Source organism: Entelurus aequoreus, linkage group LG16, assembly GCF_033978785.1.
Source record: "Entelurus aequoreus isolate RoL-2023_Sb linkage group LG16, RoL_Eaeq_v1.1, whole genome shotgun sequence".
NCBI lineage: Eukaryota > Metazoa > Chordata > Actinopteri > Syngnathiformes > Syngnathidae > Entelurus > Entelurus aequoreus.
The window spans coordinates 48,806,459-48,878,547 of NC_084746.1; the positions used below are offsets into that span (position 1 = coordinate 48,806,459).

The window sequence follows — 72,089 nt, forward strand, 5'->3', positions numbered from 1 at the left end:
CGATTCAATATCGATTCTTGGGGTCACGATTGGATTCAAAATCGATTTTTTTTCAATTCAACACGATTCTCGATTCAAAAATGATTTTTTCCCGATTCAAAAGGATTCTCTATTCATTCAATACATAGGATTTCAGCAGGATCTACCCCAGTCTGCTGACATGCAAGCACAGTAGTAGATTTTTGTAAAAAGCTTTTATAATTGTAAAGGACAATGTTTTATCAACTGATTGCAATAATGTAAATTTGTTTTAACTATTAAATGAACCAAAAAAATAAAATAAATAAAATCAAGCATTATTTTGCTACAAAGGCTAAATTATTTAATATAACTGGCTTGTATCGACTCTTATTAGCTATTTTGGCCAGTGAGCGTTTAGCATTTAAAAAAAACAAAACATATAAGCAACAACAATATATTAATGTTGTCGAATGAAAAGTAATTGTTTTAAAGGAAGACCTAAAACAATTCAAGCATTATTTCTCTACAAAGGCTAATTTATTTAATATAACTGGCTTGTATCGACTCTTATTAGCTCTTTTAGCCAGTGAGCGTTTAGCATTAAAAAAAAAATATATATATATATAAGCAGCAACAATATATTAATATTGTCGAATGAAAAGTAATTGTTTTAAAGGAAGACCTAAAAAAATTCAAGCATTATTTTGCTACAAAGGCTAATTTATTTAATATAACTGGCTTGTATCGACTCTTATTAGCTCTTTTGGCCAGTGAGCGTTTAGCATTTAAAAAAAATAAATATATATATATATAAGCAGCAACAATATATTAATGTTGTCGAATGAAAAGTAATTGTTTTAAAGGAAGACCTAAACAAATTCAAGCATTATTTTGCTATAAAGGCAAATTTATTTAATATAACTGGCTTGTATCGACTCTCATTAGCTCTTTTAGCCAGTGAGCATTTAGGATTAAAAAAAAAAATATATATACACTACCGTTCAAAAGTTTGGGGTCACCCAAACAATTTTGTGGAATAGCCTTCATTTCTAAGCACAAGAATAGACTGTCGAGTTTCAGATGAAAGTTCTCTTTTTCTGGCCATTTTGAGCGTTTAATTGACCCCACAAATGTGATGCTCCAGAAACTCAATCTGCTCAAAGGAAAGTAAGTTTTGTAGCTTCTGTAACGAGCTAAACTGTTTTCAGATGTGTGAACATGATTGCACAAGGGTTTTCTAATCATCAATTAGCCTTCTGAGCCAATGAACAAACACATTGTACCATTAGAACACTGGAGTGATAGTTGCTGGAAATGGGCCTCTATACACCTATGTAGATATTGCACCAAAAACCAGACATTTGCAGCTAGAATAGTCATTTACCACATTAGCAATGTATAGAGTGTATTTCTTTAAAGTTAAGACTAGTTTAAAGTTATCTTCATTGAAAAGTACAGTGCTTTTCCTTAAAAAATAAGGACATTTCAATGTGGCCCCAAACTTTTGAACGGTAGTGTATATAAGCAGCAACAATATATTAATGTTGTCGAATGAAAAGTAATTGTTTTAAAGGAAGACCTAAAAAAAAAATCAAGCATTATTTTGCTAAAAAGGCTAATTTATTTAATATAACTGGCTTGTATCGACTCTTATCAGCTCTTTTGGCCAGTGAGCGTTTAGCATTAAAAAAATAAATAAATATACGTATATAAGCAGCAACAATATATTAATGTTGTTGAATGAAAAGTAATTGTTTTATAGGAAGACCTAAAAAAATTCAAGCATTATTTTGCTAAATAGGCTAATTTATTTAATACAACTGGCTTGTATCGACTCTTATTAGCTCTTTTGGCCAGTGAGCGTTTAGCATTTAAATATATATATATATATATATATATATATATATATATATATATATATATATATATATATATATATATATATATATATATATATATATATATATATATATATATATATATATACATATATATATATATATAAGCAGCAACAATATATTAATGTTGTCGAATGAAAAGTAATTGTTTTAAAGGAAGACCTAAAAAATTTCAAGCATTATTTTGCTATAAAGGCAAATTTATTTAATATAACTGGCTTGTATCGACTCTTATTAGCTCTTTTGGCCAGTGAGCGTTTAGCATTTAAAAAAAACAACAACATATAAGCAACAACAATATATTAATGTTGCCGAATGAAAAGTAATTGTTTTAAAGGAAGACCTAAAAAAAATCAAGCATTATTTTGCTACAAAGGCTAATTTATTTAATATAACTGGCTTGTATCGACTCTTATTAGCTCTTTTGGCCAGTGAGCGTTTAGCATTTAAAAAACAAACAAACATATAAGCAACAACAATATATTAATGTTGCCGAATGAAAAGTAATTGTTTTAAAGGAAGACCTAAAAAAATTCAGGCATTATTTTGCTATAAAGGCTAATTTATTTAATATAACTGGCTTGTATCGACTCTTATTAGCTCTTTTGGCCAGTGAGCGTTTAGCATTTTAAAAAATAAATAAATATGTATATATATATATAAGCAGCAACAATATATTAATGTTATCGAATGAAAAGTAATTGTTTTAAAGGAAGACCTAAAACAATTCAAGCATTATTTTGCTACAAAGGCTAATTTATATAATATAACTGGCTTGTATCGACTCTTATTAGCTCTTTTAGCCAGTGAGCGTTTAGCATTTAAAAAAAATAAATATATATATATAAGCAGCAACAATATATTAATATTGTCGAATGAAAAGTAATTGTTTTAAAGGAAGACCTAAAACAATTCAAGCATTATTTTGCTACAAAGGCTAATTTATTTAATATAACTGGCTTGTATCGACTCTCATTAGCTCTTTTGGCCAGTGAGCGTTTAGCATTTAAAACAAAACAAAACATATAAGCAACAACAATATATTAATGTTGCCGAATGAAAAGTAATTGTTTTAAAGGAAGACCTGAAAAAAATCAAGCATTATTTTGCTACAAAGGCTAATTTATTTACTATAACTGGCTTGTATCGACTCTTATTAGCTCTTTTGGCCAGTTAGCGTTTAGCATTTTTTTTTTTTTTTTTAAATATATAAATCTTAAATATTGTGTAAAAAGGTGAGCACTTTTCTAAACATTGTTGTGAATTTCCAGCATTTCTCCGGGGAGGCTGCTAAAGGGGCTGGGCTGACGACAGCAACCTCCACACCTGACCGCCTCCATCACATCCGAGCACCGCGGAGCTTCCTCGGCAGCAGCACGGCGCCACACTCGCCACTGGACTGGACGCGGAGCTTCCGTTTCCTTGTGACCGCTGAGAGCTCTTTTGTTACCCGGAGGGCACAGAGAGAGAGAGAGACGAACAACCGATGCCGCCTCGCCGCCACTCCAACAGCAGAAATGGAGCACGTCCAACCAACACCGGCTCTTGTCTCTCCCCCACGACGACCAAGCTGCTTCTTCTTCTTCTTCAAATGAAACATTCAGCCGGACAAAAGTGATCAGGTGAGGTTTCATCCTTTCAAAACACACACAGTGTTTACCCCTTAGTCATTTTTTTTTTTAAATGTGTAAATTTCTGATGCGTCCGCTGGGGTCTTACGTCATCACAATTGTCTCCAAATGCAGTAAGACGACATATTTTGGACATATTTGACAGAGCAGGGCCTATAGTGTAGGACTTATGCAAGATACCCCAGTAGGCCTGAGGTGATGTAGCACACATTTATATATGGAACACCTCCCCCAGCTGCTGGACTATAAACATGCTAAAGTGTCTCCACTGCTTCCTGCTAAAGATCACTGTCCACAGCCCCTGTCCACATTTCTCCCACCCACTAGACCAGTGTTTTTCAACCACTGTGCCACGGCACACCAGGAGATTATATGTAATTTCACCTAATTGGGTTACAAATATTTTTTGCAAACCGGCAATTATAATCCGCACATGTGCCGTTGTTGAGTGTCTGCGCTGTCTCGAGATCGGCGGAGTAACCGTGTAATACTCTTCCATATCAGTAGGTGGCGGCAGCACGGTGGAGGAGGGGTTAGTGCGTCTGCCTCACAATACGAAGGTCCTGGGTTCAATCCCGGGCTCGGGATCTTTCTGTGTGGAGTTTGCATGTTCTCCCCGTGACTGCGTGGGTTCCCTCCAGGTCAGTGGTTCTTAAAGGCCTACTGAAAGCCACTACTACCGACCTCGCAGTCTGATAGTTTATATATCAATGATGAAATCTTAACATTGCAACACATGCCAATACGGCCGGGTTAACTTATAAAGTGCAATTTTAAATTTCCCGCGAAACTTCCGGTTGAAAACGTCTATGTATGATGACGTTTGCGCGTGACGTCAATGGTTGAAACGGAAGTATTCGGACACATTGTATCTCAATACAAACAGCTCTGTTTTCATCGCAAAATTCCACAGTATTCTGGACATCTGTGTTGGTGAATCTTTTGCAATTTGTTTAATGAACAATGGAGACTGCAAAGAAGAAAGCTGTAGGTGGGATCGGTGTATTAGCGGCTGGCTGCAGCAACACAACCAGGAGGACTTTGAGGATTGCAGACGCGCTATCCGACACTAGCCGCCGACCGCATCGATGATCGGGTGAAGTCCTTCGTCGCGCCGTCGATCGCTGGAACGCAGGTGAGCACGGGTGTTGATGAGCAGATGAGGGCTGGCTGGCGTAGGTGGAGAGATAATGTTTTTATCATAGCTCTGACGAGGTCCCGTAGCTAAGTTGGCTTCAATGGCGTCGTTAGCAACAGCATTGCTAGGCTTCGACAGGCGGCACAGCATTAACTGTGTAGTTACAGGTCCAGTGTTTGGTTCGGTGTCTCCTGATAGTAGTATTGTTGATCTGCTGTCTATCCTTCCAGTCAGGGGCTTATTTATTTTGTTTCTATCTGCATTTAAGCACGATGCTATCACGTTAGCTCCGTAGCTAAAGTGCTTCACTGATGTATTGTCGTGGAGATAAAAGTCACTGTGAATGTCCATTTCGCGTTCTCGACTCTCATTTTCAAGAGGATATAGTATCCGAGGTGGTTTAAAATACAAATTCGTGATCCACAATAGAAAAAGGAGAGAGTGTGGAATCCAATGAGCCCTTGTACCTAAGTTACGGTCAGAGCGAAAAAAGATACGTCCTGCACTGCACTCTAGTCCTTCACTCTCACGTTCCTCATCCACAAATCTTTCATCCTCGCTCAAATTAATGGGGTAATCGTCGCTTTCTCGGTCCGAATCGCTCTCGCTGCTGGTGTAAACAATGGGGAAATGTGAGGAGCCTTTCAACCTGCGACGTCACGCTACTTCCGGTACAGGCAAGGCTTTTTTTTATCAGCGACCAAAAGTTGCAAACTTTATCGTCGATGTTCTCTACTAAATCCTTTCAGCAAAAATATGGCAATATCGTGAAATGATCAAGTATGACACATAGAATGTACCTGCTATCCCCGTTTAAATAAGAAAATTTCATTTCAGTAGGCCTTTAACCTTGTTGGAGGTACCGAACCCCACCAGTTTCATATGCGCATTCACCGAACCGTTCTTTAGTGAAAAATAAAATGTGTTTTTTTTTCTAATTCAAGACAAAGTTATATGTTTTTGGTAACACTTTAGTATGGGGAACATATAAGTAACAAAGTGTCAAAACGTGGACCTTGGGGTGTTGTGTTGTCCCGGAATGCAAAGGAAAGTTGGCGCGGGCAAGGTGTGAAGGTGAGGACATGTTTATTTTTACACAAACAAAAAGAACAAACGAAAAGCGCGCACAAGGCGGAAGTACAAAAACGTGGCTAATGAAACAAAACTTGCACAAAGGCAAAAAACTATAAACATGAAATATACAACACTTACTGTGGCGTGAAACAGCATGAAAACTATGGCATGGAACTATGGCTTGGAATGAAAGGTAGCAGAGGTAAACAGAGATAGTAAGGATAATGTCACCAGGACGATCAACAGAAACAGAGAGGCTTAAATAGCAGTGACATGATTAGTGACAGGTGTGCGAGTGCAAAGCGTGAGACAGGTGCGTGACATGAGGACAGGTGAAACTAATGGGTAGTCATGGAAACAAAAACAATGGAGCGTAAACAGAAACTAAAGAGTCCAATAACTAAACAAAACAAAACATGACTAAAACAAAACATGATCACACAAACATGACACAAAGACTTAATTTAGAGTTATTTGGACACTAGGGGAACATATTCTAAGTAATAAATACTTAATTTAGAGTTATTTGGTTAGGGTTAGGGTCAGGGTTAGAGGGTTAGGGTTATAATAAGGCCATGCCGAATAAGGCATTAATAAGTACTTAATAATGACTAGTTAAGAGCCAATATGTTACTAATTTGCATGTTAATAAGCAACTAATTAATGGTGAATATGTTCCCCATACTAAAGTGTTACCATATTTGTGTATGAAATGAACCGTGCATGAACATCACCTTGTTCAAACAACAAAACCAACACAGTGCATAAACTCACAACAAATTACACACCCGCAAACCAGTCAGCTGTTGCCGTATCCGTAATACGCCGATAGGGAGAAGTGTGTATTTACACGATGAGTCGGGTGTGTCTTGACCTCCGCCGAACCCCTGAGGCCGACTCACCGAACCCCTAGGGTTCGATCGAACCCAGGTTAAGAACCACTGCTCCAGGTACTCCGGCTTCCTCCCACCTCCAAAGACATGCACCTGGGGATAGGTTGATTGGCAACATTAAATTGGCCCTAGTGTGTGAATGTGAGTGTGAATGTTGTCTGTCTATCTGTGTTGGCCCTAGTTTGAATTCATATCCAAAAATTGCGAGAATGACTTTTTACTGTCAATATCGGCTGCTGAGTTTCATTTTTTAATGTTTTTTGCTGGCGGTGTGCCTCGGGATTTTTTCAATGAAAAAAATGTGCCTCGGCTCAGAAAAGGTTGAAAAACACTGCACTCGACTTTACACTTTATATGTTGCTGTGTCCATTAAACATGGTCGCCTGAAGTAAATTGATGCTTTTATTAGTAGAATGAGTCGTTTTTGAGACACAATTTCAATTTGAATGACATTGACAACGAGGTTTATGATATTGCCAGTGAGTTTGGGCTAGAGAGCAAGATACAACTGCATTTTGGTGCAGATCAGATCGAGGGGTAATTAAGATTTTCAGCACAATCCCATTCAAGATCAGACAAACATTACAGGGAGACAGAACAGGATCACCAAAGGGTCTGCCAACTTCCGGAGCCCCTTACAAAAAAGGTGGGAAACAGGTAAAAAAAAAATTCAGTCTAAGCCTGGGCCCCTGGAGAGGGCGTCCAGACTGAGGCCAAGGAAAAAACAACCTCATAGCCATAGCACATATAAGCATGTGTGTAAGAGGGAAACATTAAACATCAAAGAACACAAAGGATATTAAATCCATTAAAAGAGCAGAGCTGATGCAACCAGCCATTTCAACATACAGCTACCAAAGTAAAAACAAAACAAACACTTCAAAAAAAACATATACACTGTTTGGCCTCAGTGGTGTTCCACGCCATCGTCTGCTGGGGTGGAGGTTGCATGGCCAGAGACAGGAGCAGACCCAACAAAGCAACCAAGAGAGCCGACTCCACCCTCGGCCGCCCACTAACTCTCGGCCAGTGTCCAGTCTGCATGGATAGTGGATAGATGGCTAGATAAAGGTATTTCTCCCATTAAAGGGGAACTGCGCGTTTTGGGGAATTTTGCCGAGCATTCATAAACGTTACGTAAGACAAGCACATGTGTTTTTCTTTTTTTCTCTATCATTCACAATCCTTATATAAGACAAGCACATGGTTTTTTTAATGCATTCTAATTAGTAAATAAATGCGAGTAGAAAAGTCTGTTTACAATGGAGTCAATGAGGGTCTCTCTATTCCGCCTAAAGAGCGCTCTAAAAACCTTTTAACACCATCATCGTTTTACACACACACTTCAAAATCAATCAATCAAAATTTATTTATATAGCGCTAAATCACAAGTATCTCAAAGGGCTGCACAAGCCACAATGACATCCTCGGCTCAGATCCCACATCAGGGCAAGAAAAAACTCAACCCAATGGGATACAATGAGAATCCTTAGAGGGGACCGGTGCAACGGACGTCGAGTGGATCGAGTTAATAGTGAGAGAGTCCAGTTTCTGTGGTTTATCCGTTATACAGTGCTCAATATCGGGGTAGAGCGGAATATACGTTAGGACATTAAAAAACACAAGAGGCTATATCATCCCTATAAGCCAGAAAAATCCCCAGACGAGCAGGGAAACCTGCGAAACAGGCTTGTAGGGATGATATAGCCTCTTGTGTTTTTTAATGACCTAACGTATGTATATATATATTTACAGTGTATATATATATATATATATGTATATATATATATATATATATATATACATACATACATCGTTACTTTGCATGCAGTCGATTTTTTTCGAATATAGGAAAATAAAACATTGTATTTTAATCAAGTGATTCTTTGGCGTACCACTAGATAGAGCCCGCATACCACTATAGTGGTACCACAGCGTTTGAGAATCACTGGTCGAGGGTAAATTTTGTGCGCGTCGTTGATTTTGTTTCACTTTTGTCAAGGGTTTTATTTGTGTTATTTCTTGTTCCGCGAGTCATTTATCGGTTTCTTAGCATGAAAAGCATGAATTAGTTGACAAGTTTTCAAAGTTTTCCCTCAATTTTGGTGCAGATCTTAAATAAGTTTCAGGGTTTTTGTTAATAACGCAACCTTTTTCCTAACCTAATTCAGGCCTCTGCCAGTCAGGTTCAAACACTGATGACATCTATTAAAACAGACGAGAAGCAAGGAATCATGCAGAGACTAAGGCTGCAGCTAACGATTATTTTTCTATCGATTAATCTATAGATTATTTTTTCGATTAATCGGTTAATCTATAGATAATTTTTTTCCCGATTAATCTATAGATTATTTTTCCTTTCACCGATTATTTTTTTATTCAAAATGAAGATGAAAAAATAAATGTAGGCCAGTTTTTTCAAAAGGCATAGCATTTATTTACAAAAAAAAAGAAGTATGGCCACTCAGTCAACATTGACAACTACATGACTAAATATTCTGTAACAATGTAAACATTTAAAACTTTTAACATTTAACAAAATTAAAAGTAGCTTATTTGATTTTTAATGTGCAAATATAAAAGTCAACATCCAGTGCAAATCTTAATATTCTGCAATAGTATATGCATTTCAAAAGTAAAAGTATTGCTTATTTTGCTTTAAAATGTGCAAAAATAAAGATAAACATCCAATACAAAAAAGTGCAAAACGAAATATTCTGTAACAGTGTAAACATTTCAACAAAAGTGAAAGTATTGCTTATTTGCTAAAATGTGCAAAAATAAAGATAAACATCCAATACAAAAAAGTACCAATCTAAATATTCTGGAAATGTGCAAAATAAACATCCAGTCCAACACAGTACACAATAACCAATTCTACTCATTCCAGTGAGTGACTAAGAGTTGTAATGAAGAAAGGTTAGCATGTCTACATGCTCTGGTTCTTTTCATGTTTACAATATTCCCAGCAGCTGAAAATAGGCGCTCAGAAGGGGTCGATGTGGCTGGAACTGAGAGCTAATTAGCCTTCACCTCAAGCCAGGACTGCGAGTGAGCTGAGCTGCAGTTGAAGTTTCTAGAAGGTCAACGGGCTCATAGTGATGTTACTAGTAGTTGACTGGGAGGTGTTTATTATAATTTGGGGAGAGTCCGCTGCCTGATGCTCACCTGCTAAACACCTATCTGCTCCACGCTGAAGCGCTGACTACATGCGCTCTGAATACGCACTGCTGATTGGCTGCTAACGTTTTGAATACGCACTGCTGATTGGCTGATAAGGCTTTGTGTGTACCAATCAGATGGTTGTATGGGTGGGACAATGCTGCGTGCTGAGACAGAAGCAGAAGGAGCAAAGCAGCTTGTTAAGACTTTAGCTTTAGCTTAGAAACTCGTTCGGTACACCCCCGTACCGAACCGAAAGCCCCGTACCGAAACGGTTCAATACAAAACACGTACCGTTACACCCCTAGCAGATACAAATGACACATTCATGTTTTTGTGTAATGATGACAACGTATGCTCGCGCGGACGATTGACTAGTTGATGGCTGATGGTTTTCTTTTCAAATTTTCGTTCATAGCCGTTGTGCTGCTATGATAGGCCATTTCCGCTCGACACAGTGTGCATACAACAACATTATTAGGCCGTGTATTGAAATACTCCCACACTTTTCACGACTTTTGGCGTGATTTTTCCCCCTCGCTCGCACCGCCCGCATCGTCTGCTTTGATCGTCTGCTTTGCGCTTCGCCATGACGGTAGTGTGACGTAAATATGCGACGCGTCGACGCACAAAAACGGCGTCGACGTATTTACGTAACCGATGACGTCGACTACGTCGACGCGTCGTTTCAGCCTTAGCATAGACAGAGTTAAATTGTGCTCGATTGAGGAAAGACGTTATTTGGGCTGTACTCTAGTTACAGATCCAAACTTCGCTCTCTAAAGTCCAGCCCACGTGCTTCCTCTATTTATTTGGGAGGTCCCTGGTTACATCACTGAAGCTGTCGCTGAGGGAAGGGGGTCATCTCGACAGCTCCAGTTAGACACAATATATGATTACACAAGAAATGCAAATGTGTTGACACTGGTGATATCGCCTTGTCTCTGCTCTGTCTGCGTCACGGCGGTGTTCGGCCTTGGCAGTCAGCAGGCCGTTCCTGGACACAGAGACTGATACGAGACTGGCTTGCAATCTTTTGGATTGCCAGCTTTGCACAGACAAAGAAAAATACCACTTCAGCACAAATAACTATAGCAACCGCCCTTAAGCATAAGAGTTGTGTGATAATATATACATAATTATTCTAACAGCCATATTCATAACTTCACAGATTTGTTATTGTCTATTTTTCCATAAATGCAACACATCATGAAGAATGAAGTTGGTGCTCCTCTAAATTGGGATTGTTTTTTGAGATGTGCTGAGTCATTTTAGTTTCCCGTCTTGCACAAAACCACATTTAAAGCTGCCCTTGTAGACCTTTATTTATTTTGAGTCATTATGTCGGGACAAAAGCTTGACCCGCCATGTTTTCCTTCTCTTGTTTCAGCAAACAAATGCTTCAACCAACATCCAGCAGACTGAGTGTGCCAAACTTTAAATAACACAATCACTCAAAAACACACAATCACACACAGACACGAACACACACACACACACACACACACACACAACATGGCTCTGGAGGATTCCGTCCTGTCGCCTCGCCCAGACTCGCTGTCGCTACCTGTGGAGGACAAGCCAGAAGCCGCAGAAGTCTCTTCCTCCGCTGGGGTCTTCAATGTATCTGAGGAACTGGGTCATGTGGTCACCACTGAGGCGCCGCCCTCCCCTCCCGTGTTGGCTAAGGTCAACAGGTCGTTCCAATCCAAGATGGCCGAGCGGGAGGCCCAAGCCAATCAAACCAGAAAGAAAACCCCGGGGGCGGAGAAGGAGAGGGGGCGATTTGGGTGGGGTGAGTGAACGTCACCTGAATGTCGACCAACTTTTAGTTAATATATACCAGGGGTCACCAACCTTTTTGAAACCAAGAGCTACTTCTTGGGTACTGATTAATGCGAAGGGCTACCAGTTTGATACACACTTAAATAAATTGCCAGAAATAGCCAATTTGCTCAATTTACCTTTAACTCTATGTTATTATTAATAATAAATGATATTTATCTTTGTGGAAACACTGATCATCTTAATGATTTCTCACAATAAATATATATAGAAACAGATAAATATCAATATGCAACACTTTATTTTTTATATTTTCTCTAAGTGCACATTTTTCAAATTGAACATTTTCAAATGGTCACTTCTAAGACAGTCTTGTGAAATCACAATATCCCATTTTAACTAGCTAGCCACTAACATTTTTTAACAAATCATGAATTACTTTGCACCATGTTTGTACAAATAACTCATGTAAAATACAAAAGTAAACTCTCAAATTTTTAAATCATGTCACACTTTGAACTGGACGCCAAATCTGTTATCTGTTTCTTTGTCAGTTAGTGAAGACCAAGTCTTTAAAATAGTTTCTTGGATTTTCAAATTCTATTCGAGTTTTGTCTCTTTTAGAATTAAAAATGTCGAGCAAAGCGAGACCAGCTTGCTAGTAAATAAATAAAATTTAAAAAATAGAGGCAGCTCACTGATAAGTGCTGCTATTTGAGTTTTTTTTAGAACAGGCCAGCGGGCTACTCATCTGGGGCCGTACTTATCAAGCTTCTTAGAGTGCCATTTTACACTTAAGTCCTGAGAATTTGCGAAATTTAGTCCTACTCTCAAACTTAAGAATAAAAGCTTTTTATCAACGTTCTTAAGTCTAAGAATCACACCTACTCTCCACGATATTTAAGAGACCTTCAGAGGTGTCTTAAGTGGTTAGGAGTTGCCAGCAGGGGATGGCACTGAGGCGAGAGAGACGTGCGCGAACGTTCAGGGAACGGAACAATGTTTTGGTTTTTTTTTATGACGAGCAGCTGATCAAACGGTATCGTTTAGACAGAGCGGATATTATTTTTGTCACAGATTTAATACTTTTCGATTCCTTGTTGATTTCTGCATGTGTCTGCAGTGGGCTAGTATATATAGAGCCACCCACACCAGTTTCAAATTAGTTGCCTAATTAATGAATTGGAAAGAAAATGTTATGACAGTAGCGTATGTGTGTGGCCGTGAGGTGAGTGACGTCAGTGAGTGTGTGGGCGAGAGAAGAGAGGGAGCGGTAGCGTGAGTGCCGGCGGGGACTAGTTTGTTTTGTATTATTTTGTAGTTTATTGTCAAAATATACACTCCCATTGTCCACTTAAATATTTCCAAGATATTTCTTTATTCTTAGACAACGGATTCCCTTCCGTGATTGGTCATTTCTATGGACACAGAAATGACGTCACCTAAAATTCCGTTTACGGCACATAGTAATGTCGTAATTCAGCTCTGAGTGTGACACTTAAGATTCAGTCCTACACTTCGCTGAAAGTGTGAGTAAGACGCTTGATAACTAACTTTTAAGTGCAGCTTTCAGCGAAGAATTTATTTACTCTTAAGTCAACTCTTAGCAGACTTCTTAGGAGTAATTCTAAGAAGCTTGATAAGTACGGCCCCTGGTCCTTACGGGCTACCTGGTTCCCGCGGGCACCGCGTTGGTGACCCCTGATATATACTAATCATGGATGTAAGGATATGAAAAATTCATATCAAGGTTTATTGTGACCAAAATGATCATGGTTATCATAATTATCACAGTAAAATCTGCTCAAAAAGTTCTTATAGACACACTAAAATCTTTAGATGTTTTAAAATAAGTAAAATAAATACACCCACTGTTAGAAAACCGACCATTTTGCATGTTTGTGTTTCTGATGCTTCACTGATAAGAGTGTTCTGATGGGCGTTGTGGCATCCTACTCTCTTCAGCGATCCTCAAACGCACCGTAAAAAGCCCTCCATGTCATATTTTTCTGAGTATGTACAAATCACCCTGTGCTAAGACAGCACAGCTTGTAGGTTCAATCTGCACAATTAAATAGCTTAGTTGCTCAAACAGTACGTGATTATATAAGTTTAGATTGGGGTATGTCAATTCTTAATGAGGAAAAAAGTAAAAGTCTCTTGTTTTCATATTAGTATTTAAGGTAATGAGCTAGTGCCAATCAGTCCGTTTTTCGATAACTTTAATTTAAAACAGTAATACTAACCGTCGAGAGTAGAGATGTCCGATAATGGCTTTTTTGCCGATATCCGATATTTCGATATTGTCCAACTCTTAATTACCGATTCCGATATCAACCGATACCGATATATACAGTGGTGGAATTAACACATTATTATGCCTAATTTTGTTGTGATGCCCCGCTGGATGCATTAAACAATGTAACAAGGTTTTCCAAAATAAATCAACTCAAGTTATGGAAAAAAATGCCATATTTATTATTGAAGTCACAAAGTGCATTATTTTTTTTAACATGCCTCAAAACAGCAGCTTGGAATTTGGGACATGCTCTCCCTGAGAGAGCATGAGGAGGTTGAGGTGGGCGGGGTTGGGGGGGGGGCGGTGTTGATGTGGGGGGTAGGGGGTAGCGGGGGGTGTATATTGTAGCGTCCCGGAAGAGTTAGTGCTGCAAGGGGTTCTGGGTATTTGTTCTGTTGTGTTTATGTTGTGTTACGGTGCGGATGTTCTCCCGAAATGTGTTTGTCATTCTTGTTTGGTGTGGGTTCACAGTGTGGCGCATATTTGTAACAGTGTTAAAGTTGTTCATACAGTCACCCTCAGTGTGACCTGTATGGCTGTTGACCAAGTATGCCTTGCATTCACTTGTGTGTGTGAAATGCCGTGGATATTATGTGATTGGGCCGGCACGCAAAGGCAGTGCCTTTAAGGTTTATTGGCGCTCTGTACTTCTCCTTACGTCCGTGTACCACTCCGTACAGCAGCGTTTTAAAAAGTCATACATTTTGCTTTTTCAAACCGATACCGATAATTTCCGATATCACATTTTAAAGCATTTATCAGCCGATAATATCGGCAGTCCGATATTATCGGACATCTTTAGTCGAGAGTTTCATCATTAATATATATATCCATCCATCCATTTTCTACCGCTTATTCCCTTCGGGGTCGCGGGGGGCGCTGGAGCCTACTTCAGCTACAATCGGGCGGAAGGCGGGGTACACCCTGGACAAGTCGCCACCTCATCGCAGCATTAATATATCATTAATACCAATTATTGTTACATCCCTAATACTAATACTGTATATATAACACAATATAGCAATTTAGGAAATAATGACGGTTTGTCAATCATATCGATACTGCTTTAAAAGCTGTACACTGACTTCTCTGAAGTAAATCCAAAGTCATTTTTTATTGGGTCGTACCATTACAAGATATACAGTAACACAGTATTTGCTACAAATGTGTCTGAACGGACATGTCCTCAGGTTCTTCTAACCCAAAAGTCTCTGTTTCCTTGTCTCGCCGCACCAGCTCGCACTCGCCGCAAGAGGCAGCGCTACGTGGAGAAGAACGGCCGCTGCAACGTGCAGCACGGCAACATGCGCGAGACCTACCGCTACCTGACGGACATCTTCACCACGCTGGTGGATCTCAACTGGCGCTGCTCGCTCTTCGTTTTTGTCATGGCCTACGCCGTCACGTGGCTCTTTTTTGGCGCCATCTGGTACCTGATAGCGTACTGCAGGTAAGACAAATGCTTTTGTATTTATTTCCTTCTTGTTAAAAGACAGAAGATGTGTCTTATTGAAAACAGGTGACCACTGTGAAATATTGAAATATGTTTTTTTCTTTAAGATGAACAAATTTACGCATATTGAGAGGGAAAAAGATATCGAATTAATGTTCAGGCATCGCCAAAATTGTGCCTATAGATTGCTCCAATGCCCGATGCTGCTGAATAGGGTGTGGAAATCGGTACAATTTTCATCGCCATGCCTGATGGAAAACGCTTAAAAGTAAAGCTCCACTTTTCAAAATGTGTTAGCTCAATGCTAATTTACATTGAATATGCCATACACATGCTACTGATTAGCATTAGCGATTTTACATTGCAATTTCAACACCTCCAAATTTTTTTAATGAAAACTACAACGAAGATGCACGTTGTAATCAAACAGCTGGTGTGTAATAAGTACAATACTAACAGTACAAACATTTTGTAGGACTCAAGAAAAGACAAGACTGTCACATTCAGCTTAAAGGCCTACTGAAATGATTTTTTTTTATTTAAACGGGGATAGCAGATCTATTCTATGTGTCATACTTGATCATTTCGCGATATTGCCATATTTTTGCTGAAAGGATTTAGTATAGAACAACGACGATAAAGATTGCAACTTTTGGTATCTGATAAAAAAAAGGCTTGCACCTACCGGAAGTAGCGTGACGTAGTCAGTTGAACATATACGCAAAGTTCCCTATTGTTTACAATGATGGCCGCATGAAGTGAGAGAGATTCGGACCGAGAAAGCGACAATTTCCCCATTAATTTGAGCGAGGATGAAAGATTTGTGGATGAGTAAAGTGCAAGTGAAGGACTAGTGGGGAGTTGAAGCTATTCAGATAGGGAAGATGCTGTGAGAGCCGGGGGTGACCTGATATTCAGCTGGGAATGACTACAACAGTAAATAAACACAAGACATATATATACTCTATTAGCCACAACACAACCAGGCTTATATTTAATATGCCACAAATTAATCCTGCATAAAAACACCTGCGTGTTTGTTATGCTAGCTCCTAGCTCCTCTGCTAGCTCCTAGCTCCATAGAACACGCCAATACAATACAAACACCTGATCAACACACACAATCACTCAGCCCAAAAGACCGTTTACCTAACCCAAGGTTCATAAAGCTTATATATTTTTAAAAAGTTACGTACGTGACGCGCACATACGGTCAAGTTATCGAATGTTTAGCAGCCAAGGCTGCATACTCACGGTACCTGATATTCAGCTGGGAATGACTACAACAGTAAATAAACACAAGACATATATATACTCTATTAGCCACAACACAACCAGGCTTATATTTAATATGCCACAAATTAATCCTGCATAATAACACCTGCGTGTTTGTTATGCTAGCTCCTAGCTCCTCTGCTAGCTCCTAGCTCCATAGAACACGCCAATACAATTCAAACACCTGATCAACACACACAATCACTCAGCCCAAAAGACCGTTCACCTAACCCAAGGTTCATAAAGCTTATATATTTTTAAAAAGTTACGTACGTGACGCGCACGTACGGTACGGTACGTGTTATGCTAGCTCCTAGCTCCTCTGCTAGCTCCTAGCTCCATAGAACACGCCAATACAATTCAAACACATGATCAACACACACAATCACTCAGCCCAAAAGACCGTTCACCTAACCCAAGGTTCATAAAGCTTATATATTTTAAAAAAGTTACGTACATACGCAAAAAAAAGCCAAAGCTGCATACTCACAGTAGCACGTCTGCGTCTTTGTCATCCAAATCAAAGTAATCCTGGTAAGAGTCTGTGTTGTCCCAGTTCTCTACAGGCGTCTGTGTATCCAAATCAAAAGTCCTCCTGGTTAGAGTCTCTGTTATCCGAGTTCTTCCATCTTGACTGCATCTTTCGGGAATGTAAACAAAGAAGCGCCGGCTGTGTACTGTTGTGGCTGACTACGTTCGAAAAATACGTCCATTTCGCACCGACAACTTTCTTCTTTGCGTGCTTGGCTTCCTTCTCCATAATGCAATGAACATGATTGAAACAGATTCACGAACACAGATGTCCAGAATACTGTGGAATTATGAAATGAAAACAGAGCTTTTTCGTATCGGCTTCAATGTGGAAGGCATACCCGTGTTCGCCGGGCTACGTCACACGCATACGTCATCCTCAGAGGCGTTTCGAACCGGAAGTTTAGCGGCAAATTTAAAATGTCACTTTATAAGTTAACCCGGCCGTATTGGCATGTGTTATAATGTTAAGATTTCATCATTGATATATAAACTATCAGACTGCGTGGTCGGTAGTAGTGGGTTTCAGTAGGCCTTTAATGGCATAGACAATTTCCTGATTACAGCAACACACCTATGACAAACTGGAATTAATGTATATTTACAAATGATACTCAGAAATGTAAGAAAACTAAATATGACAACTGGACAGCACAGTTATTATTATCAGCTCACTGTTAAATTTGAATTGAAAAATGTGAGATTTTACACAAAACTATCTAAAATTGGTACCGTTGAGTACAAGTATTAATTCCATCCCTAATATTATTTGGTATGTCAGGATTGCTATGATATTGCTGTGATGTACTAACTAGCTTGACTATTTCCCACTTTCTTTGGCATTTGAACACGGAGAAAGCTGAAATATAGATATGTAAAAATGAATATGTCAAATTAAAATGTGTGTATATTAGGGCTGCAACAACTAATCGATTAAATCGATTAAAATCGATTATTAAAATAGTTGCCGATTCATTTAGTCATCGATTCGTTGGATCTATGCTATGCGCATGCGCAGTTTGTTTTTTTTAAATAAAAATTTTATTTAATTTAATTTTATTTTTTTTGTCTTACTAAACCTTTATTTATAAACGGCAACATTTACAAACAGCTGAGAAACAATAATCAAAATAAGTATGGTGCCAGTATGCTGTTTTTTTTTCCAATAAAATACCGGATAGGATAGAAATGTAGTTTGTCTCTTTTACCCGATTATTAATCGATTAATCGAAGTAATAATCGACAGATTAATCGATTATCAAATTAATCGTTAGTTGCAGCCCTAAACAAAAGACAAAGTTGACTAACTTTCACAGCTTTTTGATGCAATGATGCGTTCATTGCCCCCTCCAGTGCCGTAAAAGTGAACTACACTCAAGCAAACCAGTAACCAAAAAAGAAAAGAACAGTCTTTAGGACACCCAGCATGCGCAGTAGCCATGTTTAGGCAGAGGGATATTTTTGACGAGCACACTGTGGAGTAAACTTGAAGAAGTCAACAATAATAATAGTGGAGTAAACTTGAAGAAGTCAACAATAATAATAGATTTTATTTGTAAAAAGCACTTTACATTGAGTAAACCACCTCAAAGTGCTACAGTGTATTAAAATAAAAATAAAAAGATGATAAAAAAATAAAAACAGCCAAATAGTTAAAACTAGTATGCATTAGGGCTGCAACAACTAATCGACTAGAAATAGTTGGTGATTAATTTAGTCATCGATTCGTTTGATCTATGCTATGTGCATGCGCAGAGACAATTTTTTTTTTAATTTTTTTTTTTTAACATATATATATATTTTTTTTTAATAAACTTATTTATAAACTGCAACATGTACAAACAGCTGAGAAACAATAATCAAAATAAGTATGGTGCCAGTATGCTGTTTTTTTCCCAATAAAATACCGGATAGGATAGAAATGTAGTTAGTCTCTTTTATCCGATTATTAATCGATTAATCGAAGTAATAATCGACAGATTAATCGATTATCAAATTAATCGTTAGTTGCAGCCCTAAACAAAAGACAAAGTTGACTAACTTTCACAGCTTTTTGATGCAATGATGCGTTCATTGCCCCCTCCAGTGTCGTAAAAGTGAACTACACTCAAGCAAACCAATAACCAAAAAAGAAAAGAACAGTCTTTAGGACACCCAGCATGCGCAGTAGCCATGTTTAGGCAGAGGGGATATTTTTGACGAGCACACTGTGGAGTAAACTTGAAGAAGTCCGCCAACACGCCTCGTCTGCATCTTTTATGATTAAACAAGGCAACATATATATTTGCAAAGCCATTTTCAAGAAGGATATTTAATAATAATAGATTTTATTTGTAAAAAGCACTTTACATTGAGTAAACCACCTCAAAGTGCTACAGTGTATTAAAATAAAAATAAAAAGATGATAAAAAATAAAAACAGCCAAATAGTTAAAACTAGTATGCATTAGGGCTGCAACAACTAATCGACTAGAAATAGTTGGCGATTAATTTAGTCATCGATTCGTTTGATCTATGCTATGTGCATGCGCAGAGACAATTTTTTATTTTATTTTATTTTTTTAATATATATATATATATTTTTTTTTAATAAACTTTTTTATAAACTGCAACATGTACAAACAGCTGAGAAACAATAATCAAAATAAGTATGGTGCCAGTATGCTGTTTTTTTTCAATAAAATACCGGATAGGATAGAAATGTAGTTGGTCTCTTTTACCCGATTATTAATCGATTAATCGAAGTAATAATCGACGGATTAATCGATTATCAAATTAATCGTTAGTTGCAGCCCTAAACAAAAGACAAAGTTGACTAACTTTCAGAGCTTTTTGATGCAATGATGCGTTCATTGCCCCCTCCAGTGTCGTAAAAGTGAACTACACTCAAGCAAACCAATAACCAAAAAAGAAAAGAACAGTCTTTAGGACACCCAGCATGCGCAGTAGCCATGTTTAGGCAGAGGGATATTTTTGACGAGCACACTGTGGAGTAAACTTGAAGAAGTCCACCAACACGCCTCGTCTGCATCTTTTATGATTAAACAAGGCAACATATATATTTGCAGAGCCATTTTCAAGAAGGATATTTAATAATAATAGATTTTATTTGTAAAAAGCACTTTACATTGAGTAAACCACCTCAAAGTGCTACAGTGTATTAAAATAAAAATAAAAAGATGATAAAAAATAAAAACAGCCAAATAGTTAAAACTAGTATGCATTAGGGCTGCAACAACTAATCGACTAGAAATAGTTGGCGATTAATTTAGTCATCGATTCGTTTGATCTATGCTATGTGCATGCGCAGAGACAATTTTTTTTTTATTTTTTTTTAATATATATATATATATATTTTTTAATAAACTTATTCATAAACTGCAACATGTACAAACAGCTGAGAAACAATAATCAAAATAAGTATGGTGCCAGTATGCTGTTTTTTTTCAATAAAATACTGGATAGGATAGAAATGTAGTTTGTCTCTTTTATCCGATTATTAATCGATTAATCGAAGTAATAATCGACAGATTAATCAATTATCAAATTAATCGTTAGTTACAGCCCTAGTGTATATATATATATATATATATATATATATATATATATATATATATATATATATATATATATATATATATATATATATATATATATATATATATATATATATATACTGTATATTTATTTATTTTTAATAATATATAGCTACATATATACACTGTATACATGTGTGTGTATATACAGTCGTGGTCAAAAGTTGACATACACTTGTAAAGAACATAATGTCATGGCTGTCTTGAGTTTCCAATCATTTCTACAACTCTTATTTTATTGTGATAGACTGACTGGAGCACATACTTGTTGGTCACAAAAAACATTCATGAAGTTTGGTTCTTTTATGAATTTATTATGGGTCTACTGAAAATGTGACCAAATCTGCTGGGTCAAAAAGTATATGAGAAACAGACACTCCACCCAAAAAGTAAAAATATTATAAAATAAATAAAAAGTAATAAAAAACCTTTCCGCCTTCTCCCAGTCCTACATTTCAGTCACAGTGGGTGGCAATGTACTGCCTACCTCTTCACTATAAGCAGATAGAAAATTTAACAAACGGAATAAAAAAATAAAAAACATACAGAGAAGTGTCACTGAGTAGAATTGAGGTGAGTGAAAAGGTTCATTGTCAACAGTGAGTGTCACATTTGTCCTATAGTGTCTTTAATTTAGCTATGTACAGTAACTAATCATACAGCCCCAGGCCAAGTCAAAAAACTTTTGGCGTACCCCTCAGATTATATTTAATTTTAAAACATGCCTTGGGGGCAAACTGTGATTTCCACTCCAACAAAATTTATTCTACGAGCTGGCAAGGATGCAAAGGCGATACTATCCTTAAATGTCTGCTTAATTTTTTGGGGTTTGGTAATATTAAAAAAATAGCCAATTCAAGATATATATATACATATGTGTGTGTGTGTGTGTGTAAATCCAGTATATATATACCCTGTATATATATATATATATATATGTATGTGTGGGAAAAAAATCACAAGACTATTTCATCTCTACAGGCCTGTTTCATGAGGGGTTTTCCTCAATCCTCAAAAAAAAAAAAAAAAAATTAAAAAAAAAATCTCTCCTGAGGATTGAGGAAAACCCCTCATGAAACAGGCCTGTAGAGATGAAATAGTCTTGTGATTTTTTTCCCACACATACATATTACGCTCTACCACGGTATCGAGCACTATTTTTTGGATAATCTAATTAAGACATATATATATATATATATATATATATATATATATATATATATATATATATATATATATATATATATATATATATATATATATATATATATATATATATATATATACACACTACCGTTCAAAAGTTTGGGGTCACCCAAACAATTTTGTGGAATAGCCTTCATTTCTAAGAACAAGAATAGACTGTCGAGTTTCAGATGAAAGTTCTCTTTTTCTGGCCATTTTGAGCGTTTAATTGACCCCACAAATGTGATGCTCCACAAACTCAATCTGCTCAAAGGAAGGTCCGTTTGTAGCTTCTGTAACGAGCTAAACTGTTTTCAGATGTGTGAACATGATTGCACAAGGGGTTTTCTAATCATCAATTAGCCTTCTGAGCCAATGAGCAAACACATTGTACCATTAGAACACTGGAGTGATAGTTTCTGGAAATGGGCCTCTATACACCTATGTAGATATTGCACCAAAAAGCAGACATTTGCAGCTAGAATAGTCATTTACCACATTAGCAATGTATAGAGTGTATTTCTTTAAAGTTAAGACTAGTTTAAAGTTATCTTCATTGAAAAGTACAGTGCTTTTCCTTCAAAAATAAGGACATTTCAATGTGACCCCAAACTTTTGAACGGTAGTGTATATATATATATATATATATATATATATATATACATATACATGTGTGTATATATATATATACATGTATAAACTGCACTGCATCATCGCCTGATAGTTTGACCTTCTTTTGTTGGCAAATAAGGGCATTTACTTTGCAGTTATAATTAATGTAATAACTAAGTCAAAAGTAATATCACTTTACTTAGGAGTGCTTGCCAAGAATATTTATTATTACACATAATTTTGTGCTGCGTGGCACAAAATGCAAATGTGTCTGTTTAGCACGCTATTTGTCTTTTACATGCGGACAACAGCAATTGAGTTATTGTTTAATGGACATAAGCTGCTTTGCGCTCGCCTAATAGCATCTTATTTATTGACAAACATGACAAATAAATGATGTGATCACCTAACACTTGACAGGAAGTCAATACAACATCAGCACATCTCGCCCAAAATACTGACTCCGTTAATTAGAGCGCCACACGGCGGCGTCACCTTTCCCGAACTGCTGTGATGGCCTCGAGCGAGCGACAAGGCCTTCAAGGCGTTTTCTGCTGTGAGGGGCGAAAAAAAAAAAAGTTGACATTTCTCAGCCAGAAAAGCCCATGACAAAGCAGTAATCACATTGTGGCGTATATTTCATCCCGGCCGGATATGTCTGCCGGATCAGCGCTCCAATTAACTAACGGACTTGGCTCATAAAAAAAAACGGTGACCTTTTCGTATCAGTAAAGGGCCACCATGAGGTGCGGCAGAGGATTACTCTTGCACGTCCTCGCCCACTAACATGGTGAAAAAAAAAGACTACAATTAGTTAAATGAACACCACTTTAATAATTAGCTTTCTTTGATGTAATCAGAGATGTAAGCCTGTGGTGTTTGACTGCAAAACTTCCTTAGTCAGTCCCTTATTTGTGGTTTGTCATGGCCTAAAGATATTTGGAACATTACATCAAGTTGGAATTAAAAAAAAAAAAAAGGTCAGTGATTTAAGTGTTTCTTGTACCCTTAACAGAAAAAGAAGCACAGGATTTAACAAAGATTTTATAAATACTGTATTGATCTGTTACTTATTTATACCACACAGACTTAAAGGCCTACTGAAATGAATTTTTTTTTATTCAAACGGGGATAGCAGATCTATTCTATGTGTCATACTTGATCATTTCACGATATTGCCATATTTTTGCTGAAAGGATTTAGTAGAGAACAACGACGATAAAGATCGCAACTTTTGGTATCTGACAAAAAAAAAGCCTTGCCCCTACCGGAAGTAGCGTGACGTAGTCAGTTGAACATTTCCGCAAAGTTCCCTATTGTTTACAGTGATGGCGGCCAGAAGTGAGAGCGATTCGGACCGAGAAAGCGACGATTTCCCCATTAATTTGAGCGAGGATGAAAGATTTGTGGATGAGGAAAGTGCAAGTGAAGGACTAGTGGGGAGTGGAAGCGACTCAGATAGGGAAGATGCTGTGAGAGGCGGGTGGAACCTGATATTCAGCTGGGAATGACTACAACAGTAAATAAACACAAGACATATATATACTCTATTAGCCACAACACAACCAGGCTTATATTTAATATGCCACAAATTAATCCCGCATAACAAACACCTTGGTGTTTGTTATGCTAGCTCCTAGCTCCTAGCTCCATATAACCCGCCAATACTATTCAAACACCTGCACAACACACACAATCACTCAGCCCAAAGGACCGTTCACCTAACCCAAGGTTCATAAAGCTTATATATTTACCCAAAGTTACGTACGTGACACGCACGTACGGGCAAGCGATCAAATGTTTGGAAGCGCAGCTGCGTACTGTGTATCGAAGTCAAAGTCCTCCTGGTAAGAGTCTCTGTTGTCCGAGTTCTTCGATCTTGACTGCATCTTTCGGGAATGTAAACAATGAAACACCGGCTGTGTTGTGTTGCTGACTTCCCTCGCAAAATACTCCGCTTCGCACCGACAACTTTCTTCTTTGCTTGCTCAGCTTCTTTCTCCATAATGCAATGAACAAATTGCAACAGATTCACCAACACAGATGTCCAGAATACTGTGGAATTATGAAATGAAAACAGAGCTATTTTGTATTGGCTTCAATGGGGTACCGATACTTCTGTTTCACTGGCTACGTCACGCGCATACGTCATCATCCAAAGGCGTTTTCAACCGGAAGTTTAGCGGGAAATTTAAAATTGCACTTTATAAGTTAACCCGGCCGTATTGGCATGTGTTGCAATGTTAAGATTTCATCAGTGATATATAAACTATCAGACTGCGTGGTCGGTAGTAGTGGCTTTCAGTAGGCCTTTAAAGGTAGACACCAGATGGCAGTAAAAGCACATACTCAGAACTCATTTTCAAATCACTCCATAGTTTGAATTCATTATAACTAATAATTATAATCATTTATTATATTTACAGAAAGAAACTCCACCAAATAGTTCCTTTTTTCCGTTATGTCATTCACAAATTGCAGACATTCTCTGTGTGTGTTTTACTCATGAAAATTGTTTGTCCATCTTGAACATTCATTTTTGTTACAGCACATTTCCCCACACACGTTAAGAACCTTTGGTAACTGTTGAGAGCGCTCTACGGCAGTAATTTTTGTTGGTAAATGAGAGACGATGAGAGAATATCATCACATTTCAATATTTCTGTCATGAAAATGCTGCCTCTCTGCTATTTCAGCATTGTAAATGAGAGTCATTTTCTTACTCTGGATATATAGTTACATGTAACCCAGGAAGTGAGAACGTTGGTGTGTTGCTAAACCTTTATACACTACATTACCGAGTAGTTTAGCACTGTAGACAGGAACTGGAAATAGTTCTGAACTATGCGGACGATTGTGATCAATAAAGACTTGATATATTGTTACATGCTGTTGTTCCTGCTTCGTCAACACAATAAACAAACCTTACTTTTGATTAGACAGTTGACGTGCGCAGTTTGATTGGCAAAAATAATGCTGATTAGCCAAAATGTGGGGGACATAGTTTGAAGGGATTGGTTGAATTTGCTTGAATTGGCGCGATCGTGACATTGCAAATCCCCAGGTGGACTGCTTTGTTAAGGTTTTTGGTTGGTTGGTTAAAAAATGGATTTCAAACATGTGTACAGTATCAACTTAATATATCACATATTTTACATATTTTCTTTAGAACATGTCCAAAAAGGAGTAGGAAGAATCAAGGCTTATCTAATCCTAACCCTTTTTCTCTTCATTAGCAATTACTAACACATCCTTCCTGTTCTCAATTTGTACTCAATTCACATCAATGTGTTATAAATACAAATGTATATCAGTTCTTCTCATAAGTTGTTAAATCAGTTATGATTCGCTTGATGAGATGGATAATATTTCACTTTCAATAAATTCACGACATTTATCATAATTTTTCTTCTTGGTTCTTTGTAAACACATGCAATTTGAACCGCCTCTTAAACTGGATCATATTACTACAGTGTTTGATTTCATTACTTATTTCATTACTTAATCCATTCCATAATTTAATTCCACATACTGATATGCTAAAGGTCTTAAGTGTTGTACGTGTATACAGATGTTTGAAGTTAGATTTTTCTCTAAGGTTATATTTCTCCTCTTTTGTTGAGAACAATTGTTGTAAATTCTTGGATAACAGGTTATAGTTTGCTTTGTGCATAATTTTAGCTGTTTGCAAATTTACCAAATCATTGAATTCCAATCATTTGGAGGGACAAGCTGTAGAAAATGGATGGATGGATTTAATAAATAAAGTGTTTGTATGTTCTCTAAATCCAACATTATGTATTATTCTGACTGATATATTTTGTAACACTGTTGGTAAATGAAGTGTAATTGTGTAGTTATTTCCCCATATTTCTACACAATAACTCAGTTATGGTAACACTGGCGAGCAGTAGAGAATATGAAGTGAAGTTTGGTCTAGAACATATTTTGCTTTATATACAGTATGTTATATGTTGCATATTTTTTTTACAAGAGATTTACAGTTATTTCTATCATTTTTCATTTTCATTTCATTTATGTATTTATTTCAGGCAATGACATAAAAAAGTACAAAGTTGACAACACATAATAATATAAATTAATATAGTGCCAAAGGTAATGTATAGTATGTAATGCATGATTGTCCAATCATTTATTATTATGCCCACAAATTATGTTAATCTTTCAATATCTACTCTGTCTATTTGTAGTTGTTTTTGACTTTCTCTTTTACTGTTACCGAATAGCATTAGTTTAGTTTTACTGAGATTCAAACATAGTCTGTTTTTGTCAAACCATCTCTTTAATGTATTTATTTCTTCTGTTATTTGTATTATAGCTTCGGTGTGTTCTCTCCTGAACAAAAAGAAGTTGTGTCGTCTGCAAATAATACTAACTTTACGTCTTTTGTAACTCTACAAATGTCGTTTGTAAAAAGATTGAACAATTTTGGTCCCAGTATTGATCCCTGGGGTACACCGCAAGATATCTCTAGCTCTGTTGATATATTTTCACCAAGCATCACTTATTGCTTCCGGTTGTTTAAGTAGCTTCTTATCCAGTTCAAGACCAGACGTCTGATGCCATAATCGTTTTAATTTTGTAATTAAGATACTATGATTAATTGTGTCAAATGCTTTAGTTAGATCCATAAACACTGCAGCTGCACACTGTTTACCATCTATTGCGTTGTTAATTTCCTGTTGGTTCGATTAGAGATGTCTGATAATATCGGCATCGGCCGATAAATGCGTTAAAATGTAATATCGGAAATTATCGGTATCATTTTTTTTTTATTATCAGTATCGTTTTTTTAAATTTTTTTAATTTTTATTTTTTTTATTAAATCCACATAATAAACACAAGATACACTTACAATTAGTGCACCAACCCAAAAAAAACTCTGTTATTAATATTCTGGTTCCTACATTATATATCAATATATATCAATACAGTCTGCAAGGGATACAGTCCGTAAGCACACATGATTGTGCGTGCTGCTGGTCCACTAATAATACTAACCTTTAACAGTTAATTTTACAAATTTTCAATAATTACTAGTTTCTATGTAACTGTTTTTATATTGTTTTACTTTCTTTTTTATTCAAGAAAATGTTTTTAAATTATTTATCTTATTTTATTTTATTCATTTTTAAAAAAAGTACCTTATCTTCACCATACCTGGTTGTCCAAATTAGGCATAATAATGTGTTAATTCCACGACTGTATATATCGGTTGATATCGGTATCGGTTGATATCGGTATCGGTAATTAAAGAGTTGGACAATATCGGCATATCGGATATCGGCAAAAAGCCATTATCGGACATCCCTAATTTCGATTCATGGCACTGTATCCATATTGGTTGTTATTTGTCCAATCTGTTGTTGAATAATTTTTCAATGATTTCAGGAAACTGTGGCAGTAAATAAACACGTCCACGGTTTATGAATTGGTGTTTGTTTCCAGTCTTTTAAATTGGTACTACTTTTGCTATTTTCATTTTGTCTGGGAATTTTCCAGTTGGAAATGACAGATTGCTAATACACGTTAAAGGCTCTGAAATTTTTATCGCTTTCATATCTACACTACCGTTCAAAAGTTTGGGGTCACATTGAAATGTCCTTATTTTTGAAGGAAAAGCACTGTACTTTTCAATGAAGATAACTTTAAACTAGTCTTAACTTTAAAGAAATACACTCTATACATTGCTAATGTGGTAAATGACTATTCTAGCTGCAAATGTCTGCTTTTTGGTGCAATATCTACATAGGTGTATAGAGGCCCATTTCCAGCAACTATCACTCCAGTGTTCTAATGGTACAATGTGTTTCCTCGTTGACTCAGAAGGCTAATTGATGATTAGAAAACCCTTGTGCAATCATGTTCACACATCTGAAAGCAGTTTAGCTCGTTACAGAAGCTACAAAACTGACCTTCCTTTGGGCAGATTGAGTTTCTGGAGCATCACATTTGTGGGGTCAATTAAACGCTCAAAATGGCCACAAAAAGAGAACTTTCATCTGAAACTCGACAGTCTATTCTTGTTCTTAGAAATGAAGGCTATTCCACAAAATTGTTTGGGTGACCCCAAACTTTTGAACGGTAGTGTATTCCGTGACAATCAGTTGAAGTCTTGGATTTGCATTTCTTTAAAATTATGATTATTTCCTCTTCAGTCACATTAACGGGGAACATTGAGTTAGGATTTTTATCTATAGAGTCATTCCAGTCTTCAACTGACCCGGTAACTGGAATTCTTTGCTCTAAGTTGGTTCCAATATTGTTCACATTGTCGTTTGTTACGTTTCCATCTGTAAAATACTTAGAATAATCCTTCTTAGGGCTGTGTTTAATGATACTATTGAGTATGCTCCATGTGGCTCTCATCTTATTTTTGTTCTTGTCTAATAAATGACTGTAATATTATTTTCTACATGTTTGTAAAATGTTGGTTAGCTTATTTATACCATACGCTTTATTTACATAATTTTCACTGTACACAGTATGCCATTGTTGTTCTTTTAGATCATTCTTTAAAACGGTCAAACTTTCCTCTTTACATAATTTTTTGAATGTGAAGTGAATTATATTTATACAGCGCTTTTCTCTAGTGACTCAAAGTGCTTTACATAGTGAAACCTGAAAATGTCTGTTTGTCATCCATGTTCCTCTTCTTGTAGTTTAATTCATAGATTGTGAAAACTGGTAGATCATCACTTGTATCAGACATTAGCAGACCACTTGTAGTATAGTTGTAGTAAAAGGAACAAGCGGTAGAAAATGGATGGATGGATAGTTTTGTTCATAATATGCTTATTAAGCATTTTTAGTTCTTATCCATTTGTGTGATGAAGGCATGAGACGATCCAAAATATGTCAGATAGGCTACATTGTGGCTGTCTACAGCAGGGGTCACCAACCTTTTTGAAACCAAGAGCTACTTCTTGGGTACTGATTAATGCGAAGGGCTACCAGTTTGATACACACTTAAATAAATTGCCAGAAATAGCCAATTTGCTCAATTTACCTTTAACTCTATGTTATTATTAATAATTAATGATATTTACACTTAATTGAACGGTTTAAAAGAGGAGAAAACACGAAAAAAATGACAATTAAATTTTGAAACATAGTTTATCTTCAATTTCGACTCTTTAAAATTCAAAATTCAACCGAAAAAAAGAAGAGAAAAACTAGCTAATTCGAATCTTTTTGAAAAAATTTAAAAAATAATTTATGGAACATCATTAGTAATTTTTCCTGATTAAGATTAATTTTAGAATTTGGATGACATGTTTTAAATAGGTTAAAATCCAATCTGCACTTTGTTAGAATATATAACAAATTGGACCAAGCTATATTTCTAACAAAGACAAATCGTTATTTCTTCTAGATTCTCCAGAACAAACATTTTAAAAGAAATTCAAAAGACTTTGAAATAAGATTTAAATTTGATTCTACAGATTTTCTAGATTTGCCAGAATAATGTTTTTGCATTTTAATCATGATAAGTTTGAAGAAATATTTCACAAATATTCTTCGTCGAAAAAACAGAAGCTAAAATGAAGAATTAAATTAAAATGTATTTATTATTCTTTACAATAAAAATAAAAAAATTATTTGAACATTGATTTAAATTGTCAGGAAATAAGAGGAAGGAATTTAAAAGGTATATGTGTTTAAAAATCCTAAAATCATTTTTAAGGTTGTATTTTGTCTCTAAAATTGTCTTTCTGAAAGTTATAAGAAGCAAAGTAAAAAAAATAATGAATTTATTTAAACAAGTGAAGACCAAGTCTTTAAAATATTTTCTTGCATTTTCAAATTCTATTTGAGTTTTGTCTCTCTTAGAATTAAAAATGTCGAGCACAGCGAGACCAGCTTGCTAGTAAATAAATACAATTAAAAAAATAGAGGCAGCTCACTGGTAAGTGCTACTATTTGAGCTATTTTTAGAACAGGCCAGCGGGCTACTCATCTGGTCCTTGCGGGCACCACGTTGGTGACCCCTGGTCTACAGTATGTTCATACATTTATAGTTATGTCTGCAAGGGCGACGTTTTTGACATTTATCACAACTTCTTCCCCAGGGGTGACCTGGACCACCTGGAGGATGAGACGTGGACGCCGTGCGTCAACAACGTCAACGGCTTCATCTCGGCCTTCCTCTTCTCCATCGAGACGGAGACCACCATAGGCTACGGACACCGCGTCATCACCGACCAGTGTCCCGTGGGCACCATTCTGCTGCTGCTGCAGGCCATACTGGGCTCCATGGTCAACGCCTTCATGGTGAGCACGGCTTTTTGGCATGCGTAAATGTTTAGCAGGTTAAGTTGTGGCCGCCTGGCAAACTTGTTGTCTTATCAGTCAACCGCAGGCTTCTATAGACACTGGATGCTGGCTCTACAAAAGCAAATAACTGCCGGGTTTCTAATTTGCTGGCTCAATAAACATTGGCAGTAACAGCTCTGGCTGTAGGTAACCTCCTGAAGTCCACATTTAAAGCATCACCAGTGGTCAGCATTCAGTAGCTTTATCCAGCACTGCATTGACCTTAACAGCTGTGGCTGTAGGCAACATCCTGATGGTAGTAGCTGCATTACGCTTGTGGTGCTGAAATTATTATTTTTTTATTTAAACGGGGATAGCAGATCCATTCTATGTGTCATATTTGATCATTTCGCCATATTGCCATATTTTTGCTGAAAGGATTTAGTAGAGAACATCGACGATAAAGTTCGCAACTTTTGGTCGTTGATAAAAAAAAAGCCTTGCCTGTACCGGAAGTAGCGTGACGTCGCAGGTTGAAGGGCTCCTCTCATTTCCTTATTGTTTACACCAGCAGCGAGAGCGATTCGGACCGAGAAAGCAACGATTACCCCATTAATTTGAGCGAGGATGAAAGATTTGTGGATGAGGAACGTGAGAGTGAAGGACTAGAGTGCAGTGCAGGACGTATGTTTTTTTTGCTCTGACCGTAACTTAGGTAAAAAGGGCTCATTTGATTCCACACTTTCTCCTTTTTCTATTGTGGATCACGGATTTGTATTTTAAACCACCTCGGATACTATATCCTCTTGAAAATGAGAGTCGAGAACGCGAAATGGACATTCACAGTGACTTTTATCTCCACGACAATACATCGGCGAAGCACTTTAGCTACGGAGCTAACGTGATAGCATCGTGCTTAAATGCAGATAGAAACAAAAGAAATAAGCCCCTGACTGGAAGGATAGACAGAAGATCAACAATACTACTATCAGGAGACACCGAACCAAACACTGGACCTGTTACCACACGGTTAATGCTGTGCCGCCTGTCGAAGCCTAGCAATGCTGTTGCTAATGACGCCAATGAAGCTAACTTAGCTACGGGACCTCGTCAGAGCTATGATAAAAACATTAGCGCTCCACCTACGCCAGCCCTCATTTGCTCATCAACACCCGTGCTCACCTGCAATCCAGCGATCGACGGCGCGACGAAGGACTTCACCCGATCATCGATGCGGTCGGCGGCTAGCGTCGGATAGCGCGTCTGCTATCCGACTCAAAGTCCTCCTGGTTGTGTTGCTGCAGCCAGCCGCTAATACACCGATCCCACCTACAGCTTTCTTCTTTGCAGTCTCCATTGTTCATTAAACAAATTGCAAAAGATTCACCAACACAGATGTCCAGAATACTGTGGAATTTTGGGATGAAAACAGAGCTGTTTGTATTGGGATACAATGTGTCCGAATACTTCCGCTTCAACCATCGACGTCACGCGCAAACGTCATCATACATAGACGTTTTCAACCGGAAGTTTCCCGGGAAATTTAAAATGTCACTTTATAAGTTAACCCGGCCGTATTGGCATGTGTTGCAATGTTAAGATTTCATCATTGATATATAAACTATCAGACTGCGTGGTCGCTAGTAGTGGCTTTCAGTAGGCCTTTAAAATGAACTTATCAGAGTGAGCAGTTGTTGTCTTAGCTAAGACACTTTCTCATGCATTCCAAGTGATTATTCAAGTTACATAATTCATGTACGTAATACATTTTTAAACATTGTCCGTCGTGCGCGCAGGTGGGCTGCATGTTCGTGAAGATCTCACAGCCCAACAAGCGGGCGGAGACGCTGGTGTTCTCCAAACATGCCGTCATCTCGCTGCGGGACGACAAGCTGTGCCTGATGTTCCGGGTGGGCGACCTGCGCAGCTCACATATCGTGGGAGCCAACATGAGGGCCAAGCTCATCAAGTCCAAGCAGACGCAGGAGGGTGAGGCTTCCACCGTCATCCATGGTTGAATTCTTTTTTATGGACATATTTGTGCAGGACAAAAGCAAGCCGAGAAGAGCGATACATGCGTTCATGTCTCCAAAAGTGTCCACTACGAGTAAAAGTCACTAGAGTTGACACAAGTCGCTTTTTTGAAAAACAGAATCGAGAGGGATCAAAATACTTACTAAATATAGTGGAAAAAAATCTCTAAGTACACTGTAAGGCAGTGGTCAGCGTTTTCGAGGCCTCGATCCCTGGTCTCAACCATGAACCAAAGTGAGATGTATATACAGTATATATACTGTATGTACTGTATATATTAGGGATGTCCGATAATGGCTTTTTGCCGATATCCGATATTCCGATATTGTCCAACTCTTTAATTACCGATACCGATATCAACCGATACCGATATCAACCGACATATGCAGTCGTGGGATTAACACATTATTATGCCTAATTTGGACAACCAGGTATGGTGAAGATAAGGTACTTTTTTTTAAAAATTAGTAAAATAAGATAAATAAATTAATAACATTTTCTTGAATAAAAAAGAAAGTACAACAATATAAAAACAGTTACATAGAAACTAGTAATGAATGAAAATGAGTAAAATGAAGTGTTAAAGGTTAGTACTATTAGTGGACCAGCAGCACGCACAATCATGTGTGCTTACGGACTGTATCCCTTGCAGACTGTATTGATATATATTGATATATAATGTAGGAAGCAGAATATTAATAACAGAAAGAAACAACCCTTTTGTGTGAATGAGTGTAAATGGGGGAGGGAGTTTTTTTTGGGTTGGTGCACTAATTGTAAGTGTATCTTGTGTTTTTTATGTTGATTTAATAAAAAAAAAAAAATAAAAAAAAATCCCGATACCGATAATAAAAAAAACGATACCGATAATTTCCGATATTACATTTTAACGCATATATCGGCCGATATTATCGGACATCTCTAGTATATATATATGTTTATTTGTGTATGTGTGTATATATCGATAATGGTTGTGGTTGAGGGAAGAGTTGCTTGATGTTAGATGCTGGAAAATGTCTGATGCGTTGCAACAGTCAGTCTTAATGCATTGTTGCAGCTCTATGATTTTTGTGCACGTCGTGCAACGCGCGTTGGAGAAACGAGCGGGTGTCGGGTGCGGCCATGCTCGTGGGGTGTGTCCGCGGGATGTGAGGCTGAAGAGAGGCAAGACGTGCCTGTTGGCGGGTCTGTTGGTCACTCTCCAGGTTGGGGTGTCACTAATCTCATATTAATACTTTTTTTCTAATAATATCACAATAGACTGTTAGAGTCCCAAAGATCGACTGGCGGATAGGTCGGTGACCCCTGCTGTAGGCAATACTGATCCATGCTGCGTTTACTTCTTATTCTCTGGCAGACCAGGCAGGCATGTACACAGACATTTTGGGGGGCACCCTTTGCAGAAAGTATTCAAAAATGTATTATTATGACAAACATCATACCAGGATATTTTTACATTTGTATAGTAACAAATGCAAACTCAAATGATCAATTTGTATATAAAAATGAATTTGTACAATTCACACTTATTTTCGTACTCTTTTCTAACAGAGTTGAAACATCAGTAGCATCACACTCATAATATAACACAATATATCTCACCAGACTGTCTACCCAAGACTCACCTTTTATCTCAATAATTACTTTTGTTAAAATATTTGCCTGCCCATTTACCTTCGTTTCAGAATGGATAGCTCAGTTGTGTTATGTTATGATTAGGGATGTCCGATAATGGCTTCTTGCCGATATCCGATATGCCAATATTGTCCAACTCTTTAATTACCGATACCGATATCAACCGATACCGATATCAACCGATATATACAGTCGTGGAATTAACACATTATTATGCCTAATTTGGACAACCAGGTATGGTGAAGATAAGGTACTTTTTAAAAAAATGAATCAAATAAAATAAGATAAATAAATTAAAAACATTTTCTTGAATAAAAAAGAAAGTAAAACAATATAAAAACAGTTACATAGAAACTAGTAATTAATGAAAATTTGTAAAATGAACTGTTAAAGGTTAGTATTATTAGTGGACCAGCAGCACGCACAATCATGTGTGCTTACGGACTGTATCCCTTGCAGACTGTATTGATATATATTGATATATAATGTAGGAACCAGAATATTAATAACAGAAAGAAACAACCCTTTTGTGTGAATGAGTGTGAATGGGGGAGGGAGGTTTTTTGAGTTGGTGCACTAATTGTAAGTGTATCTTGTGTTTTTTATGTGGATTTAATAAAAAAATAAAATAAAATAAAATAAAAAAACGATACTGATAATAAAAAAAACGATACCGATAATTTCCGATATTACATTTTAACGCATTTATCGGACATCTCTAGTTATGATGTGTACTGGTCACCAACGTTCCCTCTAAGGTGCGCGCCTGCGCAATTGCGCACTGCTCACGCGTCCTCTGCGCACAGCAAATTAATGCCGCGCTGAAAATCAAAAATCCCATCTGAACTTTAAACAAAATAAACACATTACAATTTATTCTGTATGATTTTGCAATGCAACTCTATGAGTGACAAGTGACAACAAGAGTGGCCCCAATGAATAAAACAATCTTTGTCAACACAGTTCAATTATCGTCTGTCGAGACCAGGGGTCACCAACGCGGTGCCCGCGGGCACCAGGTAGCCCGTAAGGACCAGATGAGTAGCCCGCTGGCCTGTTCTAAAAATAGCTCAAATAGCAGCACTTACCAGGGAGCTGCCTCTATTTTTTAAATTGTATTTATTTATTAGCAAGCTGGTCTCGCTTTGCCCGACATTTTTAATTCTAAGAGAGACAAAACTCAAATAGAATTTGAAAATCCAAGAAAATATTTTAAAGACCTTGTTTAAATAAATTCATTATTTTTTTTTACTTTGCTTCTTATAACTTTCAGAAAGACAATTTTAGAGAAAAAATACAACCTTAAAAATTATTTTAGGATTTTTAAACACATATAACTTTTTACCTTTTAAATTCCTTCCTCTTCTTTCCTGACAATTTAAATCAATGTTCAAGTAAATGTCTTTTTTTAATTGTAAAGAATAATAAATACATTTTGATTTAATTCTTCATTTTAGCTTCTGTTTTTTCGACGAAGAATATTTGTGAAATATTTCTTCAAACTTATTATGATTAAAATTCAAAAAAAATATTCTGGCAAATCTAGAAAATCTGTAGAATCAAATTTAAATCTTATTTCAAAGTCTTTTGAATGTCTTTTAAAAATTTTGTTCTGGAAAATCTAGAAGAAATAATGATTTGTCTTTGTTAGAAATATAGCTTGGTCCAATTTTTTATATATTCTAACAAAGTGTAGATTGGATTTTAACCTATTTAATCAAAATTCTAAAATTATCTTAATCAGGAAAAATTACTAATGATGTTCCATAAATTATTTTTTTTAAGTTTTTGTCTTCTTTTTTTCGGTTGAATTTTGAATTTTAAAGAGTCGAAATTGAAGATAAACTATGTTTCAAAATTTAATTGTCATTTTTTTTCGTGTTTTCTCCTCTTTTAAACCGTTCAATTAAGTGTAAATATCATTAATTATTAATAATAACATAGAGTTAAAGGTAAATTGAGCAAATTGGCTATTTCTGGCAATTTATTTAAGTGTGTATCAAACTGGTAGCCCTTCGCATTAATCAGTACCCAAGAAGTAGCTCTTGGTTTCAAAAAGGTTGGTGACCCCTGGTCGAGACACTTTACGGACAGGAATTCCATCAATCACTTTATTGAGCAAAACTGTTTGTAACCACACCAAAAACATGAGTAAAAAACCCTTTTGTCTATAAAAACTGGTAATAGTCTGCCATACAAACCAGGCTTAAACCAACGTTGTCATCCGTCGTTTCAACAGAAGCCGCTCGCTCTCTCACCTGCACCAACACACGCACTCATGGCACTTAGCCAGTGTTGCGTTTATGGCCACACAAAAAGTCGGACAACCCCAACGCCACACAATGTGTATATGCCAGGTTGTAACACTCTGACTCCTCAATCAGATGTGTGCTTATTTTACTGCCATTTATTAAGAATGTTAATCTAAGGATATTATTCATGAAATATTGTCACTAGATTTCATAAATGCTCATAAAAATATGTATTTTACAGACAGAAAGTTACAGGAACTAAATGTAATCTCTGAAAGGGGTAACATTTCTTTTAAGGCAGGACCCGCAGCCAGACATACAATACTAGCACATAGGTCATGAAAAACATGTTTTTTTGTTATTGTCATTGTAAGAGGGCAAAATCACTTATATCAGACAATTATTTTAGTAAAACATTTAAATTGTTATGGTGTCAGGTTTGGGACAGGTGTGACGCTGGTGTGGCCACAGTGTGTACGTCTGATGTTGCTCACGTGTGCTCCACTGAATGCTCAGGGAGTTTGTGCGTTTTCTCACACACATGAAAAATTAGACGGAACATTGCTGGTCACATAAGAACGTAGATTGGTGCCCCAACTAGGGAATGTTGTTGTTGTGATTTATGATGAAAAAAAAACACTTTTTTTCCCATTTTCCATGGAAAATGTCCATTTATTGTAATGCAAACGTTGACACACTCTCTCCCTCCATTAAACATGACAAACAGCAGTAAACAGATCGACAAGGTTTTGAAATGTTTTTCTAGTTTGTTTCGGAAACGCTAGACTAGTATTACCATAGGGTTTTCAGCTGCTCTAATGCTGTGGTAAATTTCTTTCCAAACAGCGTCAGGGGATTGCATGAATACGGTTATTTTGTAAGTACTGCACTGGGTTGGTGGCTGTGGTGGGCTTGTGAGCGCCCTCGAGCAGTTTGGGGAAGAAGTCTTACAAGAATTTAAATGTATGTCGCGTCAGATATCAAAACTAGAGATGTCCAATAATATCGGCCGATAATATCAGCAGGCCGATATTATTGGACATCTCTAATGCTTTAAAATGTAATATCGGAAATTATCGGTATCGTTTTTTAAATTATCGGTATCGTTTTTATTTTTATTTTTTATTTTTTTTATTAAATCAACATAAAAAACACAAGATATACTTACAAATAGTGCACCAACCCAAAAAACCTCCCTCCCCCATTTACACTCATTCCCACAAAAGGGTTGTTTCGTTTTGTTATTAATATTCTGGTTCCTACATTATATATCAATATATATCAATACAGTCTGCAAGGGATACAGTCCGTAAGCACACATGATTGTGCATGCTGCTGGTCCACTAATAGTGCTAACCTTTAACAGGCCGATATTATCGACCGATAAATGCGTTAAAATGTCATATCGGAAATTATCGGTATCGGTTTTTTTATTATCTGTATCGTGTTTTTTTTTTTTTTTTTTTTTTAAATTAAATCAACATAAAAAACACAAGATACACTTACAATTAGTGCACCAACCCAAAAAACCTCCCTCCCCCCATTTCTTTCTGTTATCAATATTCTGGTTCCTACATTATATATCAATATATATCAATACAGTCTGCAAGGGATACAGTCCGTAAGCACACATGATTGTGCGTGCTGCTGGTCCACTAATAGTACTAACCTTTAACAGTTAATTTTACTCATTTTCATTAATTACTAGTTTCTATGTAACTGTTTTTATATTGTTTTACTTTCTTTTTTTATTCAAGAAATTTTTTTAAATTTAGTTATCTTATTTTATAATTTTTTTTAAAAAGTACCTTATCTTCACCATACATGGTTGTCCAAATTAGGCATAATAATGTGTTAATTCCACGACTGCATATATCGGTTGATATCGGTATCGGTTGATATCGGTATCGGTAATTAAAGAGTTGGACAATATCGGATATCGGCAAAAAGCCATTATCGGACATCCCTATTTAACAGTTAATTTTACTCATTTCCATTAATTACTAGTTTCTATGTAACTGTTTTTATATTATTTTACTTTCTTTTTCATTCAAGAAAATGTTTTTAATTTATTTATCTTATTTTATTTGATACATTTTTAAAAAAAGGACCTTATCTTCACCATACCTGGTTGTCCAAATTAGGCATAATAATGTGTTAATTCCACGACTTTATATATCGGTATCGGTTGATATCGGTATCGGTAATTAAAGAGTTGGACAATATCGGAATATCGGATATCGGCAAAAAGCCATTATCGGACATCCCTAATCAAAACATATTGATTACAAGGAGTAATTTTTATTCCTTAAACATTTGACTTCAGCAGAAAGGGCATTTTTCTCATGGAGAGGAAAAGGGTAGGTGCTGAAGCACCACTGAGACCAGGGGCCGTACTTTATAGCTTCTTAGAGTGCCATTTTACACTTAAGTCCTGAGAATTTGCGAAATTTAGTCCTACTCTCAAACTTAAGAATAAAAGCTTTTTATCAACGTTCTTAAGTCTAAGAATCACTCCTACTCTCCACGATATTTAAGAGACCTTCAGAGGTGTCTTAAGTGGTTAGGAGTTGCCAGCAGGGGATGGCACTGAGGCGAGAGAGACGTGCGCGAACGTTCAGGGAACGGAACAATGTTTTTTTTTTTTTTGATGACGAGCAGCTGATCAAACGGTATCGTTTAGACAGAGCGGATATTATTTTTGTCACAGATTTAATACTTTTCGATTCCTTGTTGATTTCTGCATGTGGCTGCAGTGGGCTAGTATATATAGAGCCACCCACACCAGTTTCAAATTAGTTGCCTAATTAATGAATTGGAAAGAAAATGTTATGACAGTAGCGTATGTGTGTGGCCGTGAGGTGAGTGACGTCAGTGAGTGTGTGGGCGAGAGAAGAGAGGGAGCGGTAGCGTGAGTGCCGGCGGGGACTAGTTTGTTTTGTATTATTTTGTAGTTTATTGTCAAAATATACACTCCCATTGTCCACTTAAATATTTCCAAGATATTTCTTTATTCGGGGCGGTATAGCTCGGTTGGTAGAGCGGCCGTGCCAGCAACTTGAGGGTTGCAGGTTCGATCCCCGCTTCCGCCATCCTAGTCACTGCCGTTGTGTCCTTGGGCAAGATACTTTACCCACCTGCTCTCAGTGCCACCCACACTGGTTTAAATGTAACTTAGATATTGGGTTTCACTATGTAAAGCGCTTTGAGTCACTAGAGAAAAGCGCTATATAAAATATAATTGATTGATTGATTGATATTCTTAGACAAGGGATTCCCTTCCGTGATTGGTCATTTCTATGGACACAGAAATGACATCACCTAAAATTCCGTTTACGGCACATAGTAATGTCGTAATTCAGCTCTGAGTGTGACACTTAAGATTCAGTCCTACACTTCGCTGAAAGTGTGAGTAAGACGCTTGATAACTAACTTTTAAGTGCAGCTTTCAGCGAAGAATTTATTTACTCTTAAGTCAACTCTTAGCAGACTTCTTAGGAGTAATTCTAAGAAGCTTGATAAGTACGGCCCCAGGTGCGTATGAGGTGGGTTTTCGTTACGGTTTGAGTTTATTTCGAACATGTATGCAGTCACAACATGATACCAAATTAAACAACTGAATGAACAACCAGCAAGACTGGTGATTCCATTATTTTTGGCAGGGGTTGACGATCAATGAGTACTGGAAAGACAGACATGTTTAGCGTCCGTGCTCTCTAACTTCCAGGCGAGTTCATCCCCCTGGACCAGACGGACATCAGCGTGGGCTTCGAGACGGGCGACGACCGCCTCTTCCTGGTGTCGCCGCTGGTGATCTCACACGAGATTGACGCCCACTCTCCCTTCTGGGACATGTCACAGGCTCAGCTGGAGAAGGAGGACTTTGAGATTGTGGTCATCTTGGAAGGCATGGTGGAGGCCACAGGTGAGACGATACGATATTGCTGAGGTTTTTGTTTTTTTTTTACAATATTTTCACTTTCACCTTACTAACTCAAGACAGAAATATAATAATAGTGCTTGCAAAACGGTAATGAGTCTGGAAGTATTATTGTAGCAAAACTATTTGCAAATGCGTATCTCAATCTGTGCGTGTGTAATCCAATTTCATGTCTGCGTACTAATGTTTGTGTCTGTATGTCAATATTTGTATGTGTGTAATCAAATCCATGTGTGTGTGTTTTTAGTTGATTGTCCGGATCAAGGTTCTATAGTATATAGTACTCCCACAGCTTCAGTTAGAACAGTGGTTCTTAACCTTGTTGGAGGTACCGAACCTCACCAGTTTCATATGCGCATTCACCGAACCCTTCTTTAGTGAAAAATATACATACCGTATTTTTCGGACTATAAGTCGCAGTTTTTTTCATGGTTTGGCCGGGGGTGCGACTTATACTCAGGAGCGACTTATGTGTGAAATTATTAACACATTACCGTAAAATATCAAATAATATTATTTAGCTCATTCACGTAAGAGACTAGACCAGGGGTCGGCAACCCGCGGCTCCGGAGCCGCATGCGGCTCTTTGACCACTCTGATGCGGCTCAGCTGCATACTTGCCGACCCCCCCGATTTTCCCAGGAGACTTATGGATCTCAGTGTCTCTCCCAGATAACTTCCAGGGCAAATATAATCCTATTTTTACTGTAATTACTAAATAAAGGGCGTGCCCTAATTGCGCTGCAATAGTTGTCATCTATAGCATTTACAAACAGCGTGCCAGCCCGGCCACATGTTGTGTGTAGCTTTTACTTGCACACGTAGGAGACAGTAAGGCATACTTAGTCATCAGCCACACAGCTTACACTGACGGTAGCCGTATAAAACAACTTTAACACTGTTACGTTACAAATATGCGCCATACTGTGAACCCACACCAAACAAGAATGAAAAACACATTTCTGGAGAACATCCCACCGTAACACAACATAAACACAACACAACCAATACCCAGAATCCCATGCAGCCCTAACTCTTCCGGTCTAGATTATACACCCCCGCTACCACGAAACCCCCCCACACATCAACCAACACCCCCCCCCCCGTGCGTTGGTTGAGCGGAAGAGTTAGTGCTGCATGGGATTCTGGGTATTTGTTGTGTTGTGTTTATGTTGTGTTACAGTGCAGATGTTCTCCAGAAATGTGTTTGTCGTTCTTGTCAAAAAACCTGCAAATCAGATGGAAAATTAGAGGGAACATTGTTTGGGGGTATCCATAATACGCTGATAGGGAGAAGATTTTATTTACACGATAAGTCGGATGTCTCTTTACCTCCGTGGCGGAGGCTCCGCCGAACCCCTGAGGCTGACTCACCGAACCCCTTCGATCGAACTCAGGTTAAGAACCACTGCGTTGGAACTGTCACGCCAAATTTCTTCCCTCTACAAAAACCTTCCCTCCCCCATTTACTTCCGTGGTCACGTTTCCTCTTACGTCATTGACAGCGATCGATAGCACTTCGGCTTTGACTGCCCGTCGCTGGAAGGATACTTCGTCTTTGACAGCTGCAGGAATCTGAAGAAATCGATTATTGTTTTTTTTTTTTGTACAGGCGCGAAACAGGACAGTCGCATGCAGGTTAAGGACCCCCGGCAACTTTGTGATTTTATTGGACGCAGCTCCGGAAGTAAATGGGAGAGGGAAGAAATTTGGCGTGACAGAACCAACAACTAAATCTCTCCAAGGTTTCCTCCTATGAAGGGCACTAGACAGGGTTGTCCACTTTCTCCATCATTGTTTGCTATATTTATTGATCCTCTTATTGCAGCTGTAATTCGACAGCATGCAAATATTAAATGCATCCATACTGCAACCGTTCATCAGAAAATAAGCCTTTATGCTGATGTATTACTTTTGCCAAAAAAATCCACATTCTTGTCTTCAAGACACAATCTCACTTATTGATAAATTCAATTCTATTTCAGATTACTTCATCAAATTTTACCTATTAAAATGTACTTTCAGTGTACCTCGTCGATTCCACTGCACAATAAAAATAAATAGAATAGAAATAAAAAAGATCATACAAATATAAACCATTTTTAATTTCCCTCAAACGCCACAAGCCACTTATTTGACGGTAAACCGTGATCACAGAAAAGTGCTTTTTAAGTCGGTACTTGGTCATGCATGAGAAAACCCGCAAGATGTCCGGCGGGATACATCGTGGTCATCATAATTTGCTATTAAAGGCCTACTGAAAGCCACTACTACCGACCACGCAGTCTGATAGTTTATATATCAATGATGAAATCTTAACATTATAACACATGCCAATACAGCCGGGTTAACTTATAAAGTGACATTTTAAATTTGCCGCTAAACTTCCGGTTCGAAAGGCCTCTGAGGATGACGTATGCGTGTGACGTAGCCCGGCGAACACGGGTATGCCTTCCACATTGAAGCCAATACGAAAAAGCTCTGTTTTCATTTCATAATTCCACAGTATTCTGGACATCTGTGTTCGTGAATCTGTTTCAATCATGTTCATTGCATTATGGAGAAGGAAGCTGAACAAGCAAAGAAGAAAGTTGTCGGTGCGAAATGGACGTATTTTTCGAACGTAGTCAGCCACAACAGTACACAGCCGGCGCTTCTCTGTTTACATTCCCGAAAGATGCAGTCAAGATGGAAGAACTCGGATAACAGAGACTCTAACCAGGAGGACTTTTGACTTCGATACACAGACGCCTGTAGAGAACTGGGACAACACAGACTCTTACCAGGATTACTTTGATTTGGATGACAAAGACGCAGACGTGCTACTGTGAGTATGCAGCTTTGGCTTCTAAACATTTGATCGCTTGACCGTATGTGCGCAACTTTTTTTTGCGTATGTACGTAACTTTTTTAAAATATATAAGCTTTGTGAACCTTGGGTTAGGTGAACGGTCTTTTGGGCTGAGTGATTGTGTGTGTTGATCGGGTGTTTGAATTGTATTGGCGTGTTCTATGGAGCTAGGAGCTAGCATAGGAGCTAGGAGCTAGCATAACACGTACCGTACCGTACGTGCGCGTCACGTACGTAACTTTTTAAAAATATATAAGCTTTATGAACCTTGGGTTAGGTGAACGGTCTTTTGGGCTGAGTGATTGTGTGTGTTGATCAGGTGTTTGAATTGTATTGGCGTGTTCTATGGAGCTAGGAGCTAGCAGAGGAGCTAGCATAACAAACACGCAGGTGTTTTTATGCAGGATTAATTTGTGGCATGTTAAATATAAGCCTGGTTGTGTTGTGGCTAATAGAGTATATATATGTCTTGTGTTTATTTACTGTTGTAGTCATTCCCAGCTGAATATCAGGTCACCCCCGGCTCTCACAGCATCTTCCCTATCTGAATAGCTTCAACTCCCCACTAGTCCTTCACTTGCACTTTACTCATCCACAAATCTTTCATCCTCGCTCAAATTAATGGGGAAATTGTCGCTTTCTCGGTCCGAATCTCTCTCACTTCATGCGGCCATCATTGTAAACAATAGGGAACTTTGCGTATATGTTCAACTGACTACGTCACGCTACTTCCGGTAGGGGCAAGCCTTTTTTTTATCAGATACCAAAAGTTGCAATCTTTATCGTCGTTGTTCTATACTAAATCCTTTCAGCAAAAATATGGCAATATCGCGAAATGATCAAGTATGACACATAGAATAGATCTGCTATCCCCGTTTAAATAAAAAAAATTCATTTCAGTAGGCCTTTAAGCCGTGTGCTAGCAAAGCTATTTATCTTCTTGCGCTGCGGCCAAGTTGCCCTGACAGGATGATAAAGTTCCCAGCTATTCTTCAGATGACACGAGGTAAAGATGACTATCGATTTCCTTGCTCAGCAACTTCTGAGGAGGCGCTCGGGAGAAGCATCCGGCGCTCGTAACTCCCGCCCGAAGGAATATTCATAAGAAAGGCGCGGTGATCAAAGCGCTCATGCGTCCGGGACATTGTGTCTTGCTGGCACGCCGCCCAAAGCAGCAGAAGCTCTGTGAGGAACTCGACTTCCTGTGTGCAGGGATGACCTGCCAGGCTCGCAGCTCCTACCTGACCGAGGAGGTGATGTGGGGCCACCGCTTCAGCCCCATGATGTCCCTGGCTGAGGGCTTCTTCGACATCGACTATGGCGCTTTCCATCACACGTTTGAGGTAAGCGTACTATCAGGATTTTTACTGCACAAGTCTGTCATTCAAGTGTAAAAAGAACTTCAACGCTGTTAACAGTACAAAAGCCAAAATCAGTGAAGTTGGCACGTTGTGTAAATGGTAAATAAAATCAGAATACAATGATTTGCAAATCCCTTTCAACCTATATTCAATTGAATGGACTGCAAAGACAAGATACTTAACGTTCAAACGGGTAAACTTTGGTTATTTTTTGCAAATATTAGCTCATTTGTGTCAGAACTTGGTCTGTGGCGTGGTTTGCTCTCCCGTGGTGCAAATGAATTGGACCATACGTGGCGTGCAGGTGAGGACATGTTTAATCTTTTAACTCAAACAAAAAGGTACAAACAAAAGGCGCGCACAAATGCGGAAGTAGAAAACTAGACTATGAAACAAAAGACATGCACGTGGGCACAAAACTATGAACAATAAACAAAACTTACTTGGCATGAGATGAAACAACAACTATGGTAAACAGGTGCGGAGCATAAATTTGTGTGGAGAAGGTGTGATGTCGCCAGGACCAACAACAGAAACAGAAAAGCTTATATAGTGACATGATAAGTGAAAACAGGTGCGTGACATGACAATGTGAACCAGGTGAAACTAATGGTTGCTATGGTGACAAACAAAACAAGGAAGTGAAACCAGGAACTAAGGAAGTGTCCAAAAAACAAAACAGCACATGGCCAAACAAAAACATGAACACAGACATGACAATTTGGAATTTGATGCCGGCAACATGTTTCGAAAAAGCTGGCACAAGTGGCAAAAAAGACGGAGAAAGTTGAGGAAGGCTCATCAAACACTTATTTGGAACATCCCACATGTGTACAGGCTAATTGGGAACAGGTGGGTGCCATGATTGGGTGTAAAAGCAACTTCCATGAAATGCTCAGTCGTTCACAAACAAGGACGGGGCGAGGGTCACCACTTGGTGAGCAAATGCGCGGGCAGATTGTCAAACAGTTTGGGATAACATTTCCCAACGAGCTATCGCAAGGAATTTAGGGATTTCACCATCTACCGTCCGTGATATCATCAAAAGATTCAGAAAATCTGGACAAATCACTGCACGGAAGCGTCAAGGCTGAAAATCAACATTGAATGCCCGTGACCTTCGATCCCTGCATCAAAAAGCGACATCGCTGTGTAAAGGATATCACCACATGGGCTCTGGAACACTTTCGAAAACCACTGTCACTAAATACAATTTGTCGCGACGTCTGTGAGTGCAAGTTAAAACTCTACTATGCAAAGCCAAATCCATTTATCAACAACACCCAGAAATGCCGCCGGCTTTGCTGGGCCTGAGCTCATCTGAGACGGACTGATGCAAAGTGGAAAAGTGTTCTGTGGTCTGACGAGTCCACATTTCAAATTGTTTTTGGAAACTGTGGACGTCGTGTCCTCCGGACCAAAGAGGAAAAGAACCATCCGGATTGTTCTAGGCGCAAAGTGTAAAAGCCAGCATGTGTGATGGTATGGGGGTGTATTAGTGCCCAAGGCATGGGTAACTTACACATCTGTGAAGGCGCCATTAATGCTGAAAGGTACATACAGGTTTTGGAGCAACATATGTTGCCATCCAAGCAACGTTATCATGGACGCCCCTGCTTATTTCAGCAAGACAATGCCAAGCCACGTGTTACATCAACGTGGCTTCATAGTAAAAGAGTGCGGGTACTAGACTGGCCTGCCTGTAGTCCAGACCTGTCTCCCATTGAAAATGTGTGAAGCCTAAAATAGCACAAGGGAGACCCCCGGACTGTTGAACAACTTAAGCTGTACATCAAGCAAGAATGGGAAATAATTCTACCTGAAAAGCTTCAAAAATGTGTCTCCTCAGTTCCCAAACGTTTACTGAGTGTTGTTAAAAGGAAAGGCCATGTAACACAGTGGTAAAAATGACAGTGTGCAAACTTTTTTGCAATGTGTTGCTGCCATTAAATTCTAAGTTAATGATTATTTGCAAACAAATATGAAGTTTCTCAGTTCCAACATGAAATATCTTGTCTTTGCAGTCTATTCAATTGAATATAAGTTGAAAAGCATTTGCAAATAATTGTATTCTGTTTTTATTTTACGAATTAAACGACGTGCCAACTTCACTGGTTTTGGGTTTTGTACTACGTAAATACCATTTACCGTTTTAATGCAAACATAAAAAGAAGTTAGCCATGTTAATTTGAATGTGAGGTTTAACGCAAGTCCTGTTCCTCACCTCTTGTCCAACTTTTAAAGTAGGTGACACCAAAAAAGCCAAAGAAAAAGCAATGCTCCCTAACTTGAGGTCTTTTTCAAGTTTTTGTATAACTTTATAGCCATATTTTCCCTATAAATGTTAGTGTTCTGTAATCCTCATTGTTTTCTTGCTTGATTAAAAAAAAAAAAAAATCTCCACTCCTCCTCCACAAGGTGGACACGCCCTCTTGCTCGGCACGGGAGCTCTCACTGGCCGCCGCCAGGCTGGACGCCCACCTTTACTGGTCCATCTCCAGCCGGCTTGACGAGGAGCCCACCCTGGCCCAGCAGGGGTCCAAGCAGGCGGAGAGCGGGCCCGCCAACGGCAAAGGTGGGACGCCTACCTTCATTGTTGGCGACTCGACCGACGTCAGCGGTGCGCTGCCGATCCAGGGCGAGCTGAACGGCAGCGTCGCCACCGACCAGTCGGAGTGCGAGGCATAGAGGACAAAAACTTGTTTTACCACAAGAACATTTCTCCCTTTGACTTTCTTTTCTAGATTGTTCCAAGTAGGTGTGGGCGTTCAACTTTGACTTTGTTGTGTTGTCTCCAACTGCTGCCGCCTCCATCAATTTTGGTTGAGGTGTTATGTTAGTACCAATTGACATTGTTCACTTTTAATTAGTAGATACTCTAAATTCTGTACCACAATTAGGGATGGGTACTGAATTTGTACTTTCATAGGTACTTGGTACAACTGAGTTCTCGTTAAATTAAACGGAACCATATGTCAATACCTGTTGCATAATCGGCCCCGGCTCAAGCACTTGGCGGGCAAACAGGCGTATTGGTAGCAGACTGCTTCTAGTTAATGTTGCCATTTCCCATGCTTACAAACCAAGCATGCCTGATAGAAAGCACTCAAATGTAAGCCTCTGCTTTTCAAAATGCGTTAGCTCGGTGACGATTTACATTACATTAGCATTAGCGATTTTACATGGCGGTTTCAACACCTCCAAAGTTAGAAATGTGAACTAGAACTGAGATGCACATTACAATCAAACACTTTGTAGGACTCAACGAAAGACAAGACTGGCATATTCAACCTAATGGCAGAGACTACTTCCTGACTAAGGCAACACACCTGGGACAAACTCAAATGAATGCATACTTGCAACTGGAGGAAATATATTTTATTTATTAACACATTAAATGTATTACTGTTGAGTACTGGTACCGATTCCCAGGTGCTTAGAATTGGCGCCGTATTGAAAGGTACCCATCCATAGACACTGTTCCTGACCTCCTGCCCACTGGGGGCGCTGTTTTTTGTGTGACATCCTTAACACAGTAGCAGAAGGTAAACACACTTGAGTGTCTGTGTTATGTATATCATAGCGCAGGGATGCTACTTGTCTTAGATTAGTTATTTTAGGAAACTAAAGCACAACAAAGGTGACTTCCTGCTTCCAATAGCGATGTGTACAAATGCTTTTACTAACAATCTAATGTTGATTAGAATAAATTATATTGCTGAATAACTTGTGTATTCAAACTTCTTTAAGGCCCTCTCCCCATCGTGGTGATGTGTCATTGGGACTGGATGTGAGTGCCAGAAGTATGGAAGTAGAATTGTCTCACATCAACTTATATATACAAATATGATATTAATACATATGCATATATTAATAAATATACAAATACATATATAAATGTGATGTACAAATAAATAAATAATTTGTATAATTAAAAGCGTAGTTGTAAATATATTAAGATTTTAAAATATATACCAATAAAATTTATAAATAATCCATTTGTATAAATAAATGTGTATTTGTAAATATGTTTTTGAGATTTGAATATAAATATGCTTGATTTTGTATTTATATTTGTATTGAATTTGCATATGTGGATCGCTTTTTTGCTTTTGTGTCGATGAGACATTCCTCCCACAAACCAGACGCACAAATAAATGTGACCTACACACTCCCCTGAACAACCAGCAGAGGGCACTGCAGCCAGAGCGGTCTGGGTCACAGAGCATTATATGCATTATACGCAAAATGCCCGGAGTTCTCTGCACAAAAACAATCCACGTCTTTACAGAAAGAACGCACAAGCTAATGCTAATTTATCCACTTAATCTGAAAGACCGTGCGAGCTGCTTATTTTATTGTATCAATGCCGTTTAATGACCTTGTCCCGATGCTGATACAGATCTCTTATCAGTGCAAAGGGTGTCAAATCATCATCATATATCAATCATCAAGTGACCCTCCCTAGTGTGCCGCTGATTGGCTCGCCAGTGTCTGACCATGTCTATGACCGAGACCGCTCTGGCTGCAGTGCCCTCTGCTGGTAGTCCAGGGGAGTGTGTAGGTCACATTTATTTGTGCATCTGGTTTGTGGGAGGAATGTCTAATCGACACAAAAGCAAAAAAGCGATCCACATATGCAAATTCAATACAAATACAAAATAAAGCATATTTATATTAAAATCTCAAAAATATATTTACAAATATACGTTTATTTATACAAATACTTGATTTATTTGTATGTCGCATTTTAATATTTATACATTTTATTTGTATATATTTTCAAATCTCAAAAATATATTTAGAAATACGCGTTTATTTATACAAATAATTTATTTATTTGTATATCACATTTGTATTTGTATTTGTATATTTATTGATATATGAATATGTATTAATATCAAATTGATATATATAAGTTGATGTGAGACAGTTCTACTTCCATGCAGATTAGGTTACTAGGCAGAGTCGGTGGGTGAAAAAAAATATTTTTGTTTCCATGTTTTGACCGCTAGAGGGAGACAAAGTTGACAAACGCCGGAAATTCTTCCTGCCTGTCAACGCAGTCTCATTGGTGGTGTTTTATGATGATGGGGTCCCCATCAGCTGTCTCCTAGGCAACCAGGGCTGGGAACAAGGGATAGAAGTGTGCGTGTGTGCGTGTGCGTGTTTTGAAGTGGGTCGTCCAAAGTAATCACGGAGTACAGGGGTCATTAAAAGAAGTGATGTTTCATACTGTACTGTCCATATTTGTATTCTTGTCGTTGTTGTTGCTTAGTCCACAGGGTGGTGACGTCACACTGCAACGACCCTCACACGGAAAGTGACCTTGACATCAACGTAGAGCCGTGGAGGAAAGACTTGTATTTTTTTTTCAAACCTTGAATCTCAAACAGCAGCAATCATCCATGACCAAACAAGTTCCAAAATAGGACGATAGGAGGCAAAGCCTAAGAGAAGGTAAGAGAATCAAGCAAACTTCTGCCATCTTTTGTCCTTCTTGTTCTTTCATGCAGGTTTCATGATTATTTAATTATGATTATTATAACTGCCAAATTATAAAAGGTGTCTGATCTGGCTGCTCAGTACAACATGGCAACAGATGTTAACCAAGACCTGTATCATACATTTAATCCATGCTGTGAAGAATGGCATGGAGGGCCATTTATTAAAGCAATATAACCGAGTGTAATGATATCACTTTATGCTCAGGTTGAAGAAAAGTAATTTTGTATTGAAAAATGATTGTTAAAAAATAACATAAAGATGAGTTACCAAAAAAAAAACTATCTTTGATCAGACGAAACTTAGTCCCAAAAAAGAATTAGCAAATACAAATACCAGTTCACAAAAATGAAATTGAATGAACAATAGCTCTGAATGAGTTTCGAGGTGCACATTAAGCACAACTTATTAGGAATTAAGTTTATTTCAAAAGGGACAACGCAGTCCCCTGTACTGTAAAAAAAAAAAATTCCGTAAAAAAACGGTCATCTACTGGCAGCTCCGGCTGCCAAACGAAAACCATGAAATTAAAGTAAAACATTGTAAACCAAATAATGATCAAAAACATCATATTTACAGAAATTTTCATGAAACGTTTTGCGGAAAAATATCGTAATTTTACAGATTTTTACTAAATTATTAAGATCAACCACCTTTAATAAAGTGACGATGCAAACAGTTCTGCAGAAAAATACCTTTATTCTACAGAGTTTTTCCAAATTATTACGATCAAACACCTTCAATGAAGTGACAATGCTGGCAGTTCCACAGAAAAATACTAGGGATGTCCGATAATGGCTTTTTGCCGATATCCGATATTCCGATATTGTCCAACTCTTTAATTACCGATACCGATATCAACCGATATATGCAGTCGTGGAATTAACACATTATTATGCCTAATTTGGACAACCATGTATGGTGAAGATAAGGTACTTTTTAAAAAAATTAGTAAAATAAGATAAATAAATTAAAAACATTTTCATGAATAAAAAAGAAAGTACAACAATATAAAAACAGTTACATAGAAACTAGTAATGAATGAAAATGAGTAAAATTAACTGTTAAAGGTTAGTACTATTAGTGGACCAGCAGCACGCACAATCATGTGTGCTTACGGACTGTATCCCTTGCAGACTGTATTGATGTATATTGATATATAATGTAGGAACCAGAATATTAATAACAGAAAGAAACAACCCTTTTGTGTGAATGAGTGTAAATGGGGGAGGGAGGTTTTTTGGGTTGGTGCACTAATTGTAAGTGTATCTTGTGTTTTTTATGTTGATTTAATAAAAAAAACAAAAACAAAAACAAAAGCTGTTTCTAAAGGAAGGGGGGTCGTAAACAGCTGTCACCTTTGGCTACAAAACAGTTCAAAGAAAAAGTGCCTGGAGGGGGGGTCAGGTCCTGCTTCCTCTCCGCTTTGTAGATCTCGGGTCAAGACAAAATCTTCCTGTGGATTACAATAGATCAAAGAAACCGACACCCTCATGTCACTTCCCACCTTACACAGTGGAGTTTTACACGCCTTTTGATTGGTAAGATCAAAGACAGCTTTTGTCCTCTCGCCGGGAACTCATGGAAACACAAAGTATTGTGATAACTTAGATACAATTATTCTGACAATAGTGCTGTTTTGGGGGGGAAAATATGCTTTTTTTTAAACAAAATAATCACTAACAATTACAATACAAAGTGGCCAGAATAACAATTTAAATAATCATTATTCACTTAAATATGATCATAAATTTAATAGATTAGATTTATGTAGCGCTTTTCTAGACACTCAAAGCGCTTCAGAGAAAACTGAGAACCCCATCACTCATTAACTCCATATTCACACCCTGAAGGTGGTAAGCTACTGTCAGGTTCCAACACTGATGACATCTATTAATCAAGACAAGAAGCAAAGAATTAAACAGAGACATAATTAAATGTGGCTCAATTGAGGAGAGGCGCCTGGACACTGTAAGGGTACAGTGTCTCACCACGCTCTGGCGAAAGATTGTACGCCCCCTCTTTTATTTGGACTTTCCCTCACTACATGGCAACAGCTGTTTCTAAGGGACGGGGGTCGTAAACAACCATCGCCTTTGGTTACGGAACAGTTTAAAAGAAAAGGTCGTAAAAGAGTTCAAAGAAGAGGTCGTAAAACAGTTCACAGAAAAGATCGCCTCGGGGGGGAGTCTGGTCCTGCTTCCTCTCCGCTTTTGTAGTTCTTGGGTCAAGACAAAATCTTTCTGTGGATTACAACACATGAAAGAAACAGAACACCTTCATGTTGCTTCCCATCCTACACAGTGGAGTTTTACAAGCCTTTTGTTTGGTAGGTTCAAAGACAGCTTTTGTCCTCTCGCCGGGAACTCATTTCAACACAAAGTTTTTTGAAAACTTAGTTACAATTATTCTGACAGCTACATTTGTAGCCACAGCTGCCCTGAGGTAGACTGACAGAAGCCTGGCAGCCAATTTCTACGGCCCCTCCAACGACCACCAAAGAAATATCTCAAGTTTTCCTTTCCTGAAGAGTAGTGATGGGTTGATGAGGCGTCATGAAGCGTTTCGACACATTGCAAAACTGTATTGATACTGTGTCACTAAATACTGACATCTGCTGGACATTAAAAATCCCTACAGGCAACCATATGGACCGACTCAACTGACACTGATTTTATGACCTAGTACAGGGGTCGGCAACCCAAAATGTTGAAAGAGCCATATTGGAGCAAAAATACAAAAACAAATTTGTCTGGAGCCGCAACAAATTAAAAGCCATATTACATACAAATAGTGTGTCATGAGATATACATTGAATTGAGATGACTTAAAGGAAACTAAATGAGCTCAAATATAGCTACAAATGAGGCATAATGATGCAATATGTACATATAGCTAGCCTAAATAGCATGTTAGCATCGATTAGCTTGCAGTCATGCAGTGACCAAATATGTCAGATTAGCACTCCACACAAGTCAATAACATCAACAAAACTCACCTTTGTGCATTCACGCACAACGTTAAAAGTTTGGTGGACAAAATGAGACGGAAAAGAGAAGTGGCATAAAAACACGTCCTAGAAAGTCGGAGAAAGTTATACATGTAAACAAACTAAGGTGAGTTCGAGGACCGCCAAAATTAGTAGGACAAAACGGCGCTTGCCAAATACTCGAATCAGTGAAGCATGTTTAATACAAACTGTGTGATTTATAACAATTAGGGAGGTTTGTGTCATGTTTGTCCTCCTACAGAAACCATATAATAACAAAAAATATATTTTTTTCCCCTCATCTTTTTCCATTTTTCATACATTTTTTAAAAAGCTTCAGAGAGCCACTAGGGCGGCGCTAAAGATGCGGCTCTAGAGCCGCGCGTTGCCGACCCCTGACCTAGTATATACAATAATATAAACCAAGTCATTGTATTTCATTTATGATTATTTCATATCTTCATTTAAATAAAAATATATTTGTATCTTTTTTAGATACAGTCAATAAATAATGTGAACATGTATCGTGACTAGGATGGTAGAAGGTGGGGATTGAACCATAGTAACCAGCAACCCTCCAATTGCTGGCACGGCCACTCTACCAACTTTGCCACGCCGTCATTCCTGTAATCTTTCTCTAGTAACAGCATTCCATGATTAATATCAATAAATTAACATGAATAATAAATGACAGAAAAATAAGCACACGTATGACTGAGGAGTCATAGTGTAACTTTGTGTGGTGTTTGAGTTGTCCGACTTTTTGTGTGGCCGTAAACGCACCAGTGGTTTAGTGCTATGCGTGTTGTTGACGGACACCGTTAGGGCCGCTTGTTGTCACTGTCACTCAAAGTTGCATTTCAAAATGACACAGAATAAATGTGTTTATTTTGTTTAGAATTCAGATGGGTTCGATTTGGTGCGCGGCATATATTTGCTGTGCGCGGAGGACGCTTGAGCAGTGCGCAATTGCGCAGGCGCGCACCTTAGAGGGAACGTTGCTCACGGGGCACAGAGGAGGCGTCAGTGCGATACAGTTGGCGTATCGGTCACGTGACCAAAGCAGCTCATGATCGGTCACGTGACTTTCTAAAAGCGGTACGCGCACCGACACAGGGTATCGCTCTATGAGCTTGATGCATCGGTGTTGCCGATGCACCCATCACTACTGAAGAGTGTAATATAGAGATGATCTGATACGGTTTGGATGATCATCAGTGGATAATACGAATCGTAATAATACTGTCAGGAACTCGCATGGCTTATTTGTGCCCCCGAGATGCAGGAACCAGGAGAACGAGGAGCAGGTAAGAGGATTTTGATATACTGTATTTAACTGAAGAAGAGTAGTCACGTGTACAACAGAGGTTCTCGAACAATAATCAATCCTCGAGCACCGAGGAACAGGCGAGGCAGGCGTAAATAGCCGCCTGATTGGCAACTGCCACCAGGTGTGCCCGGCTGCCAATCGGGGACAGGTGAGGAAAACCAGCGCTCAGGGAGACGTGCAGGAAATGGAACAAAAATAGGAGCGCTGACAGGAAATAAACATCAAACAAGGAACCACAAACAGAAATGAAGTGACAGCTCGTCACAAATACATGATTATGATTATGGGTATGTTATTATTAGTGCATCTCCTGGGACTTGGGTCGGCAACCCGCGGCTCTAGAAGCGCCGCCCTAGTGGCTCTCTGGAGATTTTTCAAAAATGTATGAAGAATGGAAAAAGATGAGGAGAAAAAAATCTATTTTTTTTGTTTAGTATGGTTTCTGTAGGATTACAAACATTACACAAACCTCCCTAATTGTTATAAATCACACTGTTTATATTAAACATGCTTCACTGATTCGAGTATTTGGCGAGCGCCGTTTTGTCCTACTAATTTTGGCGGTCCTTGAACTCACCGTATAGTTTGTTTACATGAATAACTTTCTCCGACTTTCTTGGACGTGTTTTATGCCACTTCTTTTTCTGTCTCATTTTGTCCACCAAACTTTTAACGTTGTGCAACTCACACAAAGGTGAGTTTTGTTGATGTTATTGACTTGTGTGGAGTGCTAATCGGACATATTTGGTCCCTGCATTACTGCAAGCTAATCGATGCTAACATGCTATTTAGGCTAGCTATATGTACATATTGCATCATTATGCCTCATTTGTAGCTATATTTGAGCTCATTTAGTTTCCTTTAGGTCCTCTTAATTCAATTTATATCTCATGACACATGTAATATGGCTTTTAATTTTTTGCGGCTCCAGACAGATTTGTTTTTGTATTTTTGGTCCAATATGGCTCTTTCAACATTTTGGGTTGCCGACCCCTGTCCTGGGAGGTAAGTCTTGCCCTGGCTTTAAAAAAGAGTGACGCGTCGGAACTTCTGTCTAAACAAGGTCGGTGCAAGGCGTGTTTAGCGGGGGCTCCGTGGAAATGGGACCTTTTTCATTTTTAATCGGCGCTTGAACTAACTCCAGCCGTCAACTCTACATTTACTACTACTACGCCATACTTTTTTACCGGCCTTGTCGTGTGCAGCTTCTTTTTTGGGCCGCTCCAAACCTCGTGCATCTTAGGATCCAGATATCACGCAGGAGGAGGTCGTCGACTAGGCCCTTTTTAAGAGGATAAGTCAGAAAGTTAAAAGTCCCAATGGTAGTCACACACACACACTAGGTGTGGTGAAATGATCCTCTGCATTTGACCCCATCGCCATGTTCACCCCCTGGGAGGTGAGGGGGAGCAGTGAGCAGCAGCAATGGCCACGCTCGGGAATCATTTTTGGTGTTTTAACCCCCAATTCCAACCCTTGATGCTGAGATGCAGGGAGGTAATGGGTCCCATTTTTATAGTCTTTGGTATGACTCGGCCCGGGGTTTGAACTCCCGACCTTCCAGTCTCAGGGCGCACACTCTAACCACAAGGCCACTGAACGGGTTAGAAGATGGACGAAATGCGTACCGACATCCTCGACAATCTTAAATCTGTTGTTTGTCAGGGGGGGGGGGGTAAGTGCCAATCTTAATTTTTTTTTTGTATCAGTCAAGCTTATTTTTGTTTTTTAGTTTTGCCACAGACTTGCATTGATGTTTGCATCTCTTTGCTATGACCCAGCCTAATCTAACTGCGACGTCTGGCGGGTGTGGTAGAATAGAATATACACTACCGTTCAAAAGTTTGGGGTCACCCAAACAATTTTGTGGAATAGCCTTCATTTCTAAGAACAAGAATAGACTGTCGAGTTTCAGATGAAAGTTCTCTTTTTCTGGCCATTTTGAGCGTTTAATGGACCCCACAAATGTGATGCTCCAGAAACTCAATCTGCTCAAAGGAAGGTCAGTTTTGTAGCTTCTGTAACGAGCTAAACTGTTTTCAGATGTGTGAACATGATTGCACAAGGGTTTTCTAATCATCAATTAGCCTTCTGAGCCAATGAGCAAACACATTGTACCATTAGAACACTGGAGTGATAGTTTCTGGAAATGGGCCTCTATACACCTATGTAGATATTGCACCAAAAAGCAGACATTTGCAGCTAGAATAGTCATTTACCACATTAGCAATGTATAGAGTGTATTTCTTTAAAGTTAAGACTAGTTTAAAGTTATCTTCATTGAAAAGTACAGTGCTTTTCCTTCAAAAATAAGGACATTTCAATGTGACCCCAAACTTTTGAACGGTAGTGTAGTTTTATTGTCATTATTACAGTGAACAGGTTCAAAGAACAACAAAATTGGAGCAGATCCCCTAAGGTGCATACACAATAATATAGTAATATAAATAATAAAAAAGATTAAAAAAAGAAGATATATATCTATATATATATGTATATATCAACACACATGCATATATCCATGCATACGCATGTATATACATATACACATACATATATACACATACGTACATACATACGGACTTAAAGTCACAGTAGGGCATTCAACTTTTTTCCATAAAACTGCACTAGAACTGGATGTAGTATGGACAAATGGGGCCAATTATTTTCAATGTGTTTTTATTTTTGGAATTGTCCTAATCCTTTTGGATGTGTTTGTTGTCATGTCATGTACGGATGTACTCCACACGCTGTAAGTTTTTGCTGTCGTCCAGCATTCTATTTTTTTTTTACTTTGTAGCCAGTTCAGTTTTAATTTCGTTCTACATAGCCATCCCTAAGCTTTAATGCCTTTTCTTAGGGGCACTCACCTTTTGTTTATTTTTGGTTTAAGCATTAGACACCTTTTTACCTGCACACTGCCTCCCGCTGTCGTCTGCATATTGTGATCACGACAAACTATTGTCGTCGTTCCCGACATCTACAAAGAAATTAGCTACTGGCTTCCACCTACTGATATGGTATGGTACAACCGAGCTCTAGACAGCACAGACACTCAACAACGGCACATTATTTGCAGACTATAATTACTGGTTTGCAAAGAATATTTTTAACCCAAATAGGTGAAACTGCATAATCTCCCACGGCACACCAGACTGTATCTCACGGCACACTAGTTAGCCGCGGCACAGTGGTTGAAAAACACTGCACTAGTGTGTCTGCTCCAAGAAGGACCCGCAAAGTCCGCGGCAAAAAAGTGGCAAAAGATGTATGTAACAATGTACAGGATATTATTCCGCAGGTTCTGACTCAGTATTTCTGTCCTTCCATTCCTTTCTTTTGTTAATTTATTCAAATTGTGTTTGAAAAAAAAAACATGATTCAGGATGAGGATGTTACCAAAACACATACGACCCAATATGAAAATGCCTCCAGTCTTTTGTAGGTGACAAGAGCAGGCTGATGCAGGCTCGCACACATTTTGGAGCTAAAAATGGCTGTTCCAAAATGTGTGAAATTCATTAAAAACAAGCCTAAAATCACTAATGCGTTTACTTTGGGAGGAAATGTACCGTGTTGATTTTTAGGTCGAGAAATAAGTATCAATATTGTCCGCATTAGAGAGCCCTTTAATTTCTTGAAAGAGTAAATTCATAGTTTGAGTTGTTCTACTACATTCAAAGAGTAAAATGTGTTGCATAGCAATGTGAGTTATAGATATAATCTTTAACACGTGGACACAAATTGTGCTATAAGAAGTGTTCTGGTGAAAATTGATGGCCTTGTTCGCCTCTCAGTCTTTCTTTTAGTTTGCTTTGTCAGCATAAAGCGGGTAGAATATAATACCGATGGGAGATTTATAGTTTAGATCAAGGCTATTCCATTAAATTGTTTCTAGAAAACTAAGGCTGGACTTCTCTCTTATATGATTATCATTTCTGAGAGCCAGCTTCCTCTGCAGTGGACATTTGTTTTTGGTTTCTTTCTTTAGTCATAGGCAAAATAGTTATTTTATACAAAATATAAGTGTCCACTCTAGTGGACCCTGGCTTTAGGAGTTTGAAATGTCAATGCAATGATCTGTGTTACATCCTTGTAACTGTGTTTGGATTTATGCCCGTCCTGTGCCCTTATTTTGTAATGTTCCATGCAGGCTTCCCCACCTGCTACCTGATTGGCATCCGCGACACACCTGCACCCAGTCGCCAATCAGTCTCCTGACAGGGCCGGATCATTGCCTACCGCTTTTACAAAATAAGTTACATGACTTGTGCACTTTCTTTTGCACTCGTCTTCTTTTGTTCTTTTCTTCACTCCTTTTGTGGTTTAGTTTTCTGTTTATATATAATATTTATTATTTTTACTCACCGCCTGCCTCCTGTCTCTGCATCCTTGGCCAGGGCTGCTAAAGGGGGCCACATGGTCAGACGCCTCTGCTCCTCCTCGAGCTCCCTCCCACCCATTCCGTGGGGACGTCTGCAACGTTCCCTCTAAGGTGCGTGCATGTGCAATTGCGCACTGCTCAAGCGTCCTCTGCGCACGGCAAATCTATGCCACGCACAAAATCAAATAAAAAAAATAAGCGCATAACAATTTTCGACACACGGACACGACAGAGAAAACAGTTTTCGTCATCATTGTTCAAATATTGTAACGTCTGTCGAGACGCTTTGAGGACATGAATTCCATCCATCACTTTACTGAGCAAAACTCTTTATTGTCGGCCATAAACACAACACCAAAACATTAGTAGGAAAAAATGATATCTAGCAAAAGTGGTCATTTTCTGCAGTACAAACCAGACCAAAACTTTGTTATATCAACAGCAGCCGCTCGCTCTTTCTCACTTGCGCCAACACATGCACATATGGCACTTAGCCAGTGATGCGTTTACAGCCACACAAAAAGTCGGACAACTCCAACACCACACATAAAGTGTAATACCAGGTCGTTACACTATGATTTACCAATCAAATGTGTGCTTATTCTAGTGTCATTTATTAGGAATCTTCATTTATAAATATTAATCATGAACTGCTGTTAGTATATTAAATAAATACTAATAAAAATATATTTTTCACAAACAGGAAGTTGCAGGAATGTACACGTGATCCCCTGCTTACATCTCATTGTGCAACATGTGAATGTTTTAATGGGAACTAAATGCAATGTCTGAAAGGGGTACAAATTATTTCCAAAGCAGGACCTCCACCCAGACAAACAATACAAGTACACAGCTCATGAAAAACAATATTTGTTGTTATTGTCATTGTAAGTGGGCCTGAACACTTATATTAGAAATGGAAATGACTGCTGTCATTTGATTATAATAATAAGAGAATGTTGTCTGTTTATCTGTGTTGGCCCTGCGATGAGGTGGGGACTTGTCCAGGGTGTACCCCGCCTTCCGCCCGAATGCAGCTGAGAGGCTCCAGCGACCCCGAAAGGGACAAGCGGTAGAAAATGGATGGATGGATGGAGATTGAAGTTGTTATTTAGTCAGGTTTGGGTGTGCTGCTGGTGTAGCCAGGGTGTGCACGTCTGATGTTGCTCACGTGGGCTCCACTGAATGCTCAGGGAGTTTTTGCCTTTGCTCACACACATGAAAAATTAGAGGGAACATTGGACGTCTGGTATCTTTCTCCTAAGGGGCACAGCCCCCCACAGCCCTCCCCCATATTAGGATTAATCGTGAATAATCATAAAGTGACTATGACCAAAATGCGATTAATTGCAATTAAATGTTTTATTTCTTTGACAGCCCTGATAAAAACCCTGTAGCGTGTTGTATAGATGAACTTGGAAGATCCTTGCATTGACATTTTAACCTCCTAAGGGCCAGTGTTCACTACAGTGGACACATTTATTTTGCACAACAGGGCTATTTTTTCTAAACACAGACAATAGCTTATGCAGCTATTGACATACTGAGCCGGTGAGCTGCTGCATCGCCTCTGAATCTGGGAAAGTCAATTCTACATTATAAATCGAGAAGTTGATCAACTTTGACATTCAACTTAGACCGGGAGATGGCAAGAAAAACTCAAAAAGATGCTTTTTTTAAAACCTGTTTGAGGACTAAGATTAATTCTTCATCTAAACAGGAAGATATAAACATCCCATCAGTCTGCATCCCACTGAGGGCTGACATTGTACAGCAAGTGATTGTTTTGTTGTGTTTGTAGTTTGTATTTCTTGTTTTGTACTGAGTGTTACTTGCCGGATCTGTTTATCACTCAGCTTCTAAAGATTGTATCTCATCCTACATATAATCAGGCTAAAAATGATAAGGTTCTGGATAATCATTTGCCCCAAAGTAGCCGTTCTGGGCTCTCATGAAGTCTTCCATGATTAGTAGTTGTTGTGTTGTTGAAGGAAATAGCAAACGTGATGCGTCAATTGTTTGACGGCCGAACTTGAGAAGAGGCTTGTCACTATAATCTCCTCCCTTCAGTCCAGCTCAAGCCCAGCTGTTCCATCGACCATCAATGCTGCTTTGCCGCCTGCTCCTCTGTCCCCCTGCTGTCTTTGACCAGAACGTTTTTCTAGAGAGACAGGTGATGTCCACCCATTCCTCATTCAATTTTAACTCTATTTTGAAATGGCTCCGGCTGCCTTACACTCACAGCGTACTCTCTCGGCTTTTGCCACCTCATACTTATCTGGTAAAGCCGCTGCGTGGACCACAGCAGAGTGGAGCCAGTAATCCCCTTTGTGCAGTTCCTTTCCGGTGTTTTCCAAAGCCATGGAGCACATTTTCTGCGGCTGCGTCACGGTCAACGCACTGTATCAGAAAACGCAACTTGACTTCCGTACCCTTGCTGTCGAGAGCAATTGGAACCCTGCTACACTTTTGGACACTTTCTGCTTGGGCTTGAAAGACCACATTAAGGATCACATGATGGCTGTTGATCTACCTCTGGACCTTGATGACCTCATCTCACTGGCAGTTCAAATTGACCAGCGAATCAGCAAACGAGAGGAGGACCAGACCCTGCAGCGATCCAGGCGGGGCTTTGCACGGCTGTCCAGACTTCCACCAATGGTTTTGTCTTCCACTCTCTTCCTGCCACCATTGGACCTCATTCAATGGCACTGATGGAGAAACCTATGCAACTTGGTGGCAGCCAACTTACGTCCACTGGGAGACAACATCGTCAGCGTCTACAGTCAGACCACTTTATATCTCGATGTCCCGCTCGTCCAACCAACTCTCAAGCATGTTCCCCCTCTGGTACGACTTCACTCAATTTCCTTTGCCATCAGCTACGGCACCTTCCATGCAGTGGCTTCCAGGTACCATTTCCTGGTGTTTGAGAACTTGATATTCTTGCTTTCATTGACTACGGAGCCAATGACTGTTTTTTGGATGAAGAGCTAGTTAAATTACATGACACCCCAGTTTCCATGTTACAGACTCCCAAATTAATTTACTCAATTGGCGGGCGCCATCTCGCTGGTGTACTGTACAGTCTCAAACCAAACTGTTCATACATTTTTTTCTGCATCAAGAAAGCTTCTGCGTAGCTTCTTAGGTTTCGCAATTTTTTAACGTTGGTTTATCCGATTACAGCCCAGTCGCTTTAAGCTCCTCACAAAGCTTGCATCTACTAAGATTCCATTTGGATGGACCACAGAAGCTAACAATGTGTATCTCAACCTAAAAGCTCTTTTTACCACTGCTACCATTCTTGCCTAACCTGATCCTGCATCTCCTTTTTTTGTCGAGGTTGACCCATCTGATCCTGGCATTGAGGCCGTCCTCTCTCATTTCTCTCCCATTCCACTAGTGACGAACTGCACCCCTACTCCTTCTCCTCCTGTCGCCCGTCTCCAGTCGAAAGGAGCTATGACATCTGCAAATTTAGGAACTTCTGACTGTCATATTGCATCTGCAGGAGTGGAGGCTCGGAACACTCATTTACCATATTCACGTACCATAAAAACATGGCCTACCTGCGTTCTGTCCAGAGACTAAACATCAGACAGGAACGGTGGGCTCTATTCCTCTCCAAGTTCAACTACACACTGACCTTCCGCTCCGGCTCTGAGAATGGAAAGCCTGATGCCCTGTCTGTGGCAGACTACATCCCCCCACCACCATCACCCCACCCGCTCCCAGTGCCACCCACACTGGTTTAAAAATGTAATTTAGATATTGGGTTTCACTATGTAAAGCGCTTTGAGTCACTAGAGAAAAGCGCTATATAAATATATTCACTTCACTAATGACCTTGTCCCGATGAAGATACTGATCTCTTATCAGTGCAATGTGTGGCTCTGGCTGCAGTGCCCTCTGCTGGTTGTTCAGGGGAATGCGTCGGTCCACATTTATTTGCGCATCTGGTTTGTGGGAGGAATGTCTCATCGACACAAAAGGAAAAAAGCGATCCACATATGCAAATTCAATACAAATACAAATATAAAATCAAGCATATTTATATTCAATTCTCAAAAATATATTTCCAAATACGCATTTATTTATACACATTCTTGATGTATTTGCATGTCACATTTTTATGTTTATAAATTTTGTTTGTATATATTTTCAAATCTCAAAAATATATTTACAAATACGCGTTTATTTATTTATTTGTATATCACATTTGTATATTTATTAATATATATATATATATATATACACACTACTGTTCAAAAGTTTGGGGTCACATTGAAATGTCCTTATTTTTGAAGGAAAAGCACTGTACTTTTCAATGAAGATAACTTTAAACTAGTCTTAACTTGAAAGAAATACACTCTATACATTGCTAATGTGGTAAATGACTATTCTAGCTGCAAATGTCTGCTTTTTGGTGCAATATCTACATAGGTGTATAGAGGCCCATTTCCAGCAACTATCACTCCAGTGTTCTAATGGTACAATGTGTTTGCTCATTGGCTCAGAAGGCTAATTGATGATTAGAAAACCCTTGTGGAATCATGTTCACACATCTGAAAACAGTTTAGCTCGTTACAGAAGCTACAAAACTGACCTTCCTTTGAGCAGATTGAGTTTCTGGAGCATCACATTTGTGGGGTCAATTAAACGCTCAAAATGGCCAGAAAAAGAGAACTTTCATCTGAAACTCAACAGTCTATTCTTGTTCTTAGAAATGAAGGCTATTCCACAAAATTGTTTGGGTAACCCCAAACTTTTGAACGGTAGTGTATGTGTATATATATATATATATATATATATATATATATATATATATATATATATATATATATATATATATATATATATATATATATGTATATATGTATATATATATATATATATATATATATATATATATATATATATATATATATATATATGTATATATGTATATATATATATATATATATATATATATATATATATATATATATATATATATATATATATATTAGAGATGTCCAATAATATCGGCCTGCCTATATTATCGGCCCATAAATGCTTTGAAATGTAATATCGGAAATTATCGGTATCGTTTTCTTTTATTATCGGTTTCGTTTATTCATTTTTTGTTGTTGTTGTTGTTTTTATTAAATCAACATAAAAAACACAAGATACACTTACAATTAGTGCACCAACCCAAAAAACCTCCCTCCCCCATTCACACTCATTCACACAAAAGGGTTGTTTCTTTCTGTTATTAATATTCTGGTTCCTACATTATATATCAATATATATCAATACAGTCTGCAAGGGATACAGTCCGTAAGCACACATGATTGTGCGTGCTGCTGGTCCACTAACAGTACTAACCCATAACAGTTAATTTTACTCATTTTCATTAATTACTAGTTTCTATGTAACTGTTTTTATATTGTTTTACTTTCTTTTTTAGTCAAGAAAATGTTTTTAATTTATTTATCTTGTTTTATATTTATTTTTTAAAAAGGACCTTATCTTCACCATACCTGGTTGTCCATTTTAGGCATAATAATGTGTTAATTCCACGACTGTATATATTGGTATCGGTTGGTATCGGTAATTAATAGCTGGACAATATCGGGATATCGGATATCGGCAATATATATATATATATATATATATATATATATACACATATATATATATATATATATATGTATATATATATATATATATATATATATATATATATATATATATATATATATATATATATATATATATATATATATATATATATATATATATATATACATATATATATATATATATATATATGTGTATATATATATATATATATATATATATATATAAGTTGATGTGAGACAATTCTACTTCCATACATACGTGCCTAATTGAGTGCTCCTGTTTTTATGGGTGAGGGCGGACCTACGTCACTTCCGCCTACCAATCCCCTAGCAACCGGGAATTCGTTGAAAACAAAGCAGCTCACAGCGAACACAGCATTGACAGAAAAAGCATTTAACGAGCGTTGTGGCTCTGAAGTCGGCGTTAAATCCTTCATTTACGCATTTTTACTTATTCGCATATCGTGTGAAAAAACGAAAATGTATTATTTGCGTCAGACTCGTCTTAAGCTTCTCAGGCTTAGCTTAGCTTGCTAGTTAGCTTAGCCTGCGCGCTACTAAGAAAGAGACGCGGAAGTTATCAACAACAAGATCAAGTGTTAGTGTATAACGAAACCGGTTTTCGAAAATAGCTAGCTAGGCTATAGACTATATAGTATATTACTTACTTAACTTAATCCTCTTCTTCCCGGATGGGAAATAAGGCTTCGACGACTCGACGCCATTCATCTCGCTGCTGTGCTCGTCTCTGTGCCTCGCCCCATGTAAGCTTCATCTCTTTCAGCTCCCCTTCAACTGTTCTTCGCCAGGTGTTCTTTGGCCGCCCTGGTGGTGTCCATCTTAACGCTGCCTTTGGTATCCTCTCGTTGTCCGGTTTTCGAAAATAGCTAGCTAGGCTATAGACCAGGGGTCACCAACCTTTTTGAAAGCAAGAGCTACCTCTTGGGTACTGATTAATGCGAAGGGCCACCAGTTTGATACATATTTAAATAAATTGCCAGAAATAGCCAATTTGCTCAATTTACCTTTAACTCTGTTATTATTAATAATTAATGATATTTACACTTAATTGAACGGTTTAAAAGAGGAGAAAATACGAAAAAAATGACAGTTAAATTTTGAAACATAGTTTATCTTCAATTTCGACTCTTTAAAATTCAAAATTCAATCGAAAAAAAGAAGAGAAAAACTTAAAAAAAAGAATTTATGGAACATCATTAGTAATTTTTCCTGATTAAGATTAATTTTAGAATTTTGATGACATGTTTTAAATAGGTTAAAATCCAATCTACACTTTGTTAGAATATGTAACAAATTGGACCAAGCTACATTTCTAACAAAGACAAATCATTATTTCTTCTAGATTTTCCAGAACAAAAATTTTAAAAGAAATTCAAAAGACTTTGAAATAAGATTTAAATTTGATTCTACAGATTTTCTAGATTTGCCAGAATAATTTTTTTGAATTTTAATCATAATAAGTTTGAAGAAATATTTCACAAATATTCTTCGTCGAAAAAACAGAAGCTAAAATGAAGGATTAAATTCAAATTTATGTATTATTCTTTACAATAAAAAAAATAAATTTACTTGAACATTGATTTAAATTGTCAGGAAAGAAGAGGAAGGAATTTAAAAGGTAAAAAGGTATATGTGTTTAAAAATCCTAAAATAATTTTTAAGGTTGTATTTTGTCTCTAAAATTGTCTTTCTGAAAGTTATAAGAAGCAAAGTAAAAAAAATAATGAATTTATTTAAACAAGTGAAGACCAAGTCTTTAAAATATTTTCTTGGATTTTCAAATTCTATTTGAGTTTTGTCTCTCTTAGAATTAAAAATGTCGGGCAAAGCGAGACCAGCTTGCTCGTAAATAAATACAATTTAAAAAATAGATGCAGCTTACTGGTAAGTGCTGCTATTTGAGCTATTTTTAGAACAGGCCGGCGGGCTACTCATCTGGTCCTTACGGGCTACCTGGTGCCCGCGGGCACCACGTTGGTGACCCCTGCTATAGACTATATAGTATATACCGCATGTTATTTTTGTACAACAACAACTGTCGAACGTTATAAGGTACAAATTCAACAAGTACAACATCAGCACGGACGGTATAGCCAAGTTGTGGTTAAGAAGGTGGATTTTTGTTCCTTATATTTACCAGAAACGAAGTGATCCGAACACACGACCCGGGGCTCGAAGAACCCGTATGTAGCTTAGTTGCCCGGATGTCGGCCCTCACCCATTGGGTGTAAAATATTGTGATGAAAGTGATGAAAAATGGAATATACAATCAAAACGATACAATGATGTTTGTTGCTATGGACAGGTGAGGGGAAAAAAACCCGGTGTCCGGCTTAAGAAGGTCTGGAAGGAACCATCGTGGAGCGCCGCCCCGCCCCGCCCCGCCTCGTCGGTGTCGACGGGAGCCCAGTCCGAGGCAGGCAGCAACCGGCGCGTCCCCGCCTACCAATCGGCATGCTCGGCTCAAGCTGTGCGCCGTGTGCCGCCATGAGCAGCAACCCACCGCCGCGCCACGCTTCTCGCCAGGTAACGTTTGCGTCGTCACATTTGGACGCTTTCGTCTCTTTTCTTGCAACGTGGGTTTTTTTTTTTTTTTTTTTTTTTTTTTTTTTTTTTTTGCAGCCGGTTTCTAGGGAGGGGTTGCTATGCATGCATGCGCACTTGTGTGCGCGTATGTCGGTGTGTGTGTGTGTGTGTGTGTGTGTGTGTGTGTGTGTGTGTGTGTGTGTGTGTGGCTGGCCAGGTTTGGCGGTAAACACTCCCAGTTTAGCGCATCTGCAAGCCGTGCAACGTTTGTTGATGCACGCAGATTTGCGCTTCATCGCCATGTGATGATTTGTTCCCCCCCTCAGGGTTGGTCCCGGCATGTGCGAGTTAAAAGTGCAGGTGGAGCTCATGTGTCTCCAGGGGTGGAGCAGGTATGGAGGCAGGCTGGTGTTGCCATATTGCAGTGCCCCCCCTCGCAGCCTTATAAGCCCCCCCCCCCCCCTCCCCTTGCGCTGGCTGACAAGTGCGCGGATGTATTATTGATGGACGTTTTGTTATGATAGCGGAGGTGTATTTTTCACCTGCATCATTCATTCATATCGGCGGGAAGGGAGAGTTGGGATGGAGAGCATGTTGCTAAGGTAAAGATGCAGATTCGTGTGCTGCACATGAACTTGCCTTCAAATGCATGCAGAACTTTGTGTAGCAAAAAAAAAAAAAATTGACCTTTGTCTGCTGTTGCTATGCAAGTTTTTTTTTTTTTTTTTTGCTGTTTTGAGGTCAGACGCTCTTTTTTTTTTTTTTTTTTTTTTGCAAAAAAAGGTTGGATTTTCAGATAACTTGTTTGGGCGTGCATTGACCCTTAAAGTGCACATTAGGTGTAACAAAGTTGTGTGAACCAATGCGGTTCTGGAAGGTGTTCTCTGCAGAGTGCTTCAAGCTATAGGAGAACCTCCAAGGTCTAATAAAATGTTCCAGGCTGCTGCTCCACCTCCAGTTTTTTTCCCCCTCATAGAAAACTATAGGGGTGTCCTGATGCAACTTTTTTTTTTACTGCATACCATCCCAATATTGGAGCCTTGATTATTGATCGATATGATATCAGGCCTATACGTTATTTCAGGGGTCACCAACCTTTTTGAAACCAAGAGCTACTTCTTGGGTAGTGATTAATGCGAAGGGCTACCAGTTTGATACACACTTAAATAAATTGCCAGAAATAGCCAATTTGCTCAATTTACCTTTAACTCTATGTTATTATTAATAATTAATGATATTTACACTTAATTGAAGGGTTTAAAAGAGGAGAAAACACGAAAAAAAAATGACAATTAAATTTTGAAACATAGTTTATCTTCAATTTCCACTCTTTAAAATTCAAAATTCAACCGAAAAAAAGAAGAGAAAAACTAGCTAATTTGAATCTTTTTGAAAAAATTAAAAAAAGAATTTATGGAACATCATTAGTAATTTTTCCTGATTAAGATTAATTTTACAATTTTGATGACATGTTTTAAATAGGTTACAATCCAATCTACACTTTGTTAGAATATATAACAAATTGGACCAAGCTATATTTCTAACAAAGACAAATCATTATTTCTTCTAGATTTTCCAGAACAAAAATTTTAAAAGAAATTCAAAAGACTTTGAAATAAGATTTAAATTTGATTCTACAGATTTTCTAGATTTGCCAGAATTTTTTTTTTGAATTTTAATCATAATAAGTTTGAAGAAATATTTCACAAATATTCTTCGTCGAAAAAACAGAAGCTAAAATGAAGAATTAAATTCAAATGTATTTATTATTCTTTACAATAAAAACAAGTAATTTACTTGAACATTGATTTAAATTGTCAGGAAAGAAGAGGAAGGAATTTAAAAGGTAAAAAGGTATATGTGTTTAAAAATCCTAAAATAATTTTTAAGGTTGTATATTTTCTCTAAAATTGTCTTTCTGAAAGTTATAAGAAGCAGAGTAAAAAAAATAATGAATTTATTTAAACAAGTGAAGACCAAGTCTTTAAAATATTTTCTTGGATTTTCAAATTCTATTTGAGTTTTGTCTCTCTTAGAATTAAAAATGTCGAGCAAAGCGAGACCAGCTTGCTAGTAAATAATTAAAATTAAAAAAATAGAGGCAGCTCACTGGTAAGTGCTGCTATTTGAGCTATTTTTTAGAACAGGCCAGCGGGCTACTCATCTGGTCCTTACGGGCTACCTGGTGCCCGCGGGCACCGCGTTGGTGACCCCTGCGTTATTTTATTACGGAATGGTAGAAAAGGTTTCATCAAGTAAAATTAGTATAACAGAGAAGTACGTTTTGAAAAACACTAACCTATTTATTATTAACTGTTTGGAATCCATCCATCCATCCATCCATCCATTTACTACCGCTTGTCCCTTTTGGGGTGGCGGGGGGTGCTGGAGCCTATCTCAGCTGCATTCGGGCGGAAGGCGGGGTACTCCCTGGACAAGTCGCCACCTCATCGCAGGGCCAACACAGATAGACAGACAACATTCACACTCACATTCACACACTAGGGACCATTTAGTGTTGCCAATCAACCTATCCCCAGGTGCGTGTTTTTGGAGGTGGGAGGGGCCTATCCCCAGGTGCATGTCTTTTGGATTGTGAAGTGAATTATATTTATGTAGTGCTTTTCTCTAGTGACTCAAAGCGCTTTACATAGTGAAACCCAATATCTAAGTTACATCTTTGAACCAGTGTGGGTGGCACTGGGAGCGGGTGGGTAAAGTGTCTTGCCCAAGGACACAACGGAAGAAGCGGGGATCTAACCTGGAACCCTCAGGTTGCGGGCACAGCCACTCTACCAACCGAGCTATACCGCCCCAAAATTGGAAAAAATTGACATATACTGTCTTTAAATTCAAATTTTTTTTCAATGTTTTTTTTTCCTCCCCCATCCATCCATCCATCCATCCATCCATCCATCCATCCATTTTCTACCGCTTGTCCCTTTTGGGGTCGCGGGGGGTGCTGGAGCCTACATATTTTTTTTGCGACACTTCGTGGCCACAATAGCTAATTAAGTTTAAGACACAGTAGGTTGAATGACGCAGACACGTTTGATACTGGATATCTTCTAACACAGTGTTTTTCAACCACTGGTGTACCGTGAGATGTTGTTTGTTGTGCCGTGGGAAATTATGCAATTTCACCTAATTGGTCGGAAAAATATTTTTTTGCCAAAAAACTAACAATGTGCCATTGTAGAGTGTCTGTGCTGTCTGGAGAACAGCAGAGTAACCATGTAATACTCTTCCGTACCAGTAGGTGGCAGCAGCTTTGTAAGCCGACTTTGAGACAAGAGAATTAAAGGCCTACTGAAAGCCACTACTACCGACAACGCAGTCTGATAGTTTATATATCAATGATGAAATCTTAACATTGCAACACATGCCAATACGGCCGGGTTAACTTATAAAGTGACATTTTAAAATTCCCGCCACACTTCCGGTTGAAAAACTCCTTTGGATATGATTTATGCGCGTGACGTCACAAAAGCAACGGAAGTGGTTGGACCCTATCGGACCCGATAGAAAAACCTCTTGTTTTCTTCGACAAAATTCCTCAGTATTCTGGACATCTGTGTTGGTGAATCTTTTGCAATTTGTTTAATGAACAATGGAGGCTGCAAAGAAGAAAGTTGTAGGTGGGATCGATCGGTGTATTAGCGGCTAAGTACAATACTTACAGCAACACAACAAGGACTACTTACTACGCCTAGCCGATGCTTGCCGCCAAACCCACGGATGAAGTCCTTCGTCGCGCCGTCGATCGCTGGAACGCAGGTGAGCACGGCTGTTGATGGGAAGATGAGTGCTGGCTGGCGTAGGTGGAGCGCTAATGTTTTTATCATAGTTCTGTGAGGTCCGGTTGCTAAGTTTCTAAATTAGCCTTAGCGTCGTTAGCAACAGCATTTTTAAGCCTTACCAGGCTGAGAATTTTTAACCGTGTAGTTACATGTACATGGTTTAATAGTATTGTTGATCTTCTGTCTATCCTTCCAGTCAGGGGTTTATCTATTTTGTTTCTATCTTCATTTGAGAACGATGCTATCACGTTAGCTCAGTAGCTAAGTGTGTCACCAATGTATTGTCGTGGAGATAAAAGTCACTTTAAATGTCCATTTCGCGTGCTCGACTCTCATTTTCAAGAGGATATAGTATCCCAGGTGGTTTAAAATACAAATCCGTGATCCACAATAGAAAAAGGAGAGAGTACATAGTTCTGTGAGGTCCAGTTGCTAAGTTAGCCTTAGCGTCGTTAGCAACAGCATAGTTAAGCCTTACCAGGCTGAGAATTTTTAACCGTGTAGTTACATGTACATGGTTTAATAACATTGTTGGTCTTCTGTCTATCCTTCCAGTCAGGGGTTTATTTATTTTGTTTCTATCGTCATTTGAGAACGATGCTATCATGTTAGCTCAGTAGCTAAGTGTGTCACCGATGTATTGTCTTGGAGATAAAAGTCACTTTAAATGTCCATTTCGCGTGCTCGACTCTCATTTTCAAGAGGATATAGTATCCGAGGTGGTTTAAAATACAAATCCGTGATCCACAATAGAAAAAGGAGAGTGTGGAATCCAATGAGCCAGCTTGTACCTAAGTTACGCTCAGAGCGAAAAAAGATACGTCCATCACTGCCTCTCAAGTCATTCACTGTAGCGTTCCTCATCTACGAATCTTTCATCCTCGCTCAAATTAATGGGGTAATCGTCACTTTCTCGGTCCGAATCTCTCTCGCTCCATTGTAAACAACGGGGAATTGTGAGGAATACTAGCTCCTGTGACATCACGCTACTTCCGGTACAGGCAAGGCTTTTTTTTTAGCAGCGAGCAAAAGTTGCGAACTTTATCGTCGATTTTCTCTACTAAA

General features: G+C 38.3%; 2 protein-coding genes across 2 annotated transcripts in view; both read left to right on the plus strand.

The window, feature by feature from the left end:
- The first annotated feature begins 3,095 nt into the window (after positions 1-3,095).
- On the plus strand, positions 3,096-48,559 carry kcnj9 (potassium inwardly rectifying channel subfamily J member 9). Its single transcript, XM_062023172.1, has 8 exons — positions 3,096-3,481; positions 11,148-11,552; positions 15,078-15,291; positions 30,586-30,787; positions 32,566-32,758; positions 40,418-40,615; positions 44,694-44,824; positions 47,261-48,559. Exons 2-8 carry the CDS (start codon positions 11,273-11,275, stop codon positions 47,528-47,530), a joined length of 1,488 nt encoding a protein of 495 aa, XP_061879156.1. The 5' UTR covers positions 3,096-3,481; positions 11,148-11,272; the 3' UTR covers positions 47,531-48,559.
- Positions 48,560-67,017: 18,458 nt separating this feature from the next.
- LOC133631398 (junctional cadherin 5-associated protein) overlaps positions 67,018-72,089 on the plus strand; it is a 47,785-nt gene continuing 42,713 nt past the window's right edge. Inside the window, exon 1 of the mRNA XM_062023594.1 lies at positions 67,018-67,224. The gene's annotated coding sequence lies outside the window, so the exon portion shown is untranslated. The remainder of the gene's footprint in view (positions 67,225-72,089) is intronic.

Bases quoted from the DNA above. Each gene is read 5' to 3' on its own strand.
- kcnj9 (XM_062023172.1), top strand. From the start codon at position 11,273: ATGGCTCTGGAGGATTCCGTCCTGTCGCCTCGCCCAGACTCGCTGTCG. The intron at 30,788-32,565 runs GTGAGCACGGCT...TCGTGCGCGCAG, and splicing joins CCATGGTCAACGCCTTCATG to GTGGGCTGCATGTTCGTGAA. The intron at 44,825-47,260 runs GTAAGCGTACTA...CTCCTCCACAAG, and splicing joins CTTTCCATCACACGTTTGAG to GTGGACACGCCCTCTTGCTC.